Source organism: Vulpes vulpes, chromosome 6 (genome assembly GCF_048418805.1).
Source record: "Vulpes vulpes isolate BD-2025 chromosome 6, VulVul3, whole genome shotgun sequence".
In the NCBI taxonomy this organism is placed as follows: domain Eukaryota; kingdom Metazoa; phylum Chordata; class Mammalia; order Carnivora; family Canidae; genus Vulpes; species Vulpes vulpes.
The window spans coordinates 23,787,685-23,859,773 of NC_132785.1; positions in this window are offsets into that span (position 1 = coordinate 23,787,685).

The window sequence follows — 72,089 nt, forward strand, 5'->3', positions numbered from 1 at the left end:
AAATTCTTTTAACAGAGTCAGTATGATATTGATGCCAAAATCTAAAAGTACAGAACAATCTCACTTGTGAATACTGAAGCAAATATCTTAAATAAAATATTATAAAGTAGAAGACAGAAGAACTTTCAAAGGATTATGCAGCATAGCAAATAGGGCTTTATTTCATGGTTCAGTCAGAGAAAATCTATTTCTATATTTCAAAATATTCATGTCAATAGAAAAATATAATCTTTAAGAATGGGAGAATGCCATTTGATAAAATAGATATGTATTTAAATTTGAGAGATAAAATATATGTCAAATTAACAGTCAGAAACAATCTTTAAAGCCCAACATTAGGGACGCCTGGGTGGCTCAGCGGGTTGAGCGTCGGCTTCGTCTCAGGGCGTAATCCCAGATCCTGGGATTGAATCCCACATCGGGCTCCCTGCATGGACCCTGCTTCTCCCTCTGCCTGTGTCTCTGTCTCTCTCTGTGTCTCTCATGAATAAATAAATAAAATCTTTAAAAAATTTTTAAAAAAATAAAAAATAAAATAAAGCCCAAAATTGGATAAATAAAACTACCCTAAGCCTATTTTTGTAGACGCTTAACAATAATATTAGATACTAATGTGAAAAGAGATGTTAAAAGGCTAAGTTTGGCAAGGAAGATTCAAAATTATTAACTGGTATTATATTCCTAAAAATTTCAAGATATTCAGTTGAAAAACTACCAGATATCCTGTTAATATTTACAAGGTTTTATAAAAATCCATTTATTTTCAACATTTATCACTTACTGAGTAGATCATGTAATGGAAGAAATGTTTTTATTTCCAACAAGAACATAATTGTAAAAGTACCTAAAAGATGAATCAATAGAAAATGTTGATAATTTTTCTGACAGTGTATTTCAATTGGGGTAATTTTTAAATCTCTTTATATCTTCGGATTTATAAGATTATAGTCATATTTTATACTTGATTAACCAGTCATTAAACAAGTGGAGTAACAAAGAAAACAAATGCTTGTGTGGTAAATGGGAGAAGCAGAGTAAGCAAGTTAAACTATACATAAAGGACCCACATACACGTAAACACAAGTACACATATTTACATTTCTCCAATTTCTTGCAATATGAGTCTTTTCATGTATTTACTAATATTTTGTATTTATTCTTTTCAGAATTTGTATTCTCATAAAATTTGCATCTTTCCCAACTGGGTTACAGTGTTCTTAGTTGATTCAAGGAGATCTTTATATATTGTTAATATTATTCTGTAGTCAATTATATTTATTACAAACTTTCTTATAATATTATTTGCCTTTCTTATTTGTTTACTGTGCTTTTTAAAAAATAATCCTCAAGGAAAATTTTGATTACATTAGTTTTATTACTATTACTATTACTATTAGTTCAGTTGTATACACATTTGGCAAAAAATTTTTTTTTCAGTGTTACATAGACAAAAAATGTCCTGCATCTGGTTGCAATGCTAATGAATACTAATAAATTGTTAAAAAGATTTTAATGTATCATATGATGGGATGCCTGGATGGCTCAGCAGTTGTCTGCCTTCGACTCAGGGAGTGATCCTGGGGTCTGGGATTGAGTCCCACAGCAGGCTTCTTACAGGGAGTCTACTTCTCCCTCTGCCTATGTCTCTGCTTCTCTCTGTGTGTCTCTCATGAATAAATAAATAAAATCTTCTAAAAAAAGATTTTACCATATCATATGAAACACAATACATTCTTTACAAAATTTCTGTATATTTATACATATTGATATCAACCTAATTACAATAAAATTAAGTTGAAAGAACTTCAAATTGAAAACTGGATGGTATGCTCCATCTACATTAAAAACAAACCTCATATGCATATAAATGAATGCATTAATACACATAGTTTCACACAATCATTTCTAGAATGACACATACCAAATTAGTAGCAAAAGTATGTCTGGGAAAGGGAACCAGTACTTGACTTTGGAGACTGAGTTATTTTCAAAGTGAACTTTTTGCTTTCAGTCTAGTATTTCTACAATAACTAAGATTTTAACAAGTAGAATGCACCTGTAATCCAGAAATAAGTGGAAAATGAGAATGTACATAAATAAAAATGGTTTAATTTGACTGACTTATATACAGAAAACTTAATACTATAAAGTATAATTGGTGAAACTTTTGATTCTTTAAATAACAAGTATCTTTTATATAATACATATTACTTAAATGAAACAAATTATAAATATATAGATATGTTTCCTTTTATGATATGTAAATTTTATAATAGAGAAAAATTATACTATATCATTAATTATTGATAGAAAAATGCAAATATGTGAATAAATTCTATTTTTAAAATTTCAATTTTATTTGTGAACTGTAACATGAACTAAGAAGAGATTTTATGAATTATGAATTTAAAATCAATAACCAAATCAATCTGTCTGTAGAATAGCTAAGACATTCTGTCTAAAATTAATAATAAAACAGTTAAAGATGAGTTAATCTAGTGTAATGGCCATGGACAGTCTGATTCAAAATAGGAGCTCTGAAAAAAAAATAGAAGCTCTGTTGTCAGACTTGTTGGGCTTAAATTTTATTTATAGTACTTAGTAGCTATGTAACCAGGCTAAGTTAATTCATTTAATTTCTTAATTTTATTGTTTATAATGCAGAGAAAATGCTAATGATTATGCAGTTTTTGTAGAAATAAATGTTAAAACACAAAGTAACTACATAATAAAACAGTTGTTATTATAGATCTATCTCTTCTAATATCCAGAGCCCTCCACAATAATCTTTAGCAAATCTTTCCAATTGTAGTCCTCAGTTCTGGTATTCCATTTAATTCTAGTGTATGACACCACACATATCAACTGATACTATCTCCTGTCTTACAAGGTCCATCTCTTAATAGACCAAACTTGGCCAACTTTATCCGTCTATTCAATATATTGTTTTATGAAATAATAATCAAAATAACTTGTACAATTTTTAGCAAATAGTTCCATATATTCAAAATAAATTATTTGAATAGTTTCCCAAAATCCCAGAGCATTTTTATATTACATCTGATTAATCAAATATGTACTGATCATTTAATATTAGTAACATACATGCATAAGATCTCACATTTTCACTTCATATCATTTCAATACTAATATAAATTGTGTTTTCTCATGTATGTTTACTAAAAACAAGAGATCACATTTCATTCTTTTTTCCTTCAACTTTTTAGTATTTAGAGTACTGATATGCTTTCTAAATCATAAGATAAATATATGTTAAATAATTTTTCACATGATATTTCTTATAATTTTTTGTTTTGACAACTCATATACCCATCTTTTCCATAAGTAATCACATAATCATTTAAGGGGCAATACTAAAAATTTTCTGTTGTTTTATGTTTACTTTTTCAGTATATAGGATTATAATATTACTTGATGCTTTCACTTTAGTGAGTCTTTGTCTTAATATCTTTTATGACCAAGGATATAATTTAGTGTTGAATATGTGTAATCTTTCAACCTAGAAATATGATAAATTGCCTTAAAAGTTGATCACATTTTCACATATGATTTCACTCATACGTGGAATTTAAGAAACAAAACAAATGTTCGTGGGGGAAAAGAAAAGAGAGGAAAACCAAGAAACAGACTCTTAACTATAGAGAACAAACTGATGGTTATGAGAGGGGAAATGGGTGGGGAGATGGGTTAAATAGGTCATGGGGATTAAGGAGTGCACTTGTGATGAGCACTGGGTGTTGTATGGAAGTGCTGAATCACTATATTGTACACCTGAAACTAATATTTCAGTGTATGTTAACTAACTGGAATGTAAATAAGAACTTAGGGTAGCCCTGGTGGCCCAGCGGGTTAGCCCGCCTTCAGCTTAGGGGTGATCCTGGAGACCTGGGATCCAGTCCCACATCAGCTCCCTGTTTGGAGCCTGCTCCTCGCTCTGTCTGTGTCTCTGCCTCTCTCTTTCTGTGTCTGTAATGAATAAATAAATAAATATTAAAAAGAAACCTAAGAAAGATTAAATTTTATTTTATTTATAATAATATCACATTTAACTTCCTAAAGGTATCATATATAGCTGGGCTAATGCAAATTAATTAATTGTCCCTCTAATTAGTAATTTTATATGAATATCATCTTTATTTAATAGTCACAATACCTACAATCTCTGAATAATTATCAATTTATGAAACAAGTATATGAGAGAATTTTTGCTTGTAAATGGTGGACATCTGTCATTTGCATAGGCTTATATAATTTGCATATTTTATGTTTGTCATAGAATACTAATGTTTTACAAATGTGACTGTATTTACATGAATTTATTGTTATATTAATAAGTGATACTAGTTTTTCAATTTTTTTAAAGTTATTTATTTGTTCATAGAGACACAGAGAGAGAGAGGCAGAGAAACAGGCAGAGGGAGAAGCAGGCTCCATGCAGAGAGCCCGACGTGGGACTTGATCCAGGGTCTCCAGGATCACGCCCTGGGCTGCAGGCGGCGCTAAACCGCTGCGTCACCAGGGCTGCCCTAGTTTTTTCTTTTTTCTTTTCTTTTTTTTTTTTTGCCCTAGTTTTTTCAAATTAAAGTATTTTTTTTATTGAATAGCAGAAATGCTTATGAAGTTTCAATAGAGTAAAAGGTGAGTGTATTATTTTTTTATTTATTCATCTACTTATTTATTTATTCATCTACTTATTTATTAAAATTTATTTATTTATTTTAGCGAGAGAGAGAGAGAGCTGGGATCATGACTGGAGCCAGACACAGACACTTATCTGACTGAGCCACAAAGATGCCCCAATGTATACTATTTTCAAATTGCCTACCGGGCTCAGAGTTTGTTGAATACACCCTGGAACAGCATCCTCTGCTATTCCCTACACCGTTTCACAGGTTTACACTTTCAAAGTGTTGAATGACAAGATTATTACTGTCTCTTGTCCAAAGAAATCTCCTTCCCAGGGGTAACATTTACTTAAATTCAAGTAAATTTCTATCAATTTGTAGGGCAGTGACAATAGGAAGAATTCATACACGATTATATATAATTGCATGTGCTTCAATTAAATCACAGAGGACTTTATATAGACTATTTTTTTCTTTTTGGTTCTCCATAGTATGAAGAATGTTTTCAGAATGTTTTTCTATAGTAAAAATTTAAGCAATTTAACAAGAGAACATCTTTATGTGGACTAACAAATTATGTCATTCAAATCACTGTTAAATTATCTACCAAGCTCTGCACTATTACTTTTTAATTTGAAAGTAATTTTAAAAAGAGTGGGTAGTTTATTTTGGAAGCAAAAAATGTAAAATAAAGCTTAAGTTTTTTAAATACTAGAGAATATTTAAGGCCAAAGAATAAAAATAGTAATCAGATATATTTTCCATCCATAAAAGCTATTTTTGCCTACAAGTAAAACTAACCAATGCACATCACCTTGGAGAGAAAAGAAAAGGTTAAATAGGCAAGCAGTGATCTTTATCTAAGTCTCATGCATTTATTACACATGGCAGTTTTCTCTACTTGCTGTCATAACAAAAGAAAATTGTAAATTGGAACACTTTATTCTAGAAAACTTGTTACTGAAACAAAGTGGATTTTTTTTCTAAATCTTTCTAAGTTGAATGCATTTTAATTTTAAAATAAAACTGTGTTAGTTTCTAGTTTCTTTATCCCCCTAGAAGAATCCTTAATGAGTTTCTGTCATAGCTTGTTTTCACTTTCATGTTTGTATAAATTAACACTTCATTAAAAAGTATTCATTTATTTAAAACAATGTGTCCCTTCATGGAAATGGTGGAGTAAGCATTAGCAGCTATGATTAAGAGCAAATAATGCAAAAAGCTGGTGAGTCTTTAGATTACTTGATAGTCTATTTTATTTTTTTATCATAGATGATGGCAATCTAGCTGATTTTACAATCAATAACTTGTACACGTACAACAAATATTTTAGGTACTGAAATAATAAGATTATTTTACATTTTGTACACATTTTTGATATCTACAAAACCAAATTCCTAGCAAAAATAGTCAAAAAGCAGTTTTATTATATTACATGATCATAGCTGAAGAATATATGATAATGAATATTCACAATAAATTTGGAAACAGACTGCCTATATTTATATAAGTTTTTTCTGATAATTTAAAAAATATTATTTTAGTCATAATAATGACCTAATCATCTGGTGTATGCATTTATATCTAGTTGGAAACTATTAAACAGCATGTTCATATGCATATCTCTATTAATTAAATGAATTAATCTATGTAAAATATTTAGAAAATTATTGGACATAAAATAAATTTTCTTATAAGTGCTTTTAGTTGGGTTTCTCAGGAAGCAGACAATGAAATGGAAGTTATCACTCAGAAGATTTGCTGGATGCATTTATCTGTGAAAGAAAGAATGAGGAAGTAGGGTTGGGTAGACTTGTGGTATACACTCAATACTAATGTGGCTCAGTGGGGGGATCCTTTGGAATTGTTCCAATTTGGGCGAGGGAACCAGATCTTTATACCCTGTGTTGACTAGTTATTGAATAGAGGCTGTCAAAAGAAAGAGGCATTAGGTAGTTTTTAAGAAAAGTCCAAAAGAAGCTCAACAGCTAAGAGCAATTTTCTGGTTGTACTCTCAGTGGCTGGAGGAATAAGGACACCAAAGCTGCCTCTACTTTCCACCTTTTGTATTACTCAGATCTATTCTTCATAAGGGTTTCTATAACAGTTCCTTTAGCATTGTGATGGACATTTCTTGAGTGAAACTTAAGAGAGGTTAGATGATGAACTAGAGACTCTAGCATTGCAGCTGATCTTGGGATTACAGCTGGTACTCATAGGTGTCCCCTTTACTGTTTATTTTACATTGATGATCCAGAATTATTATTTTTTTCTTTCCTCTCTTTCCCTTTACCTTTTCTTTTGTAGGCTCCACACTCAGTGTAGAGTGATCTCACAAGCTTTAAAAACCTGAGCTGAAATCAAGAATTGGATGCCCAACCACTAAAGCCACCCAAGCGCCCCTCAGACAGAATTTCTGATGGTCTTGGTGGCATTCCTGGTGGTATGACTTAGACCTTCTTCCTGAGAGAGCTGAGCCATGGGTCACATCATCTTAGTTCACGGTTGCTGGATTCATCCATTAAACATCAAAATTAGTCAAGGGAGTGCCAAAAAGACACCAACATGAGATGCTTAGATCCCAAATGCATTTCTACTACCTTCCTACATCCTCTTGAAAATCAGGTTCAATTTTCCCTGACAAGATGATCAATTCCTTTCCTGCCTGCTGGAACACTGGCACGAAGGCCTTAAAGTGATTCAGTAATAGCAGTACTTATGACTAAGTGAGACTTTTGCTATGTGTTTCATGGTGGAAATATCTCATGCTATATATTTCATGATACAATTCCATCTGCCTGTAAAACTAAGAGCTGCAGGAACATGAAGTACAGATTTCCAAATGAGTCAGTGAATTGCCTTACCTAGGATCAAGACTTTCTCTTGGCACCCCATGATTCTCCACACACCAAACAAGAAAATTCTGAAAGGATCATTCTATTGGGCCACCAAAGCTATGGTTAAATGTGTAACATGGCTTAATTTTTTTCTTCTGCCAATCCCATGTCCTTACTACTGCTCTTGTCAATATTGATCCCAAGAGTACTCTCTAGATTGAGTTAGATGGGATTACTCCTGCTTCCAGGGACTTTTGAACCAAGTATTCTTCTAGTGGGACAACATCACCTTATAAGGGTCTTTGGTATGCTGTATCCTAACACCTCACTCTCCTTTTCTTTTCTTTTTTTTTTTTTTAATTTTATTTATCTATTCATAAGAGACACACAGAGAAAGGCAGAGACATAGGCAAAGGGAGAAGCAGGCTCCCTGTGGGCAACCTGATGTGGGACTCTATCCCAGAACCCCAGGATCATGACCTGAGACAAAGCAGAGTCTCAACCACTGAGCCACCCAAGTGCCTCTGACACCTCACTCTTAGAAGACATTACCACTGAGGAGGTGCGTTAGCTATGAGTTTGGTGCATTATTTAACTGTTCCATCATTCCTCTAGATCCCATGTACTGTGGTTTTGAAACAATCAGTGGATACCATGGTCTTGAATTCATTTCTGCATCTTCCTCTTTAAAAAAAAAAAAAAAAAAAGATTTATTTATTTATTTGAGAGAGAGCAGGGGGATGGGCAGCTGGAGAAGGAGGCAAAGAATCCCCAAACAGGCTTACTGTTGAGTGGGGAGGCCTACATGGATCTAGATCCCCAAGACCTTGAGGTCATGACCTGAGCTGAAATCCAGAATTGGCTGCACTGAGGCACCCAGGTGCCCCATTTGCATCTTCTTTGTGTAAAATGTGCCCATTGGTCTGAGATGTTGCATGAAATCTTTTTTTGTTTTTGGTTTATTTTTGTTGTTGTTGTTGTTACATGAAATCTTAAGCAAATGAATCATTCTGAAAGTATTATCTGGAGAACAGTGATTCCTGAGGCTCTGAATGCAAAAAAGTAACCTGTATTTTGGAATATGTTTTTATTCCCATCAAAAATGAATTGCTGCCCCCTAAGGCAAAAGAGGCCCAAGTAGTCAACTTTCTACTGAGTGTCTAGGTGTTCTCTTCATGGCTTGGGGGTTCAATTTTGATTTCATTGCTCATAGTTGAACATTAAAGTGATAATAGCTTCACTAAGCTTAGTAAATGGGCATCCATATTGTTAAGCCAATGCACAGAGACACCATACCTGTCCAATAATTACATCATTTTTGCGCTTTTTATGCTAATTCTAGGATAGCCAATAACCGAATTTGGTTACCATCAACTGAACACTTTATTTTATCCACTTGATTGTTCAGTTCTCTTCTACAGTTTTCACATATAAAGCAAAATATATTTTAGAGAATTTTATCATACCTTATGGAGTCCTTGATAAATTGAGGCACAGTGATTACAACCAAATAGAAGTGATTTAGAAGTGATATAGATGACTCTATTAGAAATTATATGTGTAGTTCACTAAATACACAAAAATAAAGAGCAAAAGGGATACTTAAGGTTGAAGACAAATATTATGAAAGAGGCATAACTTCAGAAAAATATAAGGAGCAGATTTTAAAGACTACAATTAAATAATTGTAAAGAGATGTGATAGTCAACAAAAAGAAAACAAATATATCAGCAAATAATCTGCATATTACTTCCACAAATTACATGTGTCTCAAAGACCCATCAGTTATCCATTCATGGGAATTTCACATATGCTTTGATCAAAATTAATGATTAATTAGCACCCCATCCCAAAATAATTTGATTATTGCATTGTCTGAAGTAAAATTATACAAGCTAACTCTATTTAAAGCAAGATACAATAAATCCTCTCATGCAGTAAATCTTCTTCAATATATCAATGCCTAGAAACCATGCCAAGAAAACCACACAATCAATTGATTAAGGAAAATTCTAATGTCTAAGCAACCACAATAGTCAGTATATTAAACAAAACAATTGAATGGTTGTATATGTGTGTACATAATCTATATACATGTGTATGTGAACACATACAAGTATATGTGTACACATATGTAGGCGCAGAACATACATATGCATGGATATAGATTAGTTTTGGATAATCTGAGACATTTAGCTGATTTAAAGCATAATGATTTCTTTATATTTTTGTTTTTGGCTTAGTATTGTTTTATATTAAAAAGAGAAAAGTCATTTTAATTTTTGTTCTTCTATTTCATTAAATATAATCCACGTGTTTCTATTTCATAAAATAAATTTTACCACACTAACATGCTCCTTTATTTCCCACAATTTTGCTTTAACAACTATGATTTGTGATTTTTAATCAGTTTTCTTATAACAATCTATTTCAATGATGTATAACATGTTACATACCAATATTGTTCCAAATAGTTTTACACCAGACTCTTGGATAAGTAAAACTACTTGACCTTTACTGACATAACCACCTAGTGATTGTTACAAGAATGATCTTAAAAAATCCTCTTTCCCCTTTCCCACTTATCACTTATGCTTGGTAAAAAAAAAAGAAAAAATAGAAGAAAGAAAAAGAAAGAAAGAAAGAAAGAAAGAAAGAAAGAAAGAAAGAAAGAAAGAAAGAAGAAAGAAAGAAAGAAAGAAAAAGAAAGGAAAGAAAGAAAGAAAGAAAAAGAAAGAAAGAAAGAAAGAAAGAAAGAAAGAAAGAAAGAAAGAAAAAAGAAAATCCCAACACAATTCTGTACTATTCATTTATGTTCTAGGTCAAAAAATGATTCCAGTAAATAATATTTATTTATATAAACAACAATTTTTAATCATCCAAAACCCCTTTCTTAAGTGATCTGCATGCCCTGGGTTCTGCCTGCACGGATCCCCATCTCTGTGACTTCCTGGAGAATCACTTTCTAGATGAGGAGGTAAAACTCATCAAGAAGATGGGCGACCACCTGACTAACCTCCGCAGGCTGGCCACCCCCCAGGCTGGGCTGGGCGAGTATCTTTTCGAAAGGCTCACTCTCAAGCACGACTAGGAGCCTCTGGAGACCAGCAGCCTTTGAGGGGCTCCTCTGGCACCCCCCCCATCCGGTGCCAGGGCTTGTGCCTGAACCTTTTCCCATGCAGCCACTAGGCAGCTTTTTAACCATCCTGGAGCCCTTTCCCAAAACGTGGACCAAATGCAGACAATAAAGCTTTTTGCAGGAAAAACAAACAAACTTCTAAATTTGTAGCAGAATATGAATGTTTAATTTTTTTGTGAAGGAAAATATGTTTATCTATACTTTGGTATGTTAGAAGGAATATTTTGGGTGTTTGTCACAGAAAACTTGTATTCCCTAGATAGAAGAAAATAACTTCCTTACTGTGTCTCCTGGGTTTGATGCCTGGATAATTTTCTTTAGGAAGAATGAAACTTCCCTATCTTTGTGTAAGGCAGCATTAGCGTTCCTTAATGATATAATTTCTACTTAAACAGAGCAATCCACCTTTTTTTGTACTACACTTGCCATCACAAATTATTGTGAATAAAGTGAAAAAGACATATGTGGCAGGACAGGAATGAGTGTGATTGAAATATAATAAAACTCAAAGATGAGAGAATGAGAGAATAAGCCTCCTTTGAAAGATATGTTGAGCAATCTAGCCAAGAGAGAATAAAATTTTAAGAATCTGATTCAGAACACAGAGCCATGGTGGCTCATTTCTCACAGAGCTAAGTTACTAGACTTTGCCCTAGTGAAAAAAATGTTACCACTTCTACCCAAGATTTGCATCACTAAATTGCCTTGCCTTCATATGAAAGTAATAATCATTGCCTCGCATGATATGTAATTTATGGTTTATCATTATCTACATATAATGTAAAAACCTACCTCTGAATTGTCTCTCAAGGACAACAGAGAAACCAAAGGAGAACCTTCCCCTCCCCCACCAGTATAGTGGTGGGAATATTGTGCACAGGTAGTTGGACTGAGCTAAGCAAAGGTAAAGTGAGAAGGAGAGATCTCCAGCAAGTAAAACTTCAAAAAGTTGTTGACAAATACAAATGTCAATAAGCCTTCCAAATAAATCCATGAGTAGATACAAGTATTGTGTATCAATCTCTATACAAGGATTGAAAATTTTGTGGATAATCTCTACAGCATTTTTTATCTAGATCTATCATAACTGACACACATTAGGTACCATTTCTCTATTTTATATTCTCTGTATGTCTAATTTTGTAACACCGATTTTCAGCTTATTTTCTAAAACAATACAGAGTATGTAAGTTGTGTTTTAAGTTCAATAAACTTTTGTGTGTTTGCCTTGCAGCCTGCCTGCTGCTTGTGATGTATACCACTTGTCTTCTAATTTTGTCCATCAGGACCTGAGGACTAGTGATTGTACTGGTTAAGTGAACCCTGGACAAGGTGGAGAGCATCTTCTTGCTTTGGGTTCTTATAAAAGCCAGTAATCCTTCAACTTAGTAAACTGGATCAGAACAAAATACTTATCTACAATACATTTGGTTGCCAAAAGTTGAAAAAATTCAATGTTGTGCTTCTGTTTTACTGGTATTATATGAATAAAATTATAATTTATTCCCTGTGGAAGGAATACCCTGACACATTGCCTCATACCTGCTATGAGTCCTGAAAACTTTACTCAGGACACAGAGTCCTGAGTTTTCATGAAGCTTATTTCTCAGTGTCCAGAATGCATGTATCTTACCAACTCATTCAGGATACCTGCTTCTCTCTTTCCACCAGATCTTGGCACTATAAATGTCATAGACTGATGTGATATGCTATGGGGTAGTGAAATGATAAACATCCTTGTGGGTTAATTAGAACCTATAACAGGAGAGTTCATGAAACTCAGAAGTAGGAAAATGAAGATGCATTGCTGCTTCCCAATAGATTGAATCAAATTATATCTGGTGTTTTCTTTTAGAAAACAGAGGGAAAACCTTTAGCAGATGGACAGTTTCATACCAGGCGATGCATTCATTTTCTCCAATGCCATTTTTCAAGATACACCTGTCTCCTATACAGACCAATCAGGTGACTTAAATGTCAATATGCTATCTATACTTTTCGAGTGTTTACTTATTAATGTAGTTCACTCAGTAATATAGTGCATTATCACTTCGCTAAGAAAATTTGGTTTCAGAGGTTACACTTCACCCATCTTATAATAATTACTCTTACTTTTAAGGTCAGGGGACCACGGTGGTATTTCTATTAATTGCTGAATATGTTTATTTTAATATATTCAAGATCTAGGAAAATATTCATTGATTGGGTTGACACATACAGAAAACCCATGATGAGATGGAATCAGTTTCCGTATCTACTTTCACTAATAGATTACTTCTGGATCACAACAAATTACTAATAGCTCAGTAAATCAATCAAACAACTGGAAATGTTTATTCCTTGAATGAATGTTTACACTGGTAAATGGCCGAGTCTCTTTTAGGATGGAAGGCTAAAAGAAACGTTTACATACATAATTAAAATATTAACATAGGTTCTTTATTAAATTGTAAATCTCTGCTTGCTCTTCAATACTTCAAGTGAATGACATTGCTTTTCTGAATTTAACCAGGTCTGAGAATTGGATCAAAGTTCATGACTCTCCATCGTGATGATCAATATCTGCTCTACTTTTAATTAAACTTAGATTTATATTTTGATTATGTAAAAAAGTATGGTCTTAGATGGCTGGCCACTTCTTTCTGTACCGAGAACAGTAATTAGTCATCAACAATAATCCAGTGTGCCAGCTATTCCAATTTTAAACTTGTTGCCTATTACGGTAAGCGCGTCCACTTTTCCTATAGATGTCAGGTGATGTTTCTTTGCCCCTGACATTTTAGGATTCCATCAACCCATGGAAATCAATTAGCTAATTTCAAGCATCTTCCATATTTATTCCTGTCACATAGGGAACAACCACTGTCGTGTTTTCAATGATACTTATAAAATATGCTCTTCAATGTCACTGAGATTTAAACAGTTCCTTAGCCCACTGGACACATAATTATATAATAAAATGTTACATATAGTGAATTCTAAATTTATATCCCCTCAGGTTTTGGAGTGCCTTTCATTTTATTGTAACAAGGAATTGCAGGCATCATAATTTTAAGTTTGATTCTTGGTTCAATTCAGTAACCAAGTAAAGGCATAAACTAGGATAATGCATAATCTCTGTTAATTCTTCTCAAACTCTCATCTCTGTAAAGCAGCTCAATCTAATAGTGTGCTTCTTTTCAACGAGTTTCACAAACATTTCCATACATTTTTTTTTGTGCTTCTAAAGATAAGTAAAATCTTGTGTTATTCCTCTGTAAAACTTCTTTTTTTTCTGGTCATATATTTTCTTGCCCACTGAGTGGCAGTTTGAAGTTTAGAAGCAGTAAGAAACCACAGAATTGGGAGATAAGGAGAATTGGTATCCCTTGAATTATCTGGGGAAGCCTTGACCTTAAGTGAGGCCATTTCAAAATAAGCAGAGACAAGCCTTCGAAAACACACGCAGAGAGGCACCTTATATGGACAAGGCAGGCCCAGAGGCTCATAGAGGACTGCAGTATTCAGTATTATTTAATTTTAGCCAAGTGTCCTCATTGCATATCAAAGGGTCCAGCTCTTTCCCAACTAACTTTCACACTGAAAATAATTTAACAACCTGTAGGATAAGCTACATTCACACCATAAGGTTTTATTATAGCAGTTGCCACATCTTTTAAAGCCTGGCCTTCCATAGAAACTTCATTTTCACTTCTAAAGCTAATGACTTGATTGCTTTGTCCTCTATAATGTGAATAGCCAATACTCTATACAAAAGCATGCTTGAATCTCTTCCAACTTGTCTATCTAGATCATTGAAATCCATATTGTTGAGTGTTGTTAGTTAAAGAAATCTCTGATGTAATTTTCTATTGATCTGAATACAAGTGAAAATAAAATCTACTTTAGCTAACATAAGAATGGAGGATTGATCCAATTGTGTTAAATAGCTTACTGAATTGTTTGAATGTGTGAAGAAACTTATTCTAGACTGACTTGGCCTCTAAAGCCACAGTATTGAAATGGGCTTCCTTAGAAGCTGTTCCCTGTTACATTCAGAAACTGAAGAATTCAGAATCAGCCTACCAGGGGTGCCTGAGTGTTTCAGGCATCTGATTCTTGATTTTGGCTCAGGTCATGATCTCAGGGTTCTGGATGGAGCCCCATGCTGCAGGAGCCCCATGCCTCCTGCTCAGCAGGAGTTTGCTTTGAAGATACTCTCTCTCCCTCTCCTGCTGCCCCTCTTGCCTGATCCATTCTCCACTGAGCACATGTGCTCTCCCTCTCTCAAATAAATAAATCTTAAAAAAAAAAAAAAAAAAGATAAAAAGAATCAACCTATCAAATCAGGATGTTCATGCTACAAATACCAGTTCTAGTTTTGTGGCTTTTTTTTTTTTTTTTTTTTTTTGGTTAAAATCAGATGGTTTTCTGTTTATTTGGAGAGCTGCAAGAAAGTTACTACCTCTGGCATAATTTGTAATCTCCAGTATTGTCTTTTTTTTCCCCCATTTGTCTCAGTTCTAAATTTAAGTTTATTATGAATATACCTAATTGGTAAGATCTTATAAGATTCTCTAATGGGATCTGAAGAATACAGTTTATAGTCCTCCAGCCTCTTCATGATATTGGATTTTGTTAAATGAGATAATTCTCCATATCAAGCATATTTTAAAAACCTTTCACTGACTAATAGAGTCTTTTGCATTCTTATCATTATTATACATTCATTCTTTATTTCTTATTTTATTTTATTTTTTTAAAGATTTATTTATTTATTTTTGATAGATGTAGAGAGAGAGAGAGAGGCAGAGACACAGGAGGAGGGAGAAGCAGGCTCCATGCAGGGAGCCTGATGTAGGACTCCATCCCAAGACTCCAGGATCATGCCCTGGGCCGAAGGCAGGCACTAAACCGCTGAGCTACCCAGGGATCCCCTATTTCTTATTTTAAATTATTAACCATAATTCTCCTGGATTTTCTGGATGGAGGTGAGATCAAAGCACGTACTCAATTTACTGGACGTTTGCAAGACCATTCCCAGATTGAAAGACTTTGCCAAAAACTGGTGACCTTAAATTTCTGGAAGACTTCTCGAACACATTTTATTTGTAATATGTGTTTAGTTATTACACTGAATGCCCTAGAACTTTCTGCCCTATAAACACTTTTGGAAAAGAATTATGCCAAATTTCAATATGTCAAGCTGTGATTAATCAACTTTGTTCCCCAAAAGATTAAATTACTACTGCAAAAGGTCAATAAATGCTAATGATTGTTATCTGGCCTTAAAGCTATGAACAGAATTCTTTAAAAAAATGATTTTGTAGGAGAAAAGAAAACCTAAGTCATTTTGGAATAACTGATTAGAAATGTCAACTGAATTTGTTACTTTTATTGGGAAAAACTTTGTTCATGATTTGATAGACAATTTGTATCTCTTTTTCATAGGATACTGTGCTAAAAAGAACAAAACCAGTCATATAGAATAAATAATGATTGATTTTCATTCTCATGGAAACCAAATAGAACAGATAAATAACTGCACTCTTGTTCAACAAAACTTATTAAGTACCTAGTATGTGGCTGGTATTTGTAAAGATCCTGAGGAGTATATACAGGAGATTGGAGATGTTCCCAGAGTTTAAACACAGTAGACTTTATAGGCACTGTGCTATTAATTCTTAGTATGTCATGTTATTCAGATTAAGGGACAATCTTTAGCAATTTAATGATGAAAAACGAAGGCTCAAAGAAGTTACTATATTTACAAAGTCACACTGAGAATGTGTGTTATCTCAAAAATTCGAATATTTTATATAGCAACATATTGCTTGCAATCTAAAAGGACAAGCAGAAATACGAAGCACTATTTTTTTTAATGCTGCCTAGAATGATAAGCGTATCAGTAGAAATACAAAGTATTTTGGATGGCTAGAGAGTGCTCTATTTTGAATGGAAAGATAAAAAAGAGTTCATGATAGGAATTGGTGATTATGAAGTATTAGATCACTTTCAATAAGTAGAAATTTGGAGAAAAGTGTGAGCGTAATTCCACTCATAACAGTGGGTGATGCATACAACATGTCATCACTAGAAGGATTCATTCAGAAAAAGCTTGAAACAGAAGCTCTAGCTAAAAACCTATTAACAGTTGATGTGAAGGTTGATTAAAGGAATTAGGGCAGAAATAAGACTGAACCAAAATTAACATCTGAAAAGACCTAAAGTTAAACCCAGAAAAATTTGCAGTCAAATTGAGTATTATGTGTAAACAAAAAGGGAAACTAAAATCATTTCAGCTATTTTTTGTACAATAGACTGAAAGTATCTCAATACTTATAGAGACAGCAGAATGAAAGATTTGGAGAACAGGTAGAAAAAATACAATTTGAGACATTGCAGTTTGCTTATGCATGTGGAGATACAGCAAACAAGCCAAACTTCATTAGATCACAAGATCAGGAGGTCAGAACAAAAGTGCAGACTTAGAAATGCATAGAGAAGATGACTGTGGTGATGAAGATTAAAAAAAATGTAAAACATTTTTTTAAAGGTGCCAAAAACAGAATTTTACAAAATTCCTGTTTGAGGATCAGGGATGCAGAAGACTGATTTAGGAAAATATGATTGAATGAGGGAGAGCATAAGTAGAGTGCTCAGAAGCAAGAAAGGAAGGTTTTCTAAGCAGAACGATTGTTTTCTCAAAGGAACAAATACTATGAAGACATAACTTTTTTTTTTTAAAGATTTTATTTATTTATTCATGAGAGACATAGAGAGAGAAGCAGAGACATAGGCAGAGGGAGAATTAGGCTCACTTCGGAGAGCCTGATGCGGGATTTGATCCCAGGACCCAGGAATCACAACCTGAGCCAAAGGCAGATGATGAACCACTGAGCCACCCAGATGCCCAGACATGTAGATTTAAATTGTCTAGGTTGTAAAATACAATATATTTGTCAACACTATTAATATAGTCTTTCTCCAAGTGTACTTATTAGAATATTTAGACCCACAAGATGTCACACAAACATTAACAAGTAAAAATATATCCACATTTAAATTGGTTCGAGAAAAGTTATAATATGTATACTTGGAGTTCCCCAATATGTCAAGGCTTTGCAAAGCTCAGAGGTTGAGAAACTATATGATATGTGTCTTTAAATTCAATGTCTCAAAATTAATTTGACAACAGATTTTTTTTTTTTTTTTTACCTACGGCCTATGAATATTTTACAAATGTGGAATTAGTGAATACATTAAAAAGTGAGAAAAAAACAAGATTCCAAGCTTGATTCTCTTTTTACCATGTGTGTCAGTGAAAGGCAGACAGGAATGGAAAGTTGGTATTTGGGAGAGAAAGTTTTACTAAAATAGAGAAAAACGGTAAATATGGGCTTCACAAGAAGTACTTTTCTCTAAGCCTACTAAATGGGAAAGTTGCCTACAGTGCATTTATCAGGGATTCTGTAGAGGATTTTCAGGTTCCACTGAGAAGTTTGCTTGGCTGATTTTTTTTTACCTATGTCCAATTTACTCCATGTTTCCTTTTAGGTTTAACAGAATTATTACTTTTATTAATTCAAGTTATTTAACATGAAGACTTCAAATGTAAAACCTAATGTGAAGAAAATTATGTGAAGGTAGGTTACTTTCATTTTTTTAGGCCATTGACATACAATACTTTCATTATGCGGAATAATAGAAATGCAAGTTTCAAGGGAATAAAAGAGCGTAACTGAGAGTGAATCCGGGACTTACAGATTTTACTACCTTAAAACTACAGCAGATCCTAGCCTAAAACCTAAGTATCACTGACTTAAGTTTATTGAGGAAAAATACCTGAAATATTAAAATGCCTTAACGTTATATTTTTATTTTACTATTTGCCCATGATATTTGATGGCATCTCCACCCTTCCAATTGTTCAGGCCCAAAACATTAGTGTCAGCCTTGACTTCTCAATTCCACCCACATCCCACATCCAAACTATTAGGAAATCATGTTAGTCCCACTCATCCTCACCACTCCACCACTTAGAACTTAATGGGCTCCACTAGCATCCCTTGCCTGGACCACTGCACTAACCTCCTAACCGGTATCCCTAAATTTCCCTTACTGCCCGTCAGTTTATTCTCAAGACAGTAGCCAAAATGATCTTTTAAAACATAAGCCTTGGGCTCAAAAATCCTCCAATAACTCCCCCATTTTGCTGTGAATAAAAGAAAGAGTCCTTATAATATTTTCATAATGGGCCACAAGGCCTTACCTCAGTGGATTCTCAAGTGAGGATCATTGTACCCCCCAGGAGACATTTGGCAATATCTAGAGACAAATTTGATTATTATTCCATCTGTAGGAGATTCCATTGGTACCTAGTAGGTGGAGTCCAGGAAAGTGCTAAGTATCTTATAATGAACAGGAGTTCTCCTCACAACAAAGTGAAACCAGTCTGATAGTGTGGAGATGGAGAAACCCTGCCCAAGTGATATGAACTTCATTGTACTTCAGAGATCATGTCCCAGTAATTCCCCATCCCACTGCTTACTCACTGCATTTCATCACACTGGAATCTTCTCTTCCTCAAACACACTAGGAACATTTTCTTTTTTTCACCGTGTTATTATTTTTTTCCAGTTTATTGAGATATAATAGACATATAACATTGTGTATGTTTGAGGTGTACAACATGATGATTTGATATATTTATAAACTGTGAAATGATTATCATAGCATTAACTAACACCTCCATTATGTCACATAATTACCATTTCATTTTTGTGGTGAGAACATTTTCTTAATTCAGGCCTTTATACCACTTCTTGTCTCTGCCTAGAACCCTTATCACTCAGACATCAACAAACCCAGCTCCCTCATCTTTTTCAAACATTTGGCCAAATGCCATCTTCTCAGTAAAGTATTGCCAATTTTCCTTCCCTGGTATATTTGTTTATTTTTTCATAGTCCTTAATCTGTACTTGACATATAGTCATTTTGTTTATTGTTAAATTGTTGTCTCCTACCAAAATGCAAGCTCCCTGAGGAGAGTTATCTAAATTTGTTTTGCCTGCTCATTTATCCCAAATATCTGGCACAAACTAGGTACTCAATGCATATTTTTCAACTTTAGTAATTTAGTTTTCACTTGATTTGTTTTATTTCCAAGGAAATTCAAAATACATTTTTTTACTAGTTTATATGAAAAAGGTGGTAATTTTTATCTTCCATCTGAATTGACATGATCTGTGGCTTAACATATTCTTGTTTGTTTGCTTTTACTTCTCCCTACAGAAAGATGAATTTCCTAGAAAAGACATCACAGCCTCATTTTTCCTATTGTTTGTGTGGGGAAAAGAAATGCAGAAGGCTAAAAAGGGGGATCTTTGGTATCTTAAGGGCAAATAAAAATGATTAGAACCCAAAACTTTCTTAGCCATTATTTAGTAGACCTTTTAAAAAGCCCACTGTCCTAAACAATTGCCCCCAATTTTCCATTTACATATTTATATCTCAGTGAAACATCGCTATGTAGGTCATTACTACTACAGCAGGAGACATGCATTGGGATATTGGAGACTGATTAGTTGCTAGGCTGTGCTTGTTAACATGCAGACTCTTGAGTGAAGAATACATTTGCATATTTCTTTTCTTGTCCAGGATGACACACATTTCTCTTTGCCTGCCTAATACCATTATCATGTTTGAACATTCTTGTCCTGGGAATTAATTTTTCACAGGTTTTTCTGTTTGCTCCACTTCTTCACTCTGTTTTTGATTCTTTCAAAATTTATGTTTATATAATTCTGTCATTAGCCAGTAAATTGTTCAAAACAGCTTTTTCTTTGATTTCTTTTATTTTTTACTTTGGATTTGACTCCTCAGAGAGGATGTGGTTAGGATTTGACCGTGGGATGTGGTGATCTTTTTAATATTTATGATTTACACTATTCTCTGTGCTCCATTTCATATAGCATGTTTATTACCCTAAACACTTACAACTTGTGTATTTTTCCCCAAATACTTTCTACTCTTATTTTTACTCTAAGCAACTATAATTATTCAACTATAAAACATAATATATATATTAATTGAACAATCATATATAGAGAGATATTGCATAAATATATAGGAAATGCATCAGAATGAGGTATATATATATATATATATAATGTAAGTTTAAAATATGTCCCTAAAGGTTTATACTTTACTAAGAGACTTTTATTTTCTATTTATTTTTTGTAAGACTTTATTCATTTATTCATGAGAGACACAGAGAAAGAGGCAGAGACACAGGCAGAGGGATAAGTAGGCTCCCTGCAGGGTACCCGATTTGGGACTAGATTCCTGGACCCCAGGATTATGACCTGAGCCAGAGGCAGATGCTCAACCACTGAGCTACCGAGGATCTCATACTAAGACTTTTAAAAGAAGGAAAAATGAAAAAGAAAAAGTGAAAAACTTAAAAAGTCAGAAATGTGTTTTAAAGGGAAGAAACTAAAAATATGCTGTGTTAGGACTTGTGGCTCAGTTGACAGAGTAAGAGCACTCTGATGCATTCTCTCTGTTCCCAACACATAACAGTGATAAAGAACATATAACAGTAGAAACAAACAAACAAAACTTGAGATAACACTTAGAGCAAGGCCACCAGACTTGCTGTACTTTGGATTTTGAGGCTGGCAATTATGGTCAGGTTTGGTTCTCACAAGTTAAAGGGCACTGAGAATGTTCCAGTTCCAAGAGACTACCCTCAAGGACATAAGAGGATGAGAAGAATCCTTCTGTTTACAGGTAGAGTTTAGAGTAGGTTAACAGATCCCAAAATAAGTTAATAATTTTGAAAGAAAAGATATAAAATAATATGAAACAATTGAAGAAGTCATTATGCAGATTTCCCAAGGACTTTAGGCCAAAAAAAAAAAAAACAGGTCAAATACCAAGTATAATAAATAAAAATATATTTATACAAAACACACACATCATGATAACTATGAAACATTAAAGATAAAGACAAAGTCCTAAAGGCTACTAGATGAAAAAAACAGATTACTTGCAAAGAAAAATTTTTGATAGCAGTCTTCTTAATACTAATAGCACAAGTTGGGAATCAGAGAGTTGTATCATCTGCTTTCTGGAGAAATGCCCCCCTGGATTCCCTCAACCCCTCCCACCCCAGAGCTGGACTTCCTCATTGCTGTAACTTCTTCAGTACTTAGCACATAAGATTTATTTCTTTACTTAGTAAATGCTATATGCAAAATTCAATTTCATCTATTTGAAAACAACCATGACATTAAATTTATAATTTTGTGAGACATAAATTTGACTGTTGAAAGGAGATTGGTATTTTGAAGTGAAACTTTAAGATATAAAGTAATATCTACCTGTCAATTTGGCCTAACACATCTTATTTGCCCCCACTTATGCAGTAATGGTAGATGATGACTTGCATGGAGATTTATCTCCCAAATCAGGAGGAATATAAAATAAATGTCATGGGATATACAAATGAACAATATACTTTCTCTAAATTAGGCAACAGTTATATGTGAAAATGACATTTGAGATGAAAATATATAGATATTTTAATATGGCATGTTCTTGTTCTTTATTTTTTTTCTTTCCTTGTTTTGAATAATTTGCTGGGTTCTCTCAGAAGTTAGTGCATTCCTTGGCCTTATAAACCCTATTTACTAGGAATTCAGTGGAGGAAATTCATGAATCAGGAACTCTCAGAGTAGTCTTTAAGTTACTTGCACTTGAAAGACTTGCAGATTCAAAGTCTCAGTCACTCCACCAGGCAAAGAACCATGAGTATTTGAGAAGACTTTTTATGCCAAAGAGAATATGCCAAAGAGAATATGAAATGGGTAGTAGAAGAAAGTAGTCATAAATACCAGCTATGGGCATACTAGTTCCAGAATCCAGGACTGTATTGATTATAAGTAATTTATTCCTTGTTATGATATGAATATATTTGTAAATATATTTTGCATTTTTTCTCCCTTCTCTCAGTCCCATGTCACCTGTCATAATATATATTAATATATTAATATATACATTACTATATTAATATATTAATATAATATATAGCAATTAATTGTATACCTCAGGAAATATATTCCTGAGAACATCAAAAGTGGAATGAGTCAGTAAGAAGAATGAACTTCTAGAAACATGGCTAGAGAAATGATGCCTCCTCTTTTGAGGGTACACATCTGATTGGTGTGTTTTTAATTGCACAAAAAAGACTGCATTATAATAGGCAGGCACATGATTTTGCTATTACCTTAATTTTAATTTCAGCATGGTTAAGTAGTATATATTGATGTCAAATTGACAATGGTTAGACTTTAAGTGGATTGTGGTATGACAATTTCACTAAGCTAGGACTACATATCCTAAAAGGGAAATGGTTGCAGGTTAGTTTCAGCTGCAGGAAATATTTCACACACAATTTTCATTATAAAAGTCAAGTATCTAAGAAGCAGTACCCATATCCCTTTCAGGCTTAGAAGCTGGACACAGAGCACTAGCTGCTAGTTTAGGGCATCCATGCTGCTGCTCATCTGTTGCCTCACCAGTTCTCAGCAAATCTGGCTCCAGGTTTCTTCCAACTGTGTTTTGGTCCACATCCCTTTCAGCTTTTCCAACACCGGGACTAGGTTAAAAAAAGGGGGTGGGGGGGTTGGGGGGCACCAGCTTCTCCTATGGATCATTATTTTGAAGGCTCATAGGGATCAGAGAGCAATGTGATTCCAGGTTTCCAGTTTGTTTATGGCCCTCCACACTTTTTACTTCACAGGAAAATTCTCTTCTCTCCTCCTTCCTCGAATGCCTGTCCTGAGACTACCAGTCAGCACCCGGCAGAGTCTACATGTAGGGGCCTAGGACAGGCTGCCCCAAAATGTGCCACTTTGGCTTGCTGATTATTTAATTTTTTATAATTTTAAATAAAAGTTACTGGAGAGACAGCATGTACAAGAACACTAAGACTCTGCTCTGTCTTCCTGAAAGCAGGAAATAAATCTCACATGTGGAAGATACCTTCCCGGAACTGAAGGTGAGAGATACCTTTATCATCAGAGAGAGGAAATTTAGAGCCAAGAAGGCTGTATAAAACCACCTTATTAGTTTTTACTAACTTACCATCTTAGCTCAAATTCTGTTTAGAATTCCTTACTAATCGAAGCTCCTAAAGTTTTCCTTCTCCTGTCCATTCCTCATTGATTTCTATTGTCTTTTTGTCTAAAAAGTATAAAAACTGCCTTGATCTTTTCTTTGGGTATCAATTTCATCACTGGACCTCTGTGAGTACATAATAAAACTATGTTTTTTTTTCTTTCCATTAATTTTTCTTGTGTAAATTTAATTCTTAGTCCAGGTGCAAGATTTTGAAGGGCACAAGAAGGATTTTTCATTCCCTCCACTAACGTAACTTGTTTAACCAGCTCTCACAGTTGCATAAGGCTGAATCCTTACAAAAAATTCTTTATATTACTCTTAATAATTTTGCTTCTTTGAGGAAGCCTGTCTAATAAAGTTCTAGAAATTCAAATGATGAAATAATTGTGTTTGTTACACAATTAAGTAGTGTGTGTGTACACATGTGCATGTGTTTGCGTTTATGTTGTCCTATCTTATTCTGTTGTTTTGTTGATCTGCTCAGGAGTTAGTGTGTTCAATGTTATTGGAAAGATTCAAATGATGACATTTGGAAATCATAAAAAATCGAATAATTTATATGCTCTCAAAGTGTGGTCCATAGATCACCTGTACCTAAATCATCTCTAATCTCTGATGTTTGTTTGATAAACTGCAGAATTAGGACCATTCCCCAGATATTCTGACCACTAAGTTTTAGAATTTGTGCTTTTTGGAATTTGGAGTTTGTACTTTTGAAAAGCATTCCCTTATATCAAGGTAAACTCCAAGTGGATAAATATTTATTCATCTATTTTTAAAAGCCATGAAGGTTCTGGAGGAAATAACAAGTGACTTTATATTTATACTTGGAAGGGAAAATGTTTCAACCTAAAAATCTAAGAAGCATTTGAAAAAGAGGCAAATGAATAAATTTGACTATGTAAAAATTTTTTAAAAAGCTATAGCATAAAAATATAGCAAGTAAAATAAAATTATAAACTATTGAATGGGAACAAAATATATGTAGTTAATAAAAAGTATATGAGATCTCTTATGAATCATAATGAAAGACCAATAATAGAAAAATTGCAAAGTATATCAATACTTAATACACATGAAAGGAAATAAAAATATCCCTTGAATATATAAATGTTATGTTCAACTCCACTCATAGAAGAAACATAAATTAAAATGGAGTAAAATTTTTAATTTAACACTTTTGGCAAAGCTCCCCAAATTTGAAAACTCATACCTCCTGTAAGTCTATGAAGAAATGGACAATATTGTGTATTCATTGTACAAATTTCTACCACTTGACAGTGATTTGGAAATATCTATCAAACTCCAGATTCATTTACCTTTTTACTATTCAATCTAATCCTTGAGAATTTTTCTCATATATATTTTATTTTTTATTTTTTTTCTCATATATATTTTAAAATTATAAAACAGGATTTGAATAGTCGGGTTCATTATTATTATTATTATTATTATTATTAATTTTTTGGGTATCAGAATTGTGGTCAGGACAAAAATCTGGACACAAGGTGTTCCTAGTAGGATCCTATATAAATAAAATACTGTACAATTATAAACTGTAAAAAAAACCATGCTCCTATAAAAAAGACAGGGAATAAATACCACTAAAAATGGTACAATTTTTACAGGACAGGACAATACAATTGTCCTACAGGACAATATCCCTGTTGAAAATAGATGCAAAAATCCTCAACAAAATATGAGCAAACTAAATCCAACAATACATTAAAAAAATCATTCTCCATGATCAAGTGGGGTGGTTCAATATCCACAAATTTATCAACGTTATGTCACACTAGTAAGAGAAAAGATAAAAACCATATGATCTTTTCAACAGATGCAGAGAAAGACAAAGTACAACATCCAGTCATGAGAAAACCCTCAACAAAGTAGGTCTAGAGGAAATATGCCTCAACATAGCAGATTGTTGCTGAGATGTGGAAAACGGAGACCTTCTTACACTTTTGGTCAGAATGCAAACTGGTGCAGCCACTATATAAAGCAGTACAGAGGTTCCTCAAAAAATTAAAAATAGAACTACTCTATGATTCAGCAATTGCATCGCTGGGTATCTACCCAAAGGACACAAAAATACTAATTCAAAGGGATACATGCACTGTTCATAGCAGCATTATTTACTAATGGCCAAAATATGAAAGCAGCCCAAGTGTCCATGATTGATGAATGGATATTGAATATGTGATATATACACATACATAAGGGAATATTATCCAGTCGATAAAAAGAATGAAATCTTGCCATTTGTAACCACATGGATGGAACAGAGAAATTCTCAGTCAGAGAAAGACAAATACCATATGATTTCCCTCATAAGTGGAATTTAAGAAATAAAACAAAGGAGCAAAGGAGAAAAATGAAAGAGGCAAACCAAGAAAGACTCTTAACTGCAGAGAACAAACTGATGGCTACCAAAAGGGAGGTGGGTAGAGGCATGGGTTAAGTAGGTGATGCGGATTAAGGAGTGCACTTGTGATGAGCAAGTATGGAAGTGTTGAATCACTGTATTGTACACCTGAAACTAAAATAATATTGAATTTAAGTAACTGGAATTAAAATAAAATCTTGAAAAGCCAAAAAATCAATCTGTCAAGTATTATAGAAAGATTACTAGGATTTATTAAGTAAAAAACAACAGTGTGCAAAACTGTATATAAAATACTATATTTATTAAAGGAAATGAGAGCAAAAATTTGAAAATGTTTTATTAAATTTGAATATATATCATCAGTAAAGATACATAAGGAAATAGAAATAGTTGTTGCTTACTGATCTGGGGGAAAGGTCAGAGTGGTTAGGTTGAGGGCAGCTGGACATTTATTATGCAATTAAAAATATTAGTTAAAATGAAACTGATAGAAAAATAAAGTAAAATAAAATAAATCAGATTATTCTGATGCACACTAACATTTGAGAACCACTCACTTATTGTCTTAGATAACCCGTAAAGTCCTACACATATAAATTCTCTAATTTAATGCTTTTTCATGCTTCCTAATAAAAAATATGCATTTATACACACATACATTATATATCCTCACTCCTTTATATATAAAAAGCACTTCAACAATTGTTAACTCAATCTCCGTCTTCATTTTCATTAGCACATTACCTTCTCTTTTACTCCTTGTGTAATAATGAAAACTGAATTCTTACTCAAACAGGGAAATAAATGCTCTATGTATCATCCATAATATTAACTTTTATTTTTCATTTGTGTAATGCCTTAAATTTTACAAAATACCTTAACATTACTATTCTAATTTAATCAACACTATAATCTCATTAGTCCTTCTTTCTATTTGACATAGAAAAGAACAGGTTTTAGGTAATAAATCCCCTCTGCCTGCTACATTCTTTACGTAGATTTTTTTCTCTCACTTTTTAACTTGTTCTTTCTAATGTAATCTTCTTAGAAAAACTTCCTTATTATAAAATCTAAAATAAGATACCATTTTGGTCTCTATTTTTCCCTTTTATATTCCTTTATAGATTTTATAAGTATCTGATATTCTTTTCTACTCTTCCTATTCCATTTTTTAAGTATCAATTCCCCAAGAAGAACATAGGCTGCAAAGACTTTACATATTTAGTTAACTGCCTTATCCTCAGTGCTTAGAAGAGTGCATGGTGTAGGGTAGAAACAAACAAAAATACTCCTTGTCAATTAATGAATATCTATATACTTAGCTTAAACATAATACAAAAGTGAAGAAATATTAGACATATTCTCAGACCCTCACTGAAAGACCTTTGTTCAAGCTTTATTTGAATACCATTTTAAGGAACCCGAAACAAAGAGAAAAATTCTCCTACATTAAAAACAATGATGCATCCTTTGTGTTCACTGGTTTTATATACTCAGTAAAAATATGTTAGATTTCATTTACTTGGTGATGTATTTTTTTTAAATTTTTTTTATTTATTTATGATAGTCACAGAGAGAGAGAGAGAGAGAGAGGCAGAGACACAGGCAGAGGGAGGAGCAGGTTCCATGCACCGGGAGCCCGACGTGGGACTCGATCCTGGGTCTCCAGGATCGCGCCCTGGGCCAAAGGCAGGCGCCAAACCGCTGCACCACCCAGGGATCCGCTGGTGATGTATTTTTATTGTAGTGAATTAAGTGAGCTTCTAAATATACAACATAATATCAACAGAAAATATTGAACTTACGCACTACTAGTGATTTTTATCTAAAAAGCCACAAGAGTCACTTTATGATCTTTCTTATTACAAAATTTTTTTACTTTAAATTTGTTTATAACTCTTGAGAATAATTTTTTTATGTATACGCACAGTTGTCCCCCAGTGGATCCTTGGAACCATGGATAGTATTGAGTCTATATATATATAGATTGAGTCTATATATATATACTATGTACTGAGTACTATATATAATACTATGTATTGAGTACTATGTATTGGATCCTATATACTATGTACTGAGTACTATATATAATACTATGTATTGAGTACTATGTATTGGATCCTTGGAACCATGGATAGTATTGAGTCTATATATATATAGATTGAGTCTATATATATATACTATGTACTGAGTACTATATATAATACTATGTATTGAGTACTATGTATTGGATCCTATATACTATGTACTGAGTACTATATATAATACTATGTATTGAGTACTATGTATTGGATCCTATATACTATGTACTGAGTACTATATATAATACTATGTATTGAGTACTATGTATTGGATCCTATATACTATGTACTGAGTACTATATATAATACTATGTATTGAGTACTATGTATTGGATCCTATATACTATGTACTGAGTACTATATATAATACTATGTATTGAGTACTATGTATTGGATCCTTGGAACCATGGATAGTATTGAGTCTATATATATACACTATGCTTTCTCCTACACATACTTATGATAAAGTTTATGCACAGTAAGAGGTTAACAACAATAATAATAAAATAGAACAATTATAACAATGTTCTGAAATGAGAGTTATGTGATATATCTTAAAGTATCTTATTGTGCTATACTCATCCTTCTTCTAGTGATGTGAGATGATAAAATTCCTGCGTGATAAGATGAAATGAGGAAAATGATGTAGGTACTGTGATCTAGTTAAGCTACTACTGACCTTCTGACATATGTCAGAATGAGGATTATGTGTTTCCTGACTGCAGTTGACTCTTAGCAAGTGAAATCGCAGAGTGAAATTGCAGATAAATGGCGGAGAGGGGGCTACTGTACTGTTTTTCATAAGTAAAAGTGATGCTAAAGAGGAAATGGTGGTGGGCAATTTAAATTTAATCTTACAATTTGTTTTTATTTTTAAAAATATATTTTATATATTTTATAAGTATATATTTAATCAATTCCCATTCCTCCAAATTACTGACCCTCACTGGTCTGCTGCTAAATAAGAAGCATTGTGGTAGCCATCCTCCAACATGGCTCATAATGATCCTGGTATTTGTAGTCTTTGTAATACAATTCCACACTGTACCAGGGAGGTCTGTGTAACCAGTAATATGGCACAATTGATGGTAAGTAACTAAGGTTAGGTTATGATAAAAATTATCTGCTTGACTTAATTTTAGTAAGACTCCTGAAACTTCTCATAGAGCAATCTGTGTATTTCCTTGTAAAATCCAGTATTAGCAAGAATCCTGCTCAGTCAGTTAAGCAAGAGCCTCTCCACCCTCAAAACTTGATCACTCTGGATATCTGATTAAGTGCCCCATTCTCCACTATCCTCAGATGATAACTGATCACCCTTGCCTGTTTTCACCCAGAATCCTGTTAGGTTAGTTTAGCCAGAACCCCCTTACCTGTGATGTTTCCTCTTAGCAATTTTCCATCCACTTAGCAATTTTCTATTCTTCTTGACTAAAAATTCCTACTTGCTCATGCTGTGTTTGGAATTGAGCCCAGGGCTGTACCAAGGTCTCTTTTTCCCTGTTGCAGTTGTCCTAAATAAAATCTGTTTTCACTTCTTTACTGTTCTGCTTTGGTTTTTCCTCTGACAGTTATTAAAAAAAATAAAAACAAAACAAACGGAAAACAAACAAGCGCCCTGTACCTATTCACTTTTGAGAATCTGTAACTATAAAAAATTATGGCTTCTGTAGCATGTAGTCTTTCTGTCTCCATCTTGCACTTCTCGCAATAAGGGAAGCCATTTCATGAGAAACCTTATGAAGAGGCTCACAGACAGGCAAGGAACTGAAAACCTCTCACCAACAGCCAGTTGGGCTTGGAAGAGGAACTTTAATCCAACCAAATTCAGAGCTACAGCCTGCACTGACAATTAACTGATACATCATGAGGGGCCCTAAGCCAGAACCACTTCGGTAAGCCACTTGCAAATTCCTAACCCTTAGAAACTATGTGATATAATAAAGATTTGTTTTGTATACTTTATAAACTAGCAATAGATAACTAATACAGTCGTATTTTGACAAGATACTGGCTGGGATGAAGAATGTTTGTTGAAACAACAGAAGAGAGTTTTCTCTGTAGGAACTGGCCAAGTGTGGAAAATCATATATGTGATCAGATTCTCAGCACTGATGCTTTAAACAGTAAATAAAAGTAACTATATTCTATATCCCATATTTCATTGCTGATCTATTAGTATGACAGTCAGCTGTTTAAGGAAAAAAAAAACCTAAAATTTATGGAAATATAAATACCCCAAATAGCAAAAAGAAAAAAAAAATCTTGAGAAAGAAGAACAGAGCTATAATTTCAAATTATAATACAAAGCTAAGGTAATCAAAACAGAACCATACTGGTATAAAAACAGACACAGATAAATGATACAGAATAGAGAGCACAGAAATTAACCCACACATATATGGTCAATTCATTTATGATGTAGGAGAAAGGAATATAAAGTAGGGAAAATGATAAAGACATCACTTTTTACCTGTAGAATGATTATTCTCAAAAAAAGAAAGAGATAACAAATATTGGTGAGAATATGGAGCAAAGGGAACCCTTATACACTGGTGGAAATATAAAAACTGTACAGCAACTATCAAAACCGTATTCAGGTTCCTCAAGAAATTAAAAATAGAACTACCATATGATCCAATAATGTCATTTCTGGGTATATATCTACAAAAATCTTAATAATTATCTTGAAGAGATATCTGTACCACCATGTTTGTAGCAGCATTATTCACAATAGCCAAGGTATGGAAACAATCTATGTGTCCACTGGCAGATAGTGTATAAAAAAATTTTTAGATACACACGTACACATACATACAGACTAGAATATTATTAAGACTTTAAAGAGAAGGAAATCCTGTCATTTGCAACAATATAGATGGAACTTGAGTGCATTGTTCCAAGTAAAAGACAAAGGCATACATTGAATCCTATCACTTATAAGTGCAAAATAAGTCAAACTCAGAAACAGTAGAAAAGTGATTGCCTGGGGCTGAAGGGTAAGGGACATAGGGCAAGGTTGGTGAAAGGATCCAAACTTGCAATTATAAGATAAATAAGTTCTGATGATCTAATGTATAATGTGGAGACTATAGTTAATAACATTATTATGTAATTGAAATTTGCTAAAAGAGTAGAATTTAAATGTTCTCTCTCACACACAAAAAGGCAAATACATAAAGTGATCACTATGCTAATTAAGAAAGAAATAATGTGCTCATTAATCTAAACCTCAAGAAAATGAAATTTTAACTTAGCTAAACTTAGAAATACTTATTTAAGAAGTGGTGTCATTATAAAAGTGTCAATATAAAGTGATAAACAGAGTAGCAATAACAATTTAAGAGAAAATACTACATTCAAAAATGCAGTTCACCTTTCATTAAATATGGATGGGATATTATTTTATGTAACTCATTAAACATTATAAAAATATTTTTGTAATGCAATTCCTCAATTCTGATGGTTCAATTCATAAAGTGAGGTGTTTGCTCCATATTTATATTTGATTCAGTTCAACTGACTTAGAACTTGGAATTTAGATATATATATTTTTTGTAATTGCTCGACTACTAAGCAAATATATTAATTATCTTTGGTTTATACTGCATTCAGGCAGTAAGTTTTATAAAATTCTAATTTGTGTCTTGACAGCATTATCAGTCAATGTCAATCTGGAATGCAGAAATCAGTCTACGGTTTTCATATGGAAAGGAATTTAGTGGAAGGAATCAGGTACAGAGCTGTTAGGCCTCAAGAGCAAGAGGGATTGATTCATCAGTGGTTAGGAGGCTGCTCGGTCCCTGGGAGAGAAGAGATGCCATGGCTTCTGCTGTAGCCTCTTTCTGCCTGAAACCATGTTCTGGCAGCAGCAGGGAGGTGCATGGAGAAGCTTGTGCTCCTGAAGCCCAGCAAAGAAGACTTCTTCTGCATTCAATCCTCGCCTACACTGGGATTCTCTAGGTGCTAAGGGAGTTGGTGAGCACTGAGAGCCAATAGACACATGAGAACTATAGCAAGAGACAATAAATTGCAATATTGAAATAAAGTACTTCATGGACCATGAATAAAACATATGTATGCACATATGTCCTTCTAATAGAAACATATTCACCATTTCACATTGCAAGCGCCTTCTAACTATATGGCAGTTTGACCTTCACTCATTTCTATGCTATACCACTATAGGCTCCTATATATCTGGCTTTTCCCCTTCAATTACAATTGATAACCTTGCCCTCTAGGCCAAAAACGAAACAAAACAAAACAAAAACAGTCATTCAGGCAGTAAAGCACTCAACCTTTCAGCTGATTCCCTTGGAAAACATATTCTTCTCTTAGTCTAATATTAACATATCACTCCTGTTCTGTATCTCACAATCTCACTCTCCTGAAGGACTTCACTTCATCAATTATCCAGTGCCCATGTAATCACATTAATCTTTCCTTCCTCTTTTGGTTCTTATGTACATATAAACAGTTACCATATTTTTGCATTATTATAAAAATTATTTTTTAGTCCCAAATACCATTTAGTTACACTCCTATTTCCATTCAAATGTGCTAGTTGGATGTTTGCCCAAGTCCACATTCTCCACTTTTTTTTTTTTAAAGATTTTATTTGTTAATTCATGAGAGACCCAGAGAGAGGCAGAGACATAGGCAGAGGAAGGAGAAGCAGGCTCCATGCAGGAGCCCAATGCAAGACTCAATTCCGGAACTCCAGGATCACATCCTGAGCTGAAGGCAGATGCTCAACTGCTGAGCCACCCAGGCATCCCCATATTCTCCACATTTTGATTGTATTTGTTTCTTATCCTAACCATCTGATTTAATATGCACACTTGGTACATGAAACAACTATGGGAAAAAGTTTACCAGTAACTTCCTTTTGCTTATGTTTTGCTGCTTGCCTTGGATGTATTACTACAGCTTTTGATACTGTGGCTCAAACTGTTGCTTCTGCAAATGTCTTCTGTGGTCTCAATCAAAACACTCTGCTGGCACTCCTTCCTGCCTATAGATTCTTCTCATGTTTTCTTTTGTGTTTCTGCACATGCTATCAGTATTTCCCACTCTGAATGTTCTTCAGAGCAATCTCATCCCAGCTTATAACTTCAACTGAAGGGATATCTAGAGCTGTATCTCTGGATGATGAGTTTTAAATTCATTTATCAAATTGTTTTCAGCATACAAACTCCCTGTATGTCACAGAGATACTGCTCACAGAATACAACAAAAATGGAACTTGTTATTAAACCTCTGCAAGTTTCCTACCCTGATACACATCATGTCTAAATGAATAGTACCACGATTCTCTTAGCTGTAAATACCAGAAACTTCATTGATGGTTCCATTACTTATATAACCTATAATTGATGACTGGATCTTTCTTATTCTACACCTTTAATAATTAGACAAGCCATATTTTTTTTCCTTTCCCACTGCTGGTAGTTTTCATCATCAGATGGATTACTTTGAACTACTAGGTGTCTCTGCTTCCAGACGGGTCTTCCTCGAACACATTTTTTTTTCTACTGCAACCCAAAAGATATTTGTGAAACATAAATATAACTGAACATTACCATAATTGACTTTCTTCGTTGACTCAAAAGCAATTGATATCAAATTAAAATTCGTTCAAATTCTGTGATAAGAGTAAAAGAGTGATTTTGGCTTCTTGTTTTCTTTTGCATGTCCTACACTGTGGAATTCTATTCACTCATGTGATTCATTCTCTGGCATTCACACATGCCCTCTCCTGATTTTCTCAACTTTTTGCCTATTCATTCTACCTACCCTTACATTCTGCATCAATGCCTCAAGTCAGGAATTATTTTCTTATTAAAAGTATTTTTGATCTCTTCGAATCAGTATTTTGTATCCTTCGAGTAAATACCTAGCAGTGCAACTGCTGGATCATAGGGTAGTTCTATTTTTAACTTTTTGAGGAACCTCCACACTGTTTTCCAGAGTGACTGCACCCATTTGTATTTCCAACATCTCTCTAGCACCTCAGGCTGTTAGTTTTCTTTTCCATAGCATTTCTGTCCATAAGTGACAATAATATTTATTAGATTTTGTTACAAATGTCTGGATATGATGGGCTCTAAATGCCTTGAAAAGAGAGACTGCATATTGCTGGTATTTGAATCAGCTTCATGATCCAAGAAGATCATATAATAGGTGAGCAAATAAGTGAAAGAATATGAATTGAATTAATTTAACTAATTGCTAATCAATTAATTAACCAATTAGTAACGAACCAATTAATCCATATGCATTGAATGTCCCTAAAGTACCAAGCATATGCAGTAACTGGATTCCTAGCAGTGATTAATTCAGACTGATTGCTAGCTTTCATATCAATGTTCTGTACTTTATATGCTCTGTGAAAATAGGACTAAGTTGATCAATGTTACACACCTAACTTAGTCACTTAACAGGTATCTATTGAGGAGTGCCTGGCTGGCTCATTGGGTTAAGTGTCTGCCTCTGGTTCAGGTGATGATCTCAGGGTCCTGGGATCCAGGTGGTGCCAAGCTCCCTGATCAGCAGGGGAGTCTGCTCCTCCCTTTCCCTCTGCCCCTCCCCCCAACTTGTGCTCCCTTTCTTTCTCTCTAAAATAAATAAAATATTTTTAAAAATAGGTATCTATAGAGAGAATGAACAAACTGAGATAATTTTTGCAGTTGTTCATCTAACTTGTAAAAAGTGCTGCCTTTTGTATGTCCCACTTTTGGAATACACACTCACATTTTCTTTGACTAAGAGGAGAGATCTATTACTAAACTTATAAAATTAGAGAATTTTTTAGATATCTAAAATAGTTTTATACCCATATATCAGAAATATCCTTAATTTTTATTTTGTCTTCTAAGGTGGATATCCTCTTTATCCAGAAAAAAAGGGGGGGGGGGAGCTTTATAATTTAATTATATAATATGTATTTAAGAGGAAAAGAGTATAAAGAGTGTAGGTTAAAGGTGACCCTTAAATGTGGAAACCAACAGTTTGAAAAGCATTAGACTACAAATTTTCTAGGATTCTATAATAAATTATCTATATTGATTACCCTATATAGATAAAGACATTTAGCTATAACATGAATAGGATATGTGACATACTTTAAATGTTAGTAAATGGAATTTTATATTGTTAAGTCTACTTCCTAAAATATTCAGGATTTTTAGAATTCTACAGATTTTGAAATTATGGCTTATAGGCAAAGACAGGAATAATACCATTTTATTATAGAAATGACATAAGAAATAGAAGAATAGGAAGGATACCAAATTTGTGAAAACAATAAGTGTATATAAGACAAATTATTTACCTCAGCAAATAGATTAAATGTGTCAATGCAATGTACTTTGTGAATGAATAATGTTAGGTTTTATTTTTTTTTATTATTTTTTTTAATGTTAGGTTTTAAAATCTGAATTTCTATCTTTCACTAATTTCAAGGAATTTTAAGTAAATTTGACTACCAAAATAAAAAAAATCTTATTTGATAATTTGCTTTAATTTTCTTTTACTCAACATTAATTTGATGCCCAATAGATAGAAGAGTGAAGGCATAATTATTCATGTACTAAATAAAGTGTGTTTAATTACAAATTTTAGTTACTGACCTCAAAACAATTATGGCACTCAGTTGAATGCAATTTTCTTTCTAATTACCTGAATAAATTACTGTGTTCACTTTACACTGCTTTTTGATTTCACTTTGCCTATTGTTTGCTCTCAAACCTGTCAACATTCTAAAGATGCTATTCATTGGAGGCATTTCATTTTCTCTGATGGAAATGAATAGTTTTAAGTGATTTTATTCTGTTCTCTGACAAGTGATGCAATAGAAAATGACCATCACATTCTGGAGACCATTATTCTTTTCTTTTTTCTTTCCTTTTTTTTTTTTTTTTAAAGAAACATCCAGAAATGCTAAAAGAAATTTTTAAATATATAGCCAAAAACAAAACTACAAACTCATTTTCTTTTAAAAATTCTAAGTCAGCTTTAGATTGACGTTTGGGCACATCCACCTGTTTTATTCAGTTAAAATATTTTAACCAGTAATGGATACTTGACAAGTAATTTGGTGATTTTTTTTCTAATAATATCCCTTTATAGGATTATGCTTTTGAAGCAGTATTGTTACCTGTATTCATCTCCAAATCCTTGATTCATCAGATAAAAAATATTATTCTAGAGCAATATATATTTTTTTCTTAATAGTCTTTTAATTATTTTGAACTGGTGGGAGGAAGAAATGAGAACAAGTTTCAGTCTTTAAATGAACATTTCCTACAAAGACTATAGGTCATGATTTTCTTAGGTAATAAAAGAAGTTAAATTCATGATAAATACATTTGAGTTTAGATGGTTAATGTACAATGCAGAGTAAAGTTAAAATGACTTCACTGGTAGGAATAACTTGGCTATATAAATTGTACATCTTAGAATAATATCTTTTTAACCTGGGGTATTACTAAATATTTTCACCCTAAGTGGGATAAAGCACATATGTAAATATTTCCCTTACTCCTCTAAAGAGGGTTTCAGAAGAAGGTAAGGCAAATATCAAACTCTTGAGGGTAATGAATAAATAGGTCTGCTCCTGATGAACAAAATGGAGCATCAGGAAGACAGAATAAAATGAGTATTATAAATAGGTGATGATATCCTGAGACTCAACCCAGTCCTCGATGAAAAGTTAAATCATAATCCTAGAGGAGTCAGTATCACTTTATCTGTGCCTAGTCATAACCATATGGTGGAAAATTCTGGACTGAGAAAGGATCCAACCCTGAAGAACACGAGAAAGGTAGGACAAAGGAAGAATAAGTAAGCTGGTTTTACCATGCTGATGATAAATTGAACTCTTCCCTTTTAAAAATTTCTGATGTTAATGAATGCTTAATTTCAGCATTACTTACAATAATCAAGACGTGGAAACAGCCTGTGCCCGTTGATGGGTAAATGGATAAAGAAGTTGTGGTAATTATGTAGGACAAAATATTATTCATAAAAAAATTAGGAAATCCTACCATGTGAGACAACATGGATGGACCTTAAAAATATTATGCTAATGAAATAAGTCAGACAGAGGTCAAATCCTTTATGATCTTACTTATATGTAGAATCTAAAGAAATAAACAATTCAAACACATGTAAAAGAGATCACACTTGTAGGTACCAGAGGCAAAGGGTGAGGAGAGGGTGAATTGGAGGAAAGTGATCAAAAGGTAAAAACTTCCAGTTATAAGATAAAAAAGTACTAGGGATGTAATGTACAGCATTATAACTATAGTTAACACTGCCATTAGATACATAGGAAAAGCTTTAAGAATGTAAATCCTAAGAGTTCTTGTGACAGAAGAAAATGTTTTTCTTCTTTCTTCTCTTTTTTTTCTTTATCTAGTATCTATATCAGATGATGGATGTTAGCTGGACCTATCATAGCAATCATTTCACAATATATGTGAACCATCATGGTGTACTCCTTTAACTTATATAAAGATATATGTCAATTATTTTTCAAATAAAATGGAAAATTTTTGATTAAAATTTAAAAAAATAGGGCAGCCTGGGTGGCTCAGTGATTTAGTGCCTCCTTCAGCCCAGGGCATAATCCTGGGGTCGAGTCCTATGTCAGGCTCCCTGCATGGAGCCTGCTTCTCCTTCTGCCTGTGTCTCTGCTACTCTCTCTCTCTCCGTGTCTCTCATAATAAATAAATAAATAAATAAATAAATAAATAAATAAATTCTTTTAAAAAATCTAATTCAGATTCATTTTTTTTAAAGAGAGAAATTAAAATCAAAATCCAAACACTGGAATAAAACTAAGAGTCAGAACAATTCATGTGTAATAATGTTCCTCATAAGATTATTTATTTTATTTTATTATTTTAAAGATTTATTTATTTTAGAGAGTGAGAAAGAGAGAGTGCAAATGAAGGGTAGCAGCAGCAGAAGAAGAGGGAGAAAAAAACTCAAGTAGACTCCCCATTAAGCAGGGAGCTCAATGAGGGGCTTGATCTCACTATCCTGTTATGATCTAAGCGGAAATCAAGAGTCTGTTGCTTAACCACTCAGATGCCCCACGATTATTATTTTAAAAACTAGAAACTACAGAAGCAATCAAAATAATCAACAATAGAAATCAGTAAATAGATAGCATATGGTACAGCCATAACATGAAAATAAATGTAGATTAGAAAAACATTATGATTTAATGACATTTGAACATTATCAGAATAGGATTTTAAGAAAAAATTAGAAAATACTAAACACAGAATAAAATAGAACTCTAAGAAAGCATAGTATTGTGAACTTTTAAAATACACTTTAAAGGATTCCTGGGTGGCTCAGCAAATTAAGCCTCCAACTCTTGATTTTGGCTTAGGTCATGATCTCAGCTTAGTGAGATCAAGCCCTACACTGGGCTCCATGTTGGGCATGGAATCTGTTTCAAATTCTCTCTCTCCTTCTCCTCTTGCCCACCATCCCCGCCCAGTCCCTACTCCACCTCCACTCATGCTTGATCTTTCTCCAAAACAACAATAATAATAATAATAATAATAATAATAATAATAAAATAAAATTTTAAATTTTAAAGTAGACTTAGGTTTACAGAAAAGCTATGAAGATAGTACAGAAAAGTCCCACACACTTCAGGATCAGTTTCTCCAATTATCAACATCTTACATTAGTATGGTATATTTGTCATAGTTAATGAAGTAATATTGATGCCTTATTATTAAACTCCATATTTGATTCAGATTTCCCTTTTTTTTTTTTTTTTAAATTTTTATTTATTTATGATAGTCACAGAGAGAGAGAGAGAGAGGCAGAGACACAGGCAGAGGGAGAAGCAGGCTCCATGCACCGGGAGCCCGACGTGGGATTCGATCCCGGGTCTCCAGGATCGCGCCCTGGGCCAAAGGCAGGCGCCAAACCGCTGCGCCACCCAGGGATCCCAGATTTCCCTTTTTTTAAATTTTTTATCTGTTGTAGAATCCTATCTGAACTACCACATTACATTTAGTTCTATCTCTCCAGTATTCTCCAAGCCGTGACCATTTCTTAGACTTTCTTTGTTTTTAACGATTTTGACGATTTTGAATAATACTCAGGAATGTTTAGACTATACCTTAATTGAGATTCTTCTAGTATTTTTGTTGTGATTAAATTTAAGTTATAGATTTCTTGAGAGGTAGACCACAGAGATAAAGCACCAGTTTTTATCCCACCATATCGAGAATATATATTATCATTAGAACATCACTGTTGATGTTGACCTTGATCATTTGGTTGAGGTAGTAGTTGTCAGGTCTCTCCGTATTGCTCTCTTTTTTCCTATCTTTCCATTTTGTGCACTTTGGAAGGAAGATATTCTGCACAGTTCATACTTTAGCAATGGGGAGTTATGTTCCTTTTCCTTGAGGGAGAATATTTGCATAAATTACTTGGAATTCTTGTGTATGGGAGATTTGTCTATTCTCTCTCATTTATTTTTCAATTATTTATTTATATTACACTAACATTTTTGAAATAACTATCACCTATTCATAGAATTATGAGGGATTTTTCTCATTTTATATTTTCCAATTTTTTATAATGAGCCTGTAAAACTTTATATTTCTGAAGTTTTAATTTTTCTGTTCTATCTTATGCATAAATATTAAGAAGCAGAGAGGTAAGGGCACTATCATAATTCTTACTTTGTTCCTGGAATCTGATTCAGATATCTTGACCCAAATAACTAATTAGAACATGTCTCCTCTTACACTCTCTCTCTTTTGGGGCCATGGTGAATTCATCTTTAACTATTTTGTTCACTTCAATCCCAGAAATTAGAAACAGGGATGCATAATAAATAATAGTTGATTTAAAAGGGTAGAAAAAAAAAACACAGCTGTGTGCTTTTGTTACTTCTGTCCATCTTACTCCTGCCAATAGTAATCTCACCTTTGGTGAATACAAATTTTAAAAATGTATTTCCTGCTTATAGGACATGAAATTATTTCCGTTTGGAAAATTGCTTTTTTAAAAGAATAAAAATGTTAATTTTTATATGCATGTTATTTTTAATGAGAGAAATGCTCAAACTGTACTAAAGAAACATTTTCTTTCCTAAGCTTTCAGGAAAATACATGAGCATGTGACCACATAGCTAGTCAAAACGTAATACCTGTCTTTCTTATGATCAAGTTTCTATTTATTATTCATATTGTAAAGTTTTCTTTGGTTGCATGTTTGTGGAATGTGTTAAACTAGGTTGGGAAAAGTACAAGTATAAAAGGCTTTGCTTTGTCTCTACTGCCTTAAAGAAAACTTTATAAGACATATATTCACATGATACATTCCAGAGATCTTACAGTGAGTGCATTTTAAAGTCTCACCCAAAGACACATTTTCCACTCTCTCCAACCTGATCTGAAAATTCCATGAACAAGCAAGGAAAGGGTATTTTCCCACCATTTCTCCCCTTATCTTTCACCATTCTCTTCCTCTGCCTCTTTCCTTCCTTCTCTCCTTTTTTTTCATTTCACCCCAACCTCCCTATCCTTCCTTTCTTTTTCCCCCTCACTACTTTTTTCTCCACCTCCTCTAATCACTATGCTACTTCTCTGGTGGTTGTTCTAGGGGTGAGATCGGAGAAGAAACAATAGGGTTAAAATACCTTTCTGAACTATTGCTGTTGAAATAAAATGTTGGTGGGTTTTGTTGTAGATACAAACATTCTAAATCTTGTTCCTTTTTTTTTAAGATTTTATTTATTTATTCATGAGAGACACACACAGAGAGAAAGAGAGAGAGAGAGAAGGAGAGAGAGAGAGACAGGCAGAGGGAGAAGCAGGCCCCATGCAGGGAGCCCGATGTGGGACTTGATCCCCGGGACTCCAGGATCACACCTTGGGCTGAAGGCAGGCACCAAACCGCTGAGCCACCCAGGCTGTCCAATCTTTTTCCCTTTGTTAATTCATTAAAAATACCCTTTCCCAATTAGATATGCCATTTTTGACACTATTTCTGAAGAAGGCAATGGCCTTAAAAGCTGATCCCTTCTTATTTTCGCCCTGTTCCTGCATTTCATGGTTTACCAGCACAGAGCTACTTTCTCAGTTACCTTGTCCTGACAGAATGATCTAGAATAAGGCTTCTTTAATATAGTTGTAACTGAACTGGTTCTACAGGAAACCTAAGTGAAACAGGCACACTCTCATACTAATCAGGCTTTTATCCTTATCCAGCCCTTTGTAGTCTGGCTTAGCTGATATAGCATGACCAAAACACATATCCCATTACCATGTTTTACAGCGTAGTTTATTACTTGAGCAATCCAGCTATATTAATATCATTCCCTAGAATTAGAATATAATGTGGCTTATAGGACTATTGGCATGGAACTGTTAAGTATTAACACTAAGCAGCCAAAGCAGGATATGTCTCACCATATGATTAGAGCTTTAAGTTAACTCACAAAAGGAATGGAGTGTATAACCTTCCACATAATATACCATACACAATCCAGAAGTAATAGAAAGAAAAATCAGACGGAAAAAGAGAAGGTAGGGACACACAAGTACAGGGAAAATCTACTCCTATATAATAGAAAATAAAAGTACAAATATAGCTCTGTAGGACAGTAATATTTTTAAATATTGATACACATTAGTGATAATGTATATACATAATAATGATATACATTAGTATTTAGCATCTGAACTTTGAAAACTCATCTACTCAAAGAATGAGAATTCTATTTTTGAATGCTTTATTGAGCAGATTTGACATATTTTTTAAATTTAATGTGTACCTGTGTGTTACTTTGATATACTGATATCCTGTAATATGATTGCTTTTGTAGTGATATTTATCACATGACATAATTGTGGTATAATATCATTTATATTAAAGACAAGGTATTCTTCATAAATAATAGAATCTCTATTCTCAGTCCAAATTTTGCTAAAAATTACTTTTAATTGCATAAATACTATTACTTTTTTGTTTCTTAAATTTAAATCAAAAATTTCAAAATAACTCTTTCTTAAAATATTTTACTTATTTAGTAATGAGAGACAGGGAGAGAGAGGCACCGACATAGGCAGAGGAAGAAGCAAGCTCCCTGCAGGGAGTCTCATGTGGGACTTGGTACCAGAACTCCAGGATCATGACCTGAGCCAAAGGCAAATGCTCAACTACTGAGCCAGCTAGGCACCCCAAAATAATTCCTGTGATTAAATCATAATATGTTAATTTCCCTTCATATGTTGTTTTCCGATTTATACTTTATTTGCACAATTTATTTTTTCTCTAGCCTGGATTTTTCTCCTATAGGAATTATGTAATAAAAATATTAAGTCTTAGGGTAGACTTAATTTTGGCCCCAGAAGGCCAACAAAAATGAATATATGGTTTAGGCATTTTATTTTCTATCTTTTCCATTTTTTACTTTGGGATACTCTCTGTGAACGTTTGCCGCACTTATTGTAGTGATTGATAGCCCATCACTGTGTCCCTCTAGTAAAATTCAGCAAAACACAGTAATTGAGAGTCTAATTGTCACCAAGTTATTTCACCAGGTGAGTATTTATTGTGCACTTAATATGCATTATCAGTTGTTCTAAATCCTGAGAATATAAAGATAAATAAGACATTGTTCTAACACAGAGAGAGTCACAGCCTAGAGGGGAATGAAATAGGCTTGTACTTCTTCCTGACATTTTCATTCATTCTTTCTTCATCAAAAGAGTCCTTGATAACTCCCTGTACTGTGTTAGTTCTAAGAAGTAATCCAGAGGTAAATTAGAAGGTGTATAACTAGCTAAGGTCTCATTTCTGTTGTTCTTTGTGATATCATCCTTGTTACTAGTCAGAATAGAACACTGCAGTCCAGACCAAGCCATTGAAGAAAATCTTTGTTTCTTAACTATTTTTTGTAGCCCCGGAATTTAGCATAGGTCTTAGGAAAACTTAAATGCTCAATATTTCTTAAATTGCTGAGTTAACACATTGATTAAACTTTCCAAGTATTGCTTTCCTGATATCTCCTGAACCTGTTTGGAAATTGTGACATTTCATTGCTTGTGATGTTTGTCTGGACCTCAGTCTGCCAGATACCTGTTTCCCATACTTTAGCTTTCAATTTTTCCTGGTGTGTCCTATTTCAATAATGTATGTAATTTTAGCTCTTTGCACCTTCCAACATTCCTGTTCTTGCTGTAAGCAACTGACTATCTTCCATTAACATTATAGCATGGCCAGGAAATTACACAAGCACATCATGATAATGCTAGTAATGACAGTATAATTGCTAAGTTAGCAGAGAAGAATGTATAATAATTATGCCTGAAGGGGTCATAGAAGATTTCATAAAAGAGATAATCTTTTAAGGTCCAGAAAGCAAATTTGCCTGTTGGTTAAGAGAGCAGTAGTTAACTTTGCTGTAAGAGGAAACTCAGCAATGCAGAGATGCATGAAAAAGCTGAGTATTAGGTAACAAGAATGTTTTATATAGTGATATTGTGGACATAACTCAAGAGTATGAGATGGGACTGTGTATTTGACTAAGACTATGAAGAACTTAACGGTGTAAAATGATAACAGATTTGAACTTTATCCTCTGGCAAATGCTTCTATTATGTGAGATTAAAAGGATTAGATATGTATTACAGAAAGATAGCACTGCTGTAACTCAGATGCTCGATAGGAGGCGACAGAGCAAAGAGTCAATGATGGCACTTAGAGGACACTGTCTGAGAATAAACCATGGCTGCCATAAGCCTGAATTAGGAAATGTTAGAAAACATATAATAAAAATAATATTTAGTTCTTTCTGTGGCAAGTATGTAAAAGGGTCATGTATTCTTTTGCTAATTTATTCAACAGGGAATTTTAATGTACCAAGCATAGTGCTATATTTTATGGCTAGAGCAACAGACAAAAGTGATCAAAATTCTTGGTCATAATGTGCTTAATTTTGAGTAGGACAGACAAGCATTAAACAAGTGTACAAAATAAATATAGTATGAAAAATGATGATAAGAACTCTGAAGAAAGTTAGGCAGGAAGGGGATGGGAAAAGAGTAGTAGGAATTTTAAATGGAAAGCCTTCATTAAGACTTGAATTTGAGGGAAAGAGTCTTGCTGATCCCTGGGGAAGAACATTGCAGGCAGAGGGACAGGCAAGTGCAAATATTGTTACTTGAATGGAGCAGAGGGAATGAGCAGGAGAATAGTGAAAGGTGAGGGCAGAGAGTAGAGGTGTATAAAAGATGTTTCTGTGAGGTCAGTCTTACCTTTAATTGAATTGCAGAACCAGAAACAGTTCTTACTCTACAGGTAGATTTTAACTTGGATTTTGTACAGGTTTGAATTTTCTGAAGAAAACCCAGGAGAAACATTCACTGAACTGATGAAGGTTTGACTAGGCAGATTGAGGATACAGAGTAAAAGGACCCATACAAGTAATTTGAAAAAGACCAGTCCTCAAGTCAGGAAAAAATGAAGGCAAAAACAAACAAAAGAAAGAGTTTAAAAACTTAGATTGTGTAAAAAAAAAAAAAAAAAAAAAGGCATCCCTGGGTGGCGCAGCTGTTTGGCGCCTGCCTTTGGCCCAGGGTGTGATCCTGGAGACCCGGGATCGAATCCCACATCGGGCTCCTGGTGCATGGAGCCTGCTTCTCCCTCTGCCTGTGTCTCTGCCTCTCTCTCTCTCTGTGACTATCATAAAAAAAAAAAAAAAAAAAAAAAAAAAAAAAACTTAGATTGTGAACATTACTGAAAATGCTTTCGAGAAGTCATATAGGTAAAAACTGAGAGGAGATCACTGTATCTGGTGATTAAGAGGTTGTTAGTGACCTAAGGAAGCACACTTTTAATGGAATAGTAGAGGGAGACACAAATTGCCCAGTCTGTGGAATGTGTGGAAGGGAAGGCAATGAAGAATGATTAAGGGCTGAGCATTTTTGTTTGTGAACGCAGGAGAAAGTTGCCTTTTTTTTTTTTTTAATCACTTAAAAATGACATTTGGTTACACAAAGAGTTTTGTGTAATTTAAAAATTTTTAATTACCTGGTGCTATTCAAATTCAAATTAAATACAAGAAACTTTAAGGAACCAGTAGCTTACTCTATTGTGCTGAAATTAACAGTGATTTGGCAATTGAATGGAGTCTACTGATCCAGCAGAGTAGAAAGAATATGTGATCTCAAGTTAAAAGGTGAGATTTCAAAGATGATTCTATTAAATGATATTCAGTAGTGTTTAACTTCTTTGATATTGTATTCGCAGATTTAATGTATTAAATATATGTATTCACAAATTTAATGCACATAATAGAGTTTGAGGTAGATATTCTTAGCATCTCTAATATTTATATTTTTATATAAATGTATTTATATAAATATTTATTTATATACAATTTAAATACGGATGTTAAACATATGCATATATTATATGTATATATTTATAAAACATCTATAGTGACAAATGTTGGTTCTTATTATGATTAGCAGCAGTAAATTTTAGAGAAGTTGAATTTGAGACTCAGAATTCAGTGAATGAAAACCTGTATCTTATGATTTTAAGCAAGTCATGCATTCTGAAAGACAAACATATCTATAAGAAGGAATTAAAAATATAAATATCAACCAACCTTAAAGTATATAACGTTTTCCCCATTTTTGACCATTTTTATTGTTTTTAAAATACAAAAATAAAACAAAAAGTAAAATACAAATCATTTTTGAGTTGTCTGTTAGGCAAGAAACTTTCTGTGTGAACTGTGAAACAATATATTTCTATAAGGTTTTCTATGTTTTACATGTTTTCATTGCAGTAATATTTTTATGTAATTAAATTTTACCTGTAGTTGATATTTATATATATATATATTCATTATATTGATATATATTTGTTGTATTTATATGTACTCAATATAAATTCTGATTCTAAAGAAATATTTTAATAGTTCTGAAATAGTCTCTATTACAAATAAAGTACCTATGATTTTCCTCATGAACTCACTTTTCATAACTTTTGGATTGAACATCTTATATCACTTTAATGTTGCTCTTTGAAATTATTTCTGATCCCTTTAACATCAAAAAGAGAAGGAGAGATACTAAAGCATAATCATAGAACCAACTTTAGGGGATTCCAGGATAAGGTCTCATGGCAGAGTATGTTAACCCATCACTTATTTGGGTGCTTAAGCTTTTTTAGCCTGTGCTTAAAAAGAAAAGGTTAGATTCGCATTGCTGATATCCAAACATATGGATCTCTGGCACTCTCTTTTAACACCAGAATATAGTTCGAATGCACTCACATTTTCAATAACACATCACTTATATTGTCTATAGACATTTAGACATTTAGAAGATATCATTTTTAGCTAATACCAATAAAATTCTTCTTGTATACATTTTCCCTAAAGATTTCAACTTAATTATGTACTCAAAGCTTAGTTGAGGAGGGAGAAAGATGGTATCGGAGTAGGAGGTCTCTAGGCTAGTTTTGTCCCATTAATATAACTATCAAATCATTTGAAATACTCCAGAAATCGACCTGAATGAAAGCTGACAGAACAAACTCCACAACTAAAGACAGAGATGGAGCCACATTGAAAAAGGTTGGATGTGTGGAGACATGGTTCAGGGAAGAAATGGATTATGGGTGATGTGGAGAGGAGGGAACTGTGGTCATGGAGAAGGGAGAGATAGAGACATAGATAGAGACAGAGACAGAGATAGAGATGGAAAGATAGAGATAGAGACAGGGATAGAAATAGATAGAGACAGAGATCAAGATAGGTAGAGAGAGAGTTAGAAATAAGGAAAGAGGAGCACATAAAGGAACTCATAAGAACACTTCCCCATAGCCATTGGCTTGGAAAATGAAAGGGATTGAATTTCCTGAGTTCTTGCAGCTAGTCTTAAAGGTCACAGGCTTGGCTGGGATAGAGCCTGGAGGGCAATGCACTGCTCTTGGAGAGAGGAAAGGCAAACAACTCAGGGGCAGATAGTGTGGAGACAGTGATTTGAAGAGCACCTGGGACACACAGTGAAGAGAGAATATTTTCTTATCTTGGAGCCTATGCCCAAGAAGCAGTGCTTATAGGGGCTCTTATCCAGGGACAAATGACCTAGACGGCATCATTTGTCTCTCCTTCCCTTCAGCATAAATATAGAGTCACCTGTGGGAAGCTGCACAGCACTGACCCTAGCTGACTAACTTGCTTACACCAAGCCCCAGCTCTTTATGCTCCAGTGGAACTGCCTACCCTTCTGAGTCACCTTTGTCTCAGTTCCAGTGGGCCTGACCCTCAGAATACCAGCACAAATCTCTGCCCACACCATGTCTCCCGACCAGAGATTTTTGCAGGGATTCAGTTCCAGTGGAGATGATGCAAGTCTCATTTCACAAGCACATCAGAGCACACCCAGTTGAAACTCACCACATTTAGGTCAGAGACCAAACACTGCCTACAACAGGCAAGGAGAACTCCTGCAGACCAAAGGATAGACCAGCCAGGACACAACAGCATGACCTAGAAGACAAACTGATGGAAAGTAATAAAGCTGAACAAAAGAGAAAAATAAGAATTATACAAAATGAGAATAGACTTCACTGATTCCATCAAACATAATAACATTTATATTACAGGAGTTCCAGAAGAAGAAGAGAAAGGGGTAAAAATTTATTGGCAGAAATAATAGCTGAAAACTTCCCTACTTTAGGGAAGGAAACAGATAACCAGATCCAGAAGGCACAGAGAACTCTTATCAAAATCAACAAAAGCAGGTTGACAACAAGACATATTGTCACTAAATTTGTAAGATATAGCAATAAAGAAAAAAAATTGTGAAAGCAGCAAGACCAAAGAAGTTATTAACTTACAAGGGAAAACTCATAAGGCTAGCAGGAAATCTTTCAGCAGAATCTTGGTAATCATAAAAGAGTTGTATGATATATTCACAGTGCTGAATGGGAAAAATCTGCAGCCAAGAATACTCTATCCAGCCAGGCTGTCATTTGGAATACAAGGAGAAATAAGGAGTTTCCCAGACAAAACAAAACAAAACCCCAAAAAACAAAAACAAAAAAGCAAACTAAAGGAATTCATTACCACTAACCCAGCCCTGCAAGAACTATTAAAGGGGACTCTTTGAGTGGAAAGAAGAGACCAAAAGTGACAGTATAAACACAGGAAACACAAAAGTAGTAAAAATGAATATTTCTGTAAAAATATCACTCAAGTGATTTAGTTAAGGAACCCACCTAAAAAGGACATGAAATATAATAACATATACCTAAATTGTGGGGAGGAGAGGATAAAATAATGGGTTCAAATTTAAACAAACTTTAACTTATTACAGACTGCTGTTTGCAGAAAGGGTTATATACAAAGCTACTGCTAACCACATATCAAAAACTACCACCAGGATTTTTATGGTTTCAGGTCTTATTTTTAGGTCTTTAATCTATTTTAAATATATAATTTCATTTCAAAGAAAATGAAATCCAGATATGTTTTCTTGCATTATACCTAGGTATTATTAAACAAATGTTTAGAAGCATGTGGGAAGGCCATGAGGTTACCTCCTTGAAAACACATTGTACTTAAACCATCCTTCAAGTAATACCTTTCTCTCCTTACAGTATAAGTATTTTGAAACTTGGGTATAGAAGGTCATGGAAAAAGCCATGTGCTTTAGTGGTTGAGATGAAACCCTATGAATAAAGTATGTTTCAAGTAACATTTTTCTTGAATTCACAAAAAAAGAAGAAGAACATCAGCAAAAATGTGAAAGATAGAAATTCAAGAAAGGATCAGAAAAAATCTCCAGAAATAAACACAAAACAAGTAATAAAGTGGCAGTCAATACATATCTATTAATAATACTGTGAATCTAAATGGACTACATGTTCCAATCAAAAGACACAGGAGATCAGGATGGATTAAAAAAAAAAAAGACCTACCTATATGCTGCCTACAAGAGACTCACTTTAAAGCTAAAGACATCTGCAGATTGAAAGTGAGAGGATGGAGAAATATTTATAATGGAAATGGACATTTAAAAAAAAGCCAGAATAGCAATACTTAATCAGACAAACTGGAATTTTAAATAAAGATGTAGCAAGAGACAAAGAAGGACATGATATAATAATGGGGATAATCCAACAAGAAGATATAACAATTGTAAATATTTATGCACCCAATGTGGGAGTACCCAAATATATAAAACAATTAATAACAAACATAAATAAATTAAACAATAATAATATTTATTTTAGAAGGGGGAAAGGGAGAGAGAGATTCCTGAAGCGTACTCTGCACTGAGTGGAAAGCCCAAAAAGGGGCTTGATCCCAGGACCCTGAGATCATGACCTGAGCCAAAACCAGGAGTTGACTGCATAACCAACTGAACCACCCAGGCATTCCTTCTACCAAACATTAAAGAAGCATTAATACCTACTGTTCTCAAACTATTCCAAAATCTAGACACATAGATCAATAGGACAGAATAGAAATCCAGAAATGAATCTAAAGCCATATGATCAATTTATCTTTGACAATGCAGGAAAGTATATCTAATGGTAAAAAGCCATCTCTTCAACAAATGGTACTGAGAAATCTGAACAGCAACATGCGAAAAAAAAAAAAAGAAAAAGAAAAAGAAAAAGAAACTACACCACTTTCTTATACCATCCCCAAAAATATACTTAAAATAGATTGAAGACCTAAAAATGAGCCCTGAAACCATAAAAATCCTAGAACACAAGCAGTAACTTCTTTGACATCAGTCCTAGAAACTTTTCTCTTCGATATGTCTCCTGAGGCAAGGTAAATAAAAACAAAAATAAAGTATTGGGACTACATTAAAATAAAACGCTTCTGTATAGTGAAGGAAACAATAAAACTAAAAGGCAACCAATAGAATGGGAGATGATATTTGCAAATGGCATATAAAAGGCTGGTATCCAAAATACATAAGAACTTATAAAAACTAAACACCCAGAGGACAAATAATCCAATTAAAAATGGGCACAACACATGAAAAGATATTTTTCCAAAGAAGACATATGGATGGCCAATAAGCACATGAAAAGATGCTCAACATGACTTATCATCAGGGAAATATAAATCAAAACAATGAGGTATCATTTCACATCTGTCAGAATGACTAAACTCAACAAACACAAGAGCCAACAGGCGTTGGTGAGGATGTGGAGAAAGGGAAACCCTCTTATTTTTTTTTTTTGGGGGGGGGAAACCCTCTTATACTTTTGGTCAGAATGCAAACTGGTGCAACCACTGTGGAAAACAGTCTGGGTGTTCCTCAAAAGTTAAAAATAGAACTACCCTGGGATCCAGTAATCACACTACTACGTATTTTCCCAAAGAGTACCAAAAAACCCACACTAATTCAAAGGGATACAGGCACCCTAATGTTTATAGCAGCATTATTTATAGTAGACAAGATACAGGAGCAGCCCAAGTGTCCACTGATTGATGGATGGATAAAGAACACATGTGATATATCTATATAAATACACACACACACACACACACACTATTCAGCCATTTTTATATTACCATTTGCAACCACATGGATGGAGCAGAGAGTATTATGTGAAGCAAAATTAGAGAAAGACAAATACCATATGATTTCACTCATATGTGGAATTTACGAAACAAAGCAAAGGAGCAAAGGGGAGACAGAGAGGCAAACCAAGAAACACTCTTAACTATAGAGAACAAATAGATGGTTTTAGAGGGGAGGTGGATGGGGTTAGATGGATGAAACAGGTGATGGGGATTAAGGAGTGCACTTGTGATGAGCCCTGGATGATGTGTTGAATCATAATCTTGTACACCTGAAACTAATATTACACTATATGTTAACTAATTGAGATTTAAATAAAAATGTGAAACTAACAACAGCAAAATTTAATTGAGAAAATGAATGTTTACAAGGAATATGTATATTAACTAAACCTAGAGACTATCTAAAGTGCTAACTACTGTACCCAATTCTAGTAGGTATTAGTTTTAGATTCTCAGACATTCAGACTTAAAATTTGCTTTTTATAATTAATGGGTCCCTCAACAGCATTTCTTCCTCCTCCTACCTCCCTACCTTTTTATTATTTGGTTTTTACCTTTATTCTTTCTTTTGTTGGGTTGATGATACAGTGATATCACCATGAAGTTTCACATTAAAGAACTATTCATTTGAATGTGAATGGCCTATGAGGTTTTATTTTTGAGGATGTTTCTTAACCACATATTATTTCTTTCATTTTCCATAAAATGGAATATGTACATCATTACTTTTTCCCTTTTTATAATTATATAAAATAATATGTACATATTGCCATAAGAAAAATAGAATTCTAGCAAACACTGATTATCTTCTCTTTAATATCTTTGGTAGTGCTGTATCCCTTTTAATATAAATTTTCTGAAATTATTTCATGGGAGTAGGTACATTAGTAAATTAATAAATGTATGGTAGATATCAAAATCTGCTCAAGAACAAGATGAAGGAAAAAGATATGTAGACACCTCACATCACAACAAAGATACTCTGAACATATTTTACACTGAAGATAATGGCTAGTTAAACAAATATTTAGTGGGATGCATCAACTGACCATACAACCGGCCATATATCATCTGGTCTTGCAGTGTATTGAAAAACCTTGCTTCAATGTATTTATAATCACATGTATTTGATATCAAAAAAGGTGTTTCTCAAAATGAGTCTGGAAGATCAAATGATCTCAGAATCTAAGGGGACATAAAATGAATGGATATTACACTGTAAAATTCAGCCCTTAAATGTTGACACTTACCAGATCAGCATACATTAAAAGAAACTCCAAATTTCTATCAAATAATTGTTCTCAAATTCAAAGTGCATTCTATTCACAATTAGTGAATAGAATATGTTAGGATCACAAAAATCAATAAATCATATTGGAATTTTGATTATGAATAGATAAGAAACATCTAATAATTAAGTCCTAAAATGTATCTAATTATTGATAATGACAGAGTGATTTGATGCTACACATTCAATAAATATTGGTATTGCTCAGGATGTGCCACCTATTGTTGAAGTTTCAAGCATAGAACAAACATAGTAGATCCATACAATTAAACTATTAACCAAGACCCTGATTAACACTGACAGAAATGGAAGATTGGAAAATGTGTATTTTGAGAAGGAATTTTACAGTGTAAACTCAACTGTTTTCCCAAGTATGAGCCTTAATACTTTGTGATTTTATAATTCTGCCAACAGCATTAATCAATAATCAAAATATTTACACATTCTGCACTAACCAAATGTCCTATGTGGATGATTTTTTGTTTCAAAAATACTTAATCATATTTACTATAAAGTGATACAAGAAAAATTTTGAATGTTCATCACATGCTTTGCACTATGTGAGCACATTTTGGCAGCTCCACAATATCTATATCTCATAACTCATAAATGTAATCTCAATCTCACACTTAACCAGAAACCTAAGATATGAATTATTGAGTAACGGTTTTCTGTTTTATTGAAAAAAATTTTTCTTTTATATACAAAAATACAAACACAACATGTAAACTAAGCCATTTACAAAGGGCAGTAAATAGCACATTATATGCCCCCATTTCTCAAATATAGCATTAAACTGGAGTTCTATTTGAGAAACTTTATTACAATTGGCTGCCTTCCAGAGATATATATGCATACCTATCTATTCTTGGTTTTATTCAGAGAGTTATAAGCCTATTTGGAGCTTTTCTTAAAGTGCATAGCTGAGAGAAATATATATCTTTCGAATATTTCTTTCTCTTGCTTGTAATTTAGGCTGTCTTCTAGTTCTAACCTTGTCATTGGCTAGTAATGTTACGGCGTGGTTTTCTTTACAGAAAAAATCTTCTGAGTTGCATTCTTTCTGCTATGATTAATTAATTAATTAATTAATTTTAAAATAGATTTTATTTATTTATTCATGAGAGACAGAGAGAGAGAGAGAGAGACAGAGAGAGAAGCAGGCTCCATGCAGGGAGCCTGACGTGGGATTCGATCCCAGGTCTCCAGGATCACACCACGGGCTAAAGGCAGTGCTAAACTGCTGAGCCACCCAGGCTGCCCGATTAATTTATGATTTGGGAAATAGGGTAATATGGCATATAATGGAATTTTGAAAAGCAGGAGACAACAAGTACTGGACAATATAAAGCTGTCCCTTGGGCCAGGATCTTAAGAAAGACCTTATGAGGTCATTATGTGGGTGCATAAATTGCTAGATTGCACCATCATGTCTATTATAAAATGAAGCTTCGGTTTCTAAAAAAAATACAAACATACATATGTATATATGCTTAAAGAAAATTAAAATTGTTATAATATTTATTTTCAGAAATAGAAATTATCTTCAATCATCTATTTTTCAAATAATTTTCCCAGCAATTCTCTTATTTTGATAATTTTAAAGTCATTGGTATATTTAGAAGGAAAATTATGGATTGGTTTAACAGCACTGTGGGTACAGTGTATTTTTCAGTTATATGGTGATGTTAACTGTTACCAATATATCTTTTAATATATAACTAATTTTAAAAAATTATTTTGTTTTGACCTAATGAATTTGCAGATATTCACTGGGATCATGTCATTTGGTATTGATATTGCAACTGTACCCTTAATGCCCTCACAGACTTTCATTGATTTAGTTTTCCATTTGGAATGTAATTTCTTACATTGTATTGACATCTTCTGGGGAATTCTGTGATGGCAGAAAGCCCCATAGATGTGAATAATAAAGATGCATACTGTTTCCTAATACATATACTAGCTCTTAGCTTATTCAAAAGCATTATTTAACATATGTCTGAAGTATAATAATTTATAATTTTCTTTAAGTAAGAGTAACATGAACTTTTATTGACTTACAGAGTTGAGTGAGGACCAATCTTTGTGGATAAATTGTACTTTGGGGTCGCACCATTATTATAATTTTTCAAAAGAAAATTGAAATTCTTATCATAAATTAACCCTAAAATGAAGTCTTCCAAATAACTTAGCCAGTACTACTCTGTGTGTTTACTGCCTTTGTTTTTAAAAAAGCATTTATGTATTAAGATGGATTTCTTTAATCTTTTGAATTTTTCATGCATGAAACACAACAATAAAATGGACAAATTTTCTGTAGGCTATCTAAGGACATTATCCTGTCACTATATGTTTGATAGTTAAGATAGTTAATAATTATCTATTAAAGATATAATTTGAAGATCAGCTAATACATTTAGTGTTACTGTATTGACTCTCTATTAGCAGGCATGTATTTTAAGTTTTCTACCTGTAAAACAAGGCACAAAAGAGTGTATTTTGTGGCTTATAAAATACAGTTAAACTGGCCATATTTAAATACAAATTTTGATCTTGGTTTTACTATAAATTTTCTATCTGAACTAGCTATTTTTATAATTTTTCAATATTTTATTTATTTGAGAGAGAGAGATCTTGAGCATGAGCAGACGGAGAGGGAGAAGGAGTAGCAGCTCCCCTTTGAGCAGGGAGTCGGATGTGGGATTCAAACCCAGGATCCTGGATCATGGCCTGACCTAAAGGAAGACACTTAACCAACTGAGCCACCCAAGCACCCTCAACATAAATACTTAAGTAGAAATTTTAAAAAGCTCTTTACAAAGATACATGTAATTCTTTCAAGAAGATATTCTCTTTAGATCTTTCATGAAAAGAGCTAGTTTAGAGGCACCTGGGTACCTCAGTCAGTTCAGTATCTGCCTTTGGCTCAGGTCATGATCCTGGGGTCCTGGGATTGAGCCCCACATTGGACTCCCCACTCCCTTGGGGAGTCTGCGTCTTTCTTTCTCTGATCCTCCCCTTCCACTCATCCTCTCTCTTCTCTCAATCTCTCTCATAAATAAATAAATAAACAAACAAATAAATAAATAATTTTTAAAAAATATTTACTGCATTTAAATAAAAACCAGATTATTGAAATGTTTAATTCTAAACAATGGAAATGATATAGTGTTGTATAAAGACTTTGGAAAACTGAATTTAAATTACAGTATCTACTTATACTTTAAATTCTTCATCAATAATAAAAATTTGATACTAAGATACTATCAAAAAGAGAAACACATTATACTCTTAGGAAAATGTAAGGTTGCTTTTTGTGACAAAATCTTTTTTTTAAAAAACACAGTATTACATTTCTCATGGTCAAAGTATGAATTAGTTGTTTTTTCCATATCTTTTACCAATAGAAGGTTCTATGATAACTTATTGGTCATAGTCACTGGTATTGTTTCACCTGTCCTAGGTGTTAATTGGAGGATGTTTCACTCTATGAGCCAGTCACTTTTTTGCTTTAAAGTTAAATTTGAACTTGCTTATAGAATCACTTCATAAACATGTTTGGATGACTGACTAACACCAGTCATTGCAAAATCAACATAATATCATAATCATGTTAACTACATTATAAATATTACATGTATCTGTAACTTTGGTAAAGTGATATTTGATTCTATGTAATAATAATGTTTTTCAAAATGTAAGTGAAGGGAAATAATTACATTTTTACAAGATAAATAAAATTCCTTCTGGCTCATAAAATTGGCACTAAATATACCTTTTCCATAAATTACTATACCCTTTCCCTTGATATTTAGTTTATAAAACAAAACCATCTGCATCCCTTAGTTACCAAACACGTAAGATACTTTCTATCTATAAACAAGTGGGATTAAACAAAATGCATTAAAACAAACTGACAATGAAAATCAGCTTATGATAGGCCAAATGAGTGGTTCAAGGAAGCTGTTACATTGCAATTGAAAAAGATAGATTGATACTGAGGAAAAAAGGAATGTGAAAAGATGGGCTTCTAAAGGAGGAGAAGAACAATGAGAAAAAGAAGATTATTTTGTGTTAAGAATTGTATGTTCCTCATCCCATGGTAGTTAAGAGAGTGAATATTTTACTTCACCAGAACAAAGGTAACATCCAAAAGATAGCTTATTCCTAATTGATTGTTGATTGATCTTTCAATGTTCTATGTTACTTGATTTTTTTTCTTTTTTTTCTTTCTTTTTCCTATAAAAAAAGTAGAATCTCTGGAGATGATTTTCCTTTGTTCCATTGTTTGTTTATTATTTTATTGATTATTATTTTAACAATTATTCCCTAAATTATTCCCCATATGGAATAATTGGTCACTTTACAATGAAACTGGAATGTTTTTAAAAAATATTTTATTTATTTATTCATGAAAGACACACAGAGGGAGAGAGAGGCATGTGTCCCGAAACTGGAATTTTGTATACAGGTTCATTTTCTAAGAGAAAAAGTGTTCAGAGGTGCCTTGGTGGCTCAGTCGGTTAAACATCTGCCTTCAGCTCAGGTCATGGTCCAGAGGCCTAGGATTGAGTTCACACAAAGGCACTCCATGCTCAGCAGGGAGCCTGCTTCTCCCACTCCCTCTGCCATTCCCCTTGCTTGTGCTCTCTGACTCTCCCTTTCTCTCTGTCAAATAAATAAATAAATAAATAAAATCTTTACAAAAAAATAAGTAAGAAAAGAAGTGTTCAACATGAAAAGGAAAAAACAAACACACAAGTGGAAATCTCAGTCTCAAAATTCACCTTGCTAGATAGATAAATAGATATGCCTACATGTAAATTATTTAATTTCTGAGTAGTTATGCTGTACTAATTAGAATTTACTGATACTTTTTTCAAATCTATTATTAAGTAAAATAGGATATTTAGGTTTACAAATTTAACATTCATTTGAAGACAGTGTAGATTTATATCACTTTGGGGGAACACAAAGGTAAGAGATCCAGTAAAAATAGGAGGAAACAAAAAGGTGCCATTTTGGTGACCTAGAAGATGGGAATTCGGTGAAGATGACAGAAACAATGTTCACAAAAGAAGAAGGAAACCCAGGAAACTACGACTTTGAAAGATGGTAATACCTTCAAGAGTATAGCTTCAGTCGAGTCTTTCTTTTGCCCTCCAGGATATTTTTACTTGAATTATCTAATCCCTTAATGTGATGTTGGAGTCTATCCATATAAAAGAGCCACAGACACTACAGGCTGTTTCTGTGGTGAGATAGTCAATTATGCAAAATCTATTATTTCCTTAGATTCAAAGCCTTCCCAGAATATGATTCATGTCAAAGTTTCCTTCGGATTTGGTACTTTCTGACTCTACAACAGACAATATGTAGGTTACTATTTGGACATTGTGAACTTGAGCCCACTGCTCATGTTTAATTACCTCTAGCCCCTCTAATATCTGTTACTTGTCCAACACAGACTTAGAATTTTCTTTCTTTGATATAGTGTGATTATAATGAGTATTTTAGGGGAAAAAAAACTGCACTTAATACATTTCTACCCTTAGTATGCATTATCCTAGTGAGGGAGCTTCATATTCTTAAACTGATTTGATTGTTGCATTAATTGAACAAATGTTTCCATTTTATAGATAAGTATACTAAATTTCAAAGATTTGGGGATGCATGGGTGGCTCAGTGATTGAACATCTGCCTCGGGCTCAGGTTGTGATCCCAAGGTCCTGGAATCAAGTTCCCACATCAGGCTCCCTACAGGGAGGGAAAATAAATTCCAAAGATTTAAAATGAGTTGCCCGAGGTAGCATGAGATGATAAAAGCAAATATAAACCCAGGGGTTATTCAGAAGACTCAAAAGTGAAAAGACTGAGCCAAATAAACTCTGATTCTAGAGGTGTGAGGAGAATGACTTGTTCACATATTAGGTATTTAAGAATTAAGTTGTTAAAATGTCAAAAGGCTACTGATAAATTCTCACCTTTAAGCCTGAACAACTGTTTCCGTGACAAATATGAATTTAATTAGAATTTGAATATGAGAATCTCAAATAGATACATATTTAGTGATTCTCTTAGAATTCGTAGAGTCTTGTTTCAAAATAAAATTCAGTGACACTAAATAAGTTCTGGTTCAAATTTTATCTGAAATTAGTTATATTTTATATGATCTAATTCCCTCAAGGTTTTAGTATATAACTATATTCTATGTAGAATATAGCTAAAGTATAACATTAAGATATTAATAAAGTTTTACAAAAATAATGTTAACTACTAAAAACTTTACAATGGCAAATCTTTTAAAGACTTGAAAAAGTCTTTTACAGTCTTCCAGCTTTCTCTTATTCACAATTTCCAAAGAAGATGAGTTAACATCACTTACTTATTTATCACAGAAATATTAATAGAATTACTTCCTTTTTCTAATGGATTTTTATACCTAAGGTTGACTGCTTATAATATTAAATAACGAGTTTCCCTAGAAGCTCAACTGTGCTCTGAAACATTTAATCTATTGATTTAAAAAATTATTTAAGGAGTCTAAAAGGAAATACATTAATTGCTAGTGGTGAACACTTCAGGGTGAAGAGATTATATGTGATTTCTATTTTTTTATTGTTTACATTTCCCTAATTTCTTATAATTAGCATTTGCTATTTTTAAATAACAGCAAAAATTGGCTAAACTTTATGATATTTAGGTTCATTAAAATGTGGGAGAAAACAAATGATTCTATTTTATGGAACTAAAATTAAATGGGACAAAGATTTATTTTTATCTATATTTCTATTTTCTAAGATTTTATTTATTTATTCATGAGAGACAGAGAGAGAGAGAGAGAGAGAGAGAGGCAGAGACACAGCAGAGGGAGAAGCAGGCTCCATTTAGGGAGCCTGATGTGGGACTCAATCGGGGACCATGGGATCACGCTCTTAGCCAAAGGCAGATGCCCAACTGCTGAGGCACCCAGGTGTCCCTGGGACAAACATTTAAATCTAACATGGATTAGAATTAGAAGATGAAGGACTTTAATATATGAGTATAAATATAGTGTATTAATTATGCATAGTAAGAAAACAAAACAGATCCTCTGTGACAGAAATTGGCATATGAAAATAAATGAACTTTATTTCTATTAGACAAGCAAAATATACTAAAGCTTGTCATTTTACTTTTTAAAATAAATCTCGTTTTAATTCTTGTTTCTGTATGTTTCTGTACTCTGTTCCTCCTACCCAAAATGCCTTTGTGCTTTATTTCTACCCAAAGACTTCATTTTCCCATGCCATGCCTATGTTCTCCTTCTTCCTGGATAAGTTCTCCAATATGAACTCTATTGATTTTACTCCTTTCTAACAAAAAATCATCTGTTTCCAAGTTCAAATTTTACACTAAAATCGTACTTTCCAAGTTATTCTGTTTGCTTAGGAGTTTCTATAATGGTAATTTCTATATTGGTTTGTAAGTGAAAACAAACAAAAAAAGAAAATGAAAGTTGACAGATGTTAGGAGAAATGAGCATGTACTGGCATTGCTGGTAGGAAAATATTAAGTGATGTAGCTGATGGCATGGAAATGATAGAAAATAAACTGATACTATAACAAATGGTGAAATATTTAAACATTTAGAGAATTTACTAATTTTTAACTAAAAGGCCATTTTAGTGCTCATGTAATTGTTTATTCATGCAGGTTCACAGTTTTGGGGAGAACCACCATATATTTGGATCATGGGAAAATATAAAGAACACTACAGAATGAATATTATTGCAATAGGCATGTACTGATGTTTGATGCCTCTCCCAGGTTGGGGGAAATAAGTGAAGTCTTCCTTGAAGAGCAGAGTTATGAAGCAAATATTGATAGAATATTTGGGAATTGGGGTAAAGATGCAGCAATAACCAACTGCCAAAACATGATAGTTTTTATATCTGACCAACTCCGATAATAATTTTTGGGATATTTTTAAAGAAAGAAATGGAATGCTGGGTTTAAAGAACTCTGGCAGCACTATGAATACTGGACTGGGTTTGGAAGTATACTAGACTCATCAAGGCTAATTCTGTGACTCTGGCTGGAATCCAGGGTAGAAATAAAAAAGTCCTTAACAGAACAGTTGGGAGGAGGGGAATGATAGGAAATAGGAATTCATTTCAAGAGGTGTTTCAGATATTGATTTGACCAAATTGAATGCTTTCTTAAGGTATCAGAAATTAGGATATAAAAGGAGTCTAAGTCTTTTTTTACATCATGCAACACAAATAAAACAATTGTATTTTATAGCACATTGTAATAGTTTGGCCTTGAGAAGAGATAATCACCTGACAATAGGGCAAAAGTGAACAATATCCAGGCACATCAGTAGTCAGGTCAGGGCACACTACAATGGAAAACTCTGCTTTGGATGACATCTGGGCTTCTAGTTATATAATGGAGTGAATGATAGACAGTACCTTCAAGTGCAGGTTTTGAGAGCAGCAACAACTGATGAGTGAAGTTTTGAACACGTTGGATCAAAGTGCAGACAATCATTATATATTTAGAAACTTTGGTGTGTATTTCAGGAGAAAGCAGTAGTAGAAAAGAGGATGCCTGGGTGGCTCAGCGGTTTGAGTGTCTGCCTTCAGCTCAGGGTGTGATCCCAGGTCTGGGCATCGAGTCCTGCATTGGGCTCCCTGCATGGAGCCTGCTTCTCCCTCTGCCTGTATCTCTGCCTCTCATTCTCTCTGTATTTCTCATGAATAAATAAATAAAATATTTTAAAAAGAGAAAGATTTAAGGATTATCAACCTTTTGGCACCTGCAAAAAGCCATGGGTATGCTTAAACAAATCTCAAATTTCTTAATCATTTGTGCAATAACACAAAGAACTACATTGTCAAATCAGACATACAATCAGAGATTGAGCTTTATGAAATAAATTCAAGTATAGAAATAATAATGATATATGATCAGCAGAGAGAAGTCAGGGAATGCCATTGCAGCTGTGTCTTCTTTGGCTGTATAAGAGTGTGTTCTGGTTCAGAGTAGCATATGAAGCCTCTAAATAATATTTGCAGCTATATTGATTACACCAAAAAGGTGTATGCATTTCAGTCATGAGAAATCTCCATTTTATACTCTGATATTTGCATAGCATACAGGACTTTTACCAGGGAGCCATGCTCATAAATCCATACATTTTAAGTGTGCTTATGTTAAGCAATTTGAATAGGTACACTCTTACAATTCCACAGGTTAAGGGCTCTTCCACCAGCAAATACTTTAATATGTTTGGAAAAGTCTTCTCATAGACTGTTAACTAGATTTCTCCATGAAGCTAGAGAATCATCTCTAGACCTACTGCTTGCCATTTTTTTTCAAAACCATACTTTCTGTGTTTGACAACTTGTGATCCTACAACATTCATTTAAATTTCCATCTTCCCATGATAAGAATAATAAGATATAAAAATTTAGGTATTTTAGCTGTCCCTTTTAGCTAAAATATAATCAAGTAGCTTCCAGTTACTTTTGGCATATTTGCAACTAACGCCAATAGAGTTAGGCTCCTCAGGCAAGTAAAGTCTTAGATAATGTCAAGAACTGCCTTACTATTAGTTGGGTCAATTTAACCTCTGTAACTCCTAAGAAAATGGTTTGATTTAGGGAAGGCTACTCTGTTTTGTATTTCCTAGCTTACTAACATATTCTGTTTGTATCTATGTAAGTGTATGTATATGCTGTGTAACCTTACTCCCCCTACAAATAACAGTTAGAAGCTAGAGTTATATCATTGGATACCACAGTAATGGAGTATAACAATGAACCAACTTTATAATGTCTTTTGGGAACAAACACATTTCTCTAATTTTTCAACCTGAGATGTTAAAAACTGTCCAAAGACATCTTATAAAGTCACAAAGCTATCAAACACTTGTTTATAAGAAAGTGCATTTGTACAAAATATAAGCAGGAAAGCAGAAAAGGTCATTATGAGTCATACCTTATAGTAGAGATCAAATGACCTTACCGAACAGACACTTAAATAGATCACTGAGAGATAACACTTTGAATTGATTTTACTTTTATTTAAGAAAATCCTACCAAAATCTATAAACTAGCCAATAAAATGTCATGATTAACTGCGTCAAATGCTGCCAAAAGGTCCAAAAGAATCATGAAAGACAACATCCGTTGTTTCAATCAAAAGGTCATTATTTACTTTCAATACAGCAGTCTCAGCACTATGATGAGGATGAAATCCTGATTGAAATTGCTCAAATGAGTCAAATTGCATCATGTGTTAATGTAATTGATTACAACCTCCAACACTTTAAGCAGAGTCTAAATTAAAAAATGAATGATGGCATTGCACTTTATCTACTAGTAATGAAGCTTTCTTCAGCACTTCTGGCTCAGTAGAAATTCATGGTCATTTGAAGAGCTGACCTGGAGCCAAAAAAAAAAAAAAAGGAAAGAAAGAAAAAGAAAAAGAAAGAGCAAAAACAAAAATCTTATAATCCTTATCAATGACATTATAAGTATCAGTATCTTGGTGTAAGACAAGATTGGCTTCTGCTGGAAATCATCTCCCACTTTAAGAGAACCAACAGATCTTACTAATCCTGAAAAAGAGCTGCCAAAAAGGGAAACAGAGGTTACAAATTAAAGACCATTTCTTCATATACACTTCGGTGTCTGTGCATACATACCAGCCTGAACTGAATTATAATATTCACATACTATGCTCCTCCCTAGGCTTTGCTATTTAAGGATATATAAATGGCATGTTGTTAAATCTTAGGGGTCCTCCTTCTCTTTGGTGCCTATCAAAGATAATGAAAGGTAAAAACTGTGTCACTGACCTCAAAAGGGCTGCTCCAGATGCATTCCAAGAACATCCCAAGGTAAACTAGAGGTAGAAAGCAGAGGCAAAAATCAGGAAAAATGCTTCAAGGATCATGACCCGGTGGCATTTAATGGCTCAATCGGTTGAATATCTGACTCTTGATTTTTTAAAAAAAATTTTTTTTTTAATTTTTTATTTATTTATGATAGTCACAGAGAGAGAGAGAGAGGCAGAGACACAGGCGGAGGGAGAAGCAGGCTCCATGCACCGGGAGCCAGATGTGGGATTCGATCCCGGGTCTCCAGGATCGCGCCCTGGGCCAAAGGCAGGCGCCAAACCGCTGCGCCACCCAGGGATCCCGTGACTCTTGATTTTATCTCAGGTCATGATCTCCTGGTCCTGAGATGGAACCCCCTGTTGAGCTCCATGCTCAGCAGGGAGTCTGCCTCTGTCCCTTTCCCTCTACTCCTCCCCACTGCTTGCGCACACACACTCTCTCTCTAAACTAAATAGATAAATCTTTAAAAAAAAGAATCATAGCCAAGTTTGCCTCATCACTTATGCATGTACTCCAGTGAGGAAAAAGAGGTTAAAAATAAAAATGTTGCTACATAATAATAATTAATAATAATAATAATAAAGCTAACATATTGAGTGATTACCTTTTGTTTGGAACTACTGTAAGCAATCTCTTTACATAGGAACAAAATTGATGGATATGTTAAGTCCATAAAATTTCCCCTCATCTGCAAAATCATCCCTATTTTGCAGATTAGGAAACTAAGAAAGAATTCAACCCATTCACGGATTCAAGTATAAAAGTTTGAAACTGAATTTTGATATTCTGGTTCAAGGGCCTTCACCAATGCATTATAGTATCAATGTGCTATTTTTTCCCACATATTTTCTATCATCATTAATGACACAGGAGAATACACTTAAATTCTTATGCTACACTGCATTATATTTTACAAAACTTTCATGCACTTTAGTATACTGAAAATATCCATCCATCCATACTTACGTATATACATGAAATGCATCAGAATCCTAAAGAATAAATCCGAGTGCTATTATATATGTACATATATATTATGTATACACATGTGAAATAACTTAATTCATAACTGGATATTCAAAACTTTCATAAGAAAAAAATTATGAGAGTGTATGTTGTCTTTGGATTAAACTGTAATTAAACAACTTAATTTGGATTGCAATTGTAATTAAACAACTTAGAATAAAATAATTTCTCAATTATTGAGTAGCAATGCAAAATCATGGGTTTTTTTCTATAGGGATAGTCTCACTATAATAAACTGTCTCAGCAGAATCACATTATAACAGCCAAAATATTGTTATATTCTATACATTTTGCTTTCAGACACTCATATTGATCTCTAAATCCTAAATACATAAGTTATGACAAGAAAGAAACTATGGAATTATTCAAACTGAAGTAAAAAACACAAGGATAACTTCACAGAGAATGATTATTAAATTTTATTAAGTGCATCAGCTGTATCATCACTGATTTTTGAAGTGTGCATCACATCTAATGGCAAAGAAAAAAAGGCAATTAAAATCCAACCTAGGACAAAAGCTAATAACTGACAAGAGAGAGAAAATATTGGAGTTATGTTAAAAGGTGAATTAATTGCTTTGAATAGAATAATGCTCAAACAATACAATGACTAAATTTCAGTGATAACTTTCCAAATTCTGAAGTCAATTACTCGTCCTTTAAAATGTCCAAATATTGAGGGATTGATTAGGAAATACTAACTTCCATTTTTCTAATACATTTCAAGTCCTTCCACTAGTAGTTATTTTACTTTTAATTTCCTTCCCATATTTATTGCAGATTCTGCTCCTTTCAATTTTTGTTCATGTTTCATGCCTCTGATTTCTCATTTAGTCACATCATAGGTTGTAAAACTGTGCTTTATTCAAAAGACTACTGAACTTAGCAGACTATTTAATGGACGTTGAATCAGAAGAACTGTGGTCGAATTTCCATTTTACCATTTACTAGATGAGTAGTGTTGAAATTAACCTCTTGAATTTCTGCTTCCTCCACTGTACAGGGAATTTAAAAATAGTACATCTGCAGATCACTTAAAGGAATAAATGTGTTAATTTGAATGCGTTCTTCAGTTGCACAGATGTAAAATATTATTTTCAATGGTAACTGATAGTTCAATAATACCCAAGAGTACAATTAGGCGAATGAAAAATAGCAGTAGATGCCATGCATTTTAAAAGGTACAAGATACTATAGTTCATGATATTCGGTTCAACTTTTTAAATTACACAAATGAACTCATTGTCAAAGAAATAAATGTATTCAAGATCTCACAAATACTAGACTTAGAGATTTTGGAAAAAGTCCCCTAAATCAGTTTTTTGTTGTTATTTTTTGTTTGATGTTTTTAAAATAATCATTCAAAATATATAATGGATAAGTTGTGGACATATTAGGAAGAAAAGGGATGAGATCCTGTTTGCCAATTGGCACAAGGCTTTTTTTTTTTTTTTACAAGGCTATTTTAGAAAATCATGCCAAATACAAAACACTAAATAATGAGAGTAGAGTAATATTCCAATTCTGCCTCTAAATTTGTGACAATAGAGAAAGCACAAATTCATTATGCTCTATTTTCTTCATTTGTAAAATGAATAGGACAAGATAATGTATAATGTCCTTTAACTTAGTGACTCAATTTCCTATCATTTCTCACTACCTGTGGAATCCAAGGCTTAAGCATTTGTCCTCCAGGTAAATATTAATTATTTTATTTTTTAAAAATATTAATTATTTTAATCCTGGCACAACCAGATACTTTCTTGGCCTTCGACAGATCACCTGGTCTAAACTTTCTCTTCTCTAAAATGGAGATACATGGGCAGCCCCGATGGCGCAGCGGTTTAGCGCCGCCTGCAGCCTGGGGTGTGATCCTGGAGACCCGGGATCGAGTCCCGCGTCGGGCTCCCTGCATGGAGCCTGCTTCTCCCTCTGCCTGTGTCTCTGCCTATAAATAAATAAATAAATCTTAATAAAATAAAATGGTGATACAAACAATACCTATTTCAAGAAGATGCTCTGAGGATTAATTATTAAAATTAATAAAAAGTGCTTTGTGCATACAAAGTGTTCACTATTAGCTGGTACTTTCTATTAGGATCATGAACATCCACCTACCAGTACCAGCAAAGCCTCATCCAGAACAGATGCTCAATATATGAATAATGTATTCATATTACTATATGAATAAATTTCATATATGAAATATATGAATATTAATAACAATAAGTATTTATTGATCATATAGTGTCTGTACAATTGGTAGCACCACCTAATTGAAACTTTTTGAGCTATTTATTTTCTCTTATAAGTGAGAGGATACAGATTTTAAAACATTACACAAGTAGTATTTCAACAGTATATTATTATGAACTATCATCTAGATCTGAAAAGCAGTAAAAATCATGTCTGAATGAAAATACCAAGCAATTTCCTGGCTGCATTATTCACAATAGCAGGATACAAAAACAAGCTAAATGTCCCTTTGTGGATGAATGGATAAAGAAAATATAGTATATACAAACAATGAAATTATTATTCAGTCTTAAAAATAAAGGAAATCCTGCCATTTGTGACTACCTAGATGGACCCAAATGACATTATACTGAGTCAAATAAGCCAAACACAGAAAGACAAAAACTGCATGATCTCACTTATATGTGGAACCTAAAGTAGTCAAACTCATAGAAACATAGAATAAAATGGTGATTGCCAGAGGCTAGGGGAATGAGTAGTTAATGGTTAAAGAGTATAAAATTTCACTTATGAAAGATAAATAAGTTCTAGAGATCTACTACACAGTAGAGTGCCTATCTAAGAATACTGTATTGCATATTTAAATTTTCCTAAGAGGATAGATTTTAATTGTTTTACCTCAAAATTAAAAAAAAAAACAATAAAGGGAGCAAGAAGAAACTTGGAGGTAATGGATATGTTTATGGCTTATATGGTCGTGATGGTTTCATAGATGTATATTACCCCAAACTTACTGAGTTGTATACATTAAATATGCATAATTCTTTCCTTATCGATCACACCTCAATAAAGTGGTTTAAAAAAGAAAATGCTAAACAATTTTCAAATATAGATCTAAGATTCTGAACCTGTGGTCCTTGGACTTTTAATTTTTTCCTCTGAGTTTTTTAATGTCTGATGCAAATGTACCTAAGTGTAACATTCTAACAGTGAAAATATGTCAAAAATTGTTGTTAAGTAACTTTTAAAACTTGAGTGTGAAAACTGCATTAAAAATTCTGTTAAAAATGTCTAAGTTATTTGTGTGTCATTCTGTAAGTAATATGGTAGGCACAATTCAAAATAAAAAAATAAAGCTCAAAGATTAAGTCTAAAGAAGAAAGGTGTAAACCTAATAAGCAGCACTCAGAATAAGTGGATATCATGACACTAACACGTCATGAAGCATAACAAAGATATATACCATAACAACATAAAATAAAATAAGCACTGCTTTGTGCTCATCTGTGTGCCCTTGTTTTTTTTTTTTTTTTACTAAAATCCTCTGTCAAATAAATGTTCCCTGTGTGACATTTTTTATTGACAGAAGTGCTGTGAAATTGTCTTTGTATTCATTCAAACTGGAATCAAAATATTTTCCAGATCCTGATATAACAGGAATTTTAATGGAGAAGGAAATGAAAGTAGATTAAAGAATATATCAGTGCTGATTCAGAGAGCAGAGAAAGTTATCAAGAAGAGGGAGGATTCAAATAAAAAGCAATAAGACTGTGTGAACAGGATCACTGGTTTCAATTTTTTTTTCTAACATCAGACTAACATCATTAGAGCAATTTTGTAATTGGGCTTGTATCTACTTCTTTGATATTTTTACAGTTTTTGATGGCATCGCCTATGCTACAGTTGATGGAGGAGGATCATTTCTTTTTCTCATTTGGTATCTGAAAGTCCGATGAAATCTATGGCTTTAGCTGCTTTTCTGTGTGTGTATGCATACATGTGTATAGATTGTGTGCGTGCCTGTGTGTGTGTACACCTATACTTATCTATTTTCTTCTATTTGTCAAATAATACATGCCAATTGTTCAGACACTGGGATATTTGTAATTAAAAGTATTTTTTGTAAATAAAAGTATTAAAATCACCCAAATTGACCCCACCAGTATGTTGATTATATGAATAGGATTATGTTTTTATATTCTTCCTGAAGAAAGAAGACACTTCCCAAAAGAAGACTCTGTATTTTGTCCTTCATATCTCTAGGTGTCAGCTATGTACAGGACACCAAACCCAGAATTAGTAGGGGCCCCACCGAGAGGGATGCTTGATAAGTATTTTGAAATGATGGCTGAAAAATTATCGCAAATATCCTTCTATGTCATCAAGTTTTTTTCAAAATCCTGATTTTGGATTCCTTCATAATAGTATGCTATATGTTGATATATACATATGTTGATATAAGCCAAAAATTACCTAGTCATACATGCATATGAAATTATATTTTATATATATAAAAATTCCCAGGCTGCTTGAGATAATTGCTAAAAATTGAGTTAACATTTAACTTGAAAGTAACACATTAAATTTATTTAAAACTAATTTAAAATGTCTATAATACTTTCTAGGATGTGATGTTTAACTCTGGTTTTCCCTTACCAAAGAAATTTCAGAAATTTAGGATTACTTCCCCATTATCGATTGCTATGGTTCACAGTTCTTTTTGGTATATCTATTCTTTCTTTTATTAGGTTTTTGTTCTGAGCAATTTAATGTTCCTTTTGATTGGAAACACACAGAAAACATTTCAAACAATGATATCACTTTGTAGTTTGGGGGAATTACATCTAATTGAGTCTGAAATGTTTCACTTCTCAATTATAAATGTTTGAGCATACATTTATTTCTTATAAAAACAAATCACAAATACAACCATAAAGCTCTAGTAATCAGGTCATAAAACATATTATAAACCCAATTTGAAATACTTTTCCTAGGAATACAAATGTAAATTATGCCAGATTTCTTTAGCAATTTAGCAAAAAGAGAAATGACACAATCCTAATCATTTTTGCATAGGAAGAAAGAAAAATTCCTCCTGTTTTTTTTTTTTTTGAGAAAATCAAATGTCTCAAGAAATAAAATTTTATAATAAGCACATTAATTTATATATTTTCTTTGGAAAAATAAGACACTTAAAACACTTTAAAAAGACTCCCTTACTGTAATCAGGCTTAAAAAAAGCAGGAATGTGAAATTTCTTCCTGAATTTTTTACGTGGCATTGTAAATGCTACCTCAAGAACAACACTTTAAAAGATAAAAGAAAGTAACCTTTATTATGAATCTGTCACAACTGCTATATAAGCTAAGTAACATTGCCCTTATTTCTCCACAGGGCTTCAGGGTTCTCAGATGGGTTAAGTCGCTTGCTCAAGGTCACCTCACTAGTATGAGGCAGGCAAAAGCATGCATCAAGCACGGTTTAATGTTAAAGCCCCATGCTCTGTCCACTGTATCATGTTGTCTCCATGAAAATGTGAAGAGAAAATAACACAGAAAATCAATAATAAATGAACTAGGATCTATAACTTAGAAAAAAATAGATTTTGCTTTGTCACAAATACAATGGTTTCACATCTGTAGAGTGACTTTAATTTCATTTACATTTTTACACTATTTTGAAATTTTGTATATTTTACATTAGTCTTTATTTTTCAAATTACATATTTGGAGCTATTGTATGTTTTTCCCCTTGAGGCACTATTTCTCATGTGTTGCTGCATATTATCATTTCTTGGTAAGGTTTATTTAACTAGGAATCGGTTACCCAGTTATCAAAGTCTTAGGTACTTGACATAACTCACATTGTTTTTTCCTTGATCTAGAATGGAATTTTATTACATATTTCTAGCTTCACATTTAAATACATTAAAGAATGAATTTAAACATTGCAATTACCTTTTATCATACCTGATACATTTGTGCTCTATTGCAAACATTTCAGCTGATACCATAAAAACAACTGGTGTATGTGGATGAGATTTTTCTTTGAATATGAATTCCCTATAACAAAATGATTTTGTTTTAACACTGTATTGTAAGATTAATATAACAAAATAATTATATAATAGTGCATTCATGTGCTAACTTTACAACAAAACTATTATTTGTTGTATCTAGGAAAATGTTCCAAATTAATTACTGAAATACATTGTTAACTCATATAGCTGGCAAAATATTAAATTGATGTGGATAAAAAAAGTTGTATTATAATGTTGCCATGTGGACAAGCATTCACTATATAAATGCATGCAGTTTTATATGTTTATACTTGTAAACATGAATACATACATTAAATGTGTGTGTGCATGTATACTAAGAAAAAGAGAAATACCTAGAAGTTTGCATAATACAGTATAAGAGTGCCACCTTCTGGATTTAGAACATTAAGTGACAATTTTTTATAATGTTCTAGCTTCCAAAAAAAATCTATGATTAATGATGTTCCTTGTTAGTTCTTCCTATATTTTACTATTCATATTTAAATATTGTTTTAATGCTACTATTTTTAATGCAACATATTAATTTAATATGCCTAGAATCTCTTGTGTGTATACAAATATTTTCTAGAGAATAAATTTACTAAAGATATATCAATGTGTATATCAGCAAACTAACAAAGCTAAATCAAAAGAAAACAATGCAATTAAAATATATATTTGCAAAAAAATGAATTCATTTATTTTCAACATAGTAATAAGTCAGCAATAAATGTACTTTCTCAACAGTGTGCAAAATATAATGGCAAAGCACATTTTTCTAATAGATTTCACTGCTTTGATATTGAATTTATATACACCTAGGTTTCCTATCAAAAGTAGTAAAATTAATTTTAAAAACTCAAAATTAAACACATAAATATTATACAACTACTACTTCAGTATCAGGAATGATCAGACATTATGGGAATTGAGCAAATCTGTCTTGAATTTACAGCTGTTGAGTATTCCTCTTTTCTCCATTTGTATCAGGCTCCCCTGACCCAGCAGAAAGCTGAATGATGATGTCCTTCCCCACCCAGGACCTCACATGCCAAAATCAGAACTCGGCTCTCAGTTTAAAATCTGATCAATTTCAATGGTTTACCAACTTACTTAGAATGGTTATAAATTACAATTGTTAATTTTAGTTATACACTAAAATTTGGTGATCTTTTTTCTATTAAATAAATGTCAAGACTTTGGGAAGGGAAATGACTAATGGTGGTGTTAGGGGCAATATGCCTTATTTATTTTCCTTTTGCTCATATTTCCTTCCTTCAATCATTCTCCCAAGTGTTTGAGTGTGTGGGACATGTAAGATTTCCTTGTGCCTATAAAAATTACACTTTATTTGAAGCTTTCTATTTTGCACATGGATAAGACTAACCCTGCATATAAATACATCAAGTATGCATAAGAATCTTAAATGTGTCAGAAGAGATATACTATTTTTTGTGGTAGACAGTATTTTATAATATAATGTAAATGTTCTTAGCCACTCTAATGCTAATGCTAATTTTATGTAACCTATTTTCTAAAGGTCTCTTAATGAACTTCTAATTCTCTCTTCTTTGGAGGAGGATTGGGAGTTCAAGAATCATGACACCTCTCCATTATATGTGTAAAATGGTGATAAGACATTATTTTAAACACAGGGTAATATTCTTGTCCAGATTTCTTACCCTTCAAACATTATTCATTCACTCCTGAATCCCCAAATGATAACTTCTCAAGCATATTCAACTAATGGGAATATGGAGTGTATTGAAACAAAATGAAAGTGAATAATGGAACAATTCATTATAAAAGAAGAGGATTTTAAATGCCGATGACTTAGAGATCTATATATAATTCAAATAATCAGAGTATTGAGGAAGAAATTCTACCAGCCTATTAATATATCAACAAGGACATATTTTGAGGCTCCTGCACTAGTTTCTGCCACACAACTCCCAATCACTTCAGCTGTCCCAAATATAAATGAG